At 40.7% G+C, this 69,997-nt stretch overlaps 3 protein-coding genes across 6 annotated transcripts; 1 reads left to right on the top strand and 2 right to left on the bottom strand.

The window, feature by feature from the left end:
* Positions 1–9,676: 9,676 nt before the first annotated feature.
* On the top strand, positions 9,677–27,898 carry ZDHHC13 (zinc finger DHHC-type palmitoyltransferase 13). 2 transcript variants are annotated; one of them, XM_037402215.1, is made up of 17 exons: positions 9,677–9,778; positions 10,513–10,655; positions 11,058–11,180; positions 11,653–11,730; positions 12,992–13,136; positions 14,763–14,827; positions 15,379–15,541; positions 16,501–16,626; positions 16,944–17,077; positions 17,869–17,969; positions 20,660–20,784; positions 21,860–21,922; positions 22,316–22,409; positions 23,825–23,908; positions 25,275–25,432; positions 26,881–26,978; positions 27,691–27,898. In XM_037402215.1, exons 2-17 carry the CDS (start codon positions 10,549–10,551, stop codon positions 27,824–27,826), a joined length of 1,800 nt encoding a protein of 599 aa, XP_037258112.1. In that variant the 5' UTR covers positions 9,677–9,778; positions 10,513–10,548; the 3' UTR covers positions 27,827–27,898. The 2 variants fall into 2 exon arrangements, with proteins under 2 accessions (XP_037258112.1, XP_037258113.1); XM_037402216.1 differs by lacking the exons at positions 9,677–9,778; positions 10,513–10,655; positions 11,058–11,180 and adding an exon at positions 11,521–11,561.
* Positions 27,899–27,961: 63 nt separating this feature from the next.
* Positions 27,962–43,573, bottom strand: CSRP3 (cysteine and glycine rich protein 3). Its single transcript, XM_037402217.1, has 6 exons — positions 43,494–43,573; positions 37,079–37,210; positions 32,503–32,671; positions 31,009–31,144; positions 30,233–30,326; positions 27,962–29,499 (listed from the first exon to the last, which is right to left on the bottom strand). The coding sequence occupies exons 2-6, from the start codon at positions 37,188–37,190 to the stop codon at positions 29,420–29,422; spliced, it is 591 nt and encodes a 196-aa protein (XP_037258114.1). The 5' UTR covers positions 37,191–37,210; positions 43,494–43,573; the 3' UTR covers positions 27,962–29,419.
* A 3,563-nt stretch (positions 43,574–47,136) lies between these two features.
* E2F8 (E2F transcription factor 8) lies at positions 47,137–59,014 on the bottom strand. Of its 3 annotated transcripts, XM_037402214.1 has the most exons (14): positions 58,806–59,014; positions 57,849–58,124; positions 57,372–57,528; positions 55,885–56,190; positions 55,052–55,213; positions 53,437–53,574; positions 52,916–53,119; positions 51,952–52,036; positions 51,579–51,641; positions 51,134–51,548; positions 49,914–50,132; positions 48,916–49,045; positions 48,454–48,770; positions 47,137–47,750 (listed from the first exon to the last, which is right to left on the bottom strand). In XM_037402214.1, the coding sequence occupies exons 1-14, from the start codon at positions 58,842–58,844 to the stop codon at positions 47,577–47,579; spliced, it is 2,685 nt and encodes an 894-aa protein (XP_037258111.1). In that variant the 5' UTR covers positions 58,845–59,014; the 3' UTR covers positions 47,137–47,576. The 3 variants fall into 3 exon arrangements, with proteins under 3 accessions (XP_037258111.1, XP_037258109.1, XP_037258110.1); XM_037402212.1 differs by having other exon boundaries at positions 51,134–51,641; XM_037402213.1 differs by having other exon boundaries at positions 51,134–51,641; positions 57,867–58,124.
* Between the last annotated feature and the right edge of the window lie 10,983 nt (positions 59,015–69,997).

Genomic DNA, 69,997 nt, shown 5'->3' with positions numbered 1-69,997 from the left:
TGTGTTAGATTAACTTTTGTCCTTATATTTCGTATTTATTGATACTTTGCTGTCAGTATCACCTATCAAGTTTTTAGAGTGTATGTCTCTGTATTATGCCAGGAATTTCAAATACAGAATTGTCAATATTTGTAAAATAGTACTTATTTAACTTGGGTTATAACTAATGGGAAAATACAGCAAAAGTTTCTGGTAATTAATCGGAACAGTAACTAAGTAGTTTGCTGAGATTATTGTAGGAAGGAAAGCAGCAAATGCCCATTTGGGGATGGCATAGCAGGCTGAGCAAGCTCCAGATTGCCTAATCTACGTAAGGAAAAAAATAAAACAAAATTGGAGTCTTCCAGTGTATGACCATTACAGATAGTCAGTATTCAATGGACAGATGAAGGGAAGCACAGAGAGGGGAACTTCCAGTACCTGTAGGGAGGGAGGATGCCTTCCCATTAAGCCCCTGTCACTGGGTGGCATTACGATACGATAGCATTTCTGAGAGCTGGGCTCCACCTGCCCCCGTGAGGACGGTTAATCATTTATAACTCTTCATGCAAAGCTGCAGTTCTGTGTATTCCCATCCAGCCTGCAAGAACGCTGACACGATTCCATGGTTGACTATGGCATACATAATGCATTTCGGCTTTAAATATGTTCATAAGTATGTAAACCTGCTTTTTAAAATCTGTATTTCTGAGCAACTCGGTGACTAGTCCAGAGAGCTGTGCTTAGCATGTAATGAAATGGGATTGCTCAGGTCCAGGTGTATTCAGGCAGCATGAATGACAACAAGTACATGCTGCTGCTCATGTTAGCAGCCACAAAATATTTTCTGCTCTAAATGATCAGCCTGAAGTTCTGATCGCGTCCTAAACCTAACCTAGAGCTGCACTCTGTTGTTTGATTATTTTAAATAATGCACCATCTTCACTGAAGGGTAAAAGTGATGTGCAGTTGGAGATAAAATGGTAATAGCGTATTGTTCTGCCTCAATCCATACAGAAAAAAAAAGAAGCTTAAATGTGTGTGTCAAATCAAAAGGGGGAAAAAACCATTTTTAACCTTTTTTTTATATATATTACAGACATGAATCTACTTTACAGTAACCAGACAGGTAATGAAACTAATTTTAATTTTTTTTAGTTATGCTATTCAAACCATTTTTAATCTTGTCCCTTAATTATGTAACAAGTTTGCAATTCAAGGTATTTTTAAATATATATTCTATCATCTTAACATAGTATAAATGAAAAACAAGACCAAAATCTAATAAATATGTGTTGCAACAGCCACATCTCTATAAAGAATTTTATAGAAGGGTCAGAGAATGATTACAAGAATAAACCATAGGGAAGCTCTTCTGAGTAGAGGAAGTGAAAACTGGAAAGAGATTAGTTCACAAGGGAAAAATATAGAAAGGAAAATATCCACCATGTTTTTGCAAAAATAGAAACTAACAATTGAAGTATCTTTTGTGTGATTACAGCGTGGAGCTCGTAGCTACTAGAAATCAAGAATTTTATTTTTTAATTGTAAGTATTTATCTGGACTATCCAGATAAATACGATTTATAACCCAGGTTATGAACTAATAACAAAAGACTTACACAAGTAACTAAAATTAATCAAGCTAAAGATTTTGACAGAGTGTAAACAATTTTTTTTTGTCAGTTCAAAAGAGGTACGGAAGAGTTGATTAATTTGTAGTTGGCTACTACAGGTGTCAACTTGGGAAGCCTTTTTTGTTTAAGCAGGATATTGAACTAAGTAGACCTCTCATATGATTCAGTTTGGTAATTCCTAGATTAAAATAAGTAAATAAATACAATACTGTGCAAAACTTAAGCTACAATTGAACATCTTATATGTATTACTGGAAAATTGAACAGTTGTTTTAATCTCTGCCCTGCCTTTCTTTTTAATGCCTTACAGATGTATGTCTTGAAATATGAAAGGTTTAAGTTAGCAGCCAAACCTGTCAAATGTGAGTACGAAAATGTTCAGTGCCCTTTTTTGTTGGGAGTTGGGAGTGCCTGAGGAAACATTTAAGGCAGGAGCAGTGGCTAGGGAGGAGTGGTTCTGCTCTTTCTGCCTCTGTTACAGTGGAGCGAGATAACTGCCTTCAGGACAACCACCTGAGAGCTTCCCTTACACCAGCGCTCTTAAACTTGCCTTTTGCGTTATTGGCCATCAAGTCTAAATTATAAGAGATTGACTATATGAAATGGATTCGTGTTACTGTGATTACAATGAAGGCAAAACCCTAGGATACAGTTTTCACATTGATATGAACTAGAATTTGTGACTGCTGAATTTATTCTTATGCCATATGGTAACGTTATTAACAAAATTTCTCAAGTATGAAAAGGGCTTCACTTCTCTGACTATTGAAATACTGAAAGTATCAAACCAAAATAATTTTTTCCTCCGTGACTCATCTTAAGCTTTGTTACTTAGATTAGCTAATATTTCTGTTAATAATTTCCTTTGGGCAGGTGATGTTTTAAGGACTGTAAGTGCAAAGTATTTACAGCCTGGTAATGAGAATGAACTTGTGTAATTACATTTGTTGAGCCTGAGTCTGTCCTTTGACCTACAGGCAAATGTATGTGCCGGGAAGCAGGACGGAAACAATCCAAGAGGACAAGGAAATATTTTTGCGTGCTATGCAAGTGTTGGAATAGAGAACAACTAATTTATATGACATGATTTTTGTGGTGTGATAGACTTCATGCTGCAGTGGTACTTGCCCCAGTTCAGTAGTGTCTATAAGCACATAGCCACATTTATCTGTCCTCACTGAAATTGATAGGAAGCTCTCTTATTCAGTGTACTTGGAATCAGGCTCTTGAAGAGGTGACTCAAGTATATATTAAGCAGTTTGTTAATTCAAGTCAGAGTTTATCACTTTTATTATGTGTGTAAAACTAATGCTGACAGGAAAGATGTACTGGTGGAGGGGGAACACATTTAACTGTTGCGGGTGCTGCTACAAGACCGATTACTTGTGAGGAAAAATGGGCTGTTCTTGCCAGAATTACAGTTCTGCTGGAAAATGAATATATATCAAGCAAATGGCTGTCATAAACTCCCAAAATATCTCAACAAGTGCCCATACTTTTTTCTTACGGTGGTAACAAGTAACCATCTCGGTGTCTGGAAAGTATGTTTCATTGCAGTGTTTGTCTTTCCAGCTGGCATGTTGTAGTTACTCTTGAGGATGGCTCAGTGATGGCTTTTTTCAGTAATGCTGCCAGTCATGTATCAAAGAGCTTTTCCCCCAGTAAGTCAAATATAAGCCAGGCTGCGATGTGGTCAGTGAGGGTACCAGGCAGTCCTGAGCCCAGGGGTGGGAGGCAGCTGTGGTGGCTAAGGAGAAGTGGTTTGCAACTCTGGTGCAATTATGTGTAGATGGAGAGAAAGATACAGGAAATGGATCCTCTAGCATCGAGGGTGATTATCAGATGTTGAAATGTCACTTCCTTCTGACATACTTAATTTCCTAATATTTTCTTTATACATTATTGGAGTGATGCCTCTTTTTGTGAGTTCCTAAAGTATTTGCTTATGAAAAAGTTTTCTGAGCATTTCTATGTATGTATTAGCCTGAAGGGTTTGTAGGTCTTAGTGTGTAAAATCCCAGCTGACACAAAAAGACACGTCAGGGATAGGAAAACACCAAAACGGAGATGGCAAACGTGAGAAACTCTTGCACAGTTGTAGCTGAAAGGTTCGTACTACCACAAACTAGGTAGTAAAAATCTCAGCTTTTGTCAGTGAAGAGGGATGTTCCTTCTTTGCCCTTTTCACTGCAGCTAAAACAAGTGTCAGCTTTTGTGTGTATCATACATTCTTGTCACTGCCTTCTCTTGAAGAGAAGAAAGCCACAAAATTCGTATGTGGAATGCACCTGAAAGGAAGAGAGCTCATGGCAATTCAGTAAAATCAAGCATGAATATGAGACAAATTAATTCTGATGATGTTAACATTCAAAATGTTGCACAGTTTAATACAAATTACCAGGAGCAGTACATTGACATTCACAATTCCTAGTTAAAACTGCCTTCCAGCTTGTATCATACATGCCACAAAGGTGGTACTTGGCTTGCTGTTTTATTGCACTAATTTTGCTTATGTTTTAAGATAAGACCAGTAAATATTTTTCTTCCCCCTCCCGGAGTTGCTTCTGTTTAGCAGAGCTCTCTTATCTCAACTCTTCAGCTCTGCCAGTGCTTCCAGCAGAGCTGGGTAGCCTAAGGGCCTGGCATTTCAACATTTATGTCTATCCCCTACAGTTAAACTGATGTGACAGATATAAATTCTGTCCTCGGTTATACTATGCAGTTCCTTATTTTAGATTAGCAAAGTTTCTCTCCAACCAAAAACTATGAGCTATGTGTTCTGTTGTTTAATATCATTTGTTGTGTAGCTTCAGTGGAGTTTCACACGGCTGAGTTGACCGATTGCTTCTACACTGGTTCTGTAATTAGTATAGCCAGTGAATGGTAAACGAAGTGGCTCACTGTGGTGATGCGATCAAGTCCTACAATTCCAACGTAAGCCACAGCTCTAGGAAATGCAGGCTATGCACATGCTCTAAAGGTTTCTCCTGTTAAGATCCAGTGTGGTCAGCCAGAAGGAAGTGAGGCTGCTCTGAAGTACAACTTGTGCATTCTCAGATAACTGTTCCGGCCTCACGCCAGCAGTTCTGCATTTGGGGGGAAAAAAAAAAAAAAAAGATAATCAAGTACCTAAAGGATTGTGTTCCTAATACAACTTAAGTCTTGAGAACCTAAACATATAAAGAGGAGGAAAGAATGATTCAGATTCCTTTTCTGTATTATTTATGCATAGCCACTCACAGCCAGAGCTGGTACAGAGACATTGAGGTATAAGACAACAGATGATGTTCTCCAGTTTGCAAGTTCTCAAAGGAACTTCTCAAAGTCCATGAACACACTGGTACAAGATGCTATTCCAGCATCTGTTCCAGTTGTGCCATTTGGCAATGCGTAGACATCAGCCTGATGGTTCTGGGATGATCCAAGCCTCTTTAGGTGACATTTTCTCCATTTGTTATCTGCCGAGAACATAGGAAAGAAATTGCTCTGTCCCACGGAGCTCTCTTGCTTTCTAGCACAAAACACTCGTCGGACCAGGACTCTCTTAACGGTACAAATGTCAGTTCTCCTGGTTTTATTAGTTAAAACTCAGTGAGCACTGTGGTATGTGTTTAGATTTGTTTATGAAACACTGGGAAAGCTGTACACACAGGCCAGTACTCAACACATCTGGTTTTCTTGAGTGCTTTTACTATTTGTGTGTCTTTTCCTCACTTCTTGAGAGCCACTGAGTGAGTGTGCTGGTTTTTAACTGTCTTACAGACAACAGCTCACTAAAAATTAGTATTGTTGTTTGGCATTCTTGTTTACATTAGGTGAAGAGACAGTTACATACTAAACATCTTGAGAATAAAATAACATTATTTCAATTTCATGCATCAGCATCTCTAAATTGTACTTTTCCTGGGGATACGGCATTCTCTTTCTGCCAGCCTGGCCCTGAACACTGCCAGGGATGCAGCATCCGCAACTTCTCTGGGCAACTTGTACCAGTGTGTTCATGGACTTTGAGAAGTTCTTTTGAGAACTTGCAAACTGGAGAACATCACCTGTTGTCTTATACCTCAGTGTCTCTGTACCAGCTCTGGCTGTGAGTGGCTACGCATAAATAATACAGAAAAGGAATTTGAATCATTCTGAGGATATGCAATCCACCTGATTCAAATTCCACAGACACAGCTGATGGCTTTATTTTCGGGGTGTAAACAGAGGCAGAATTACAAGGATCCTTCTGTTGGCAGACTGTGATGTTATTTCTGTGGTTCCATAAAACCTCCTTGTACAGCAAAATTGGAGAAAGAGTTTTGTTGTTTTATTTTTAGGTGAGATACAATAAGGAAATAGCTTCTAGAAGTAAACCCAATGCTCTCTGTGCCCTTTTATGTGCAAAATCTTATTACTTATACTGCTTAGTAAAACAGCATTAAAAGCAATAAGGGGAAAACGTAAAATGCATAATGTGATGTTTTGACATAATAAAAACAATTATACTATTTAAATTGCAATTTTCATATAATTTAATCTGATTTAATGGCATTGTTTTATACTTGCTTCTCTCTAATTTATCCAGTGAAGTGAATGCAAAATGCTATTAGAAAGCTGCTAAACACCTAAGTAGCTCCTTACCATCATCTAATCAAAATGACATTGATGACAGGCACAGTCACTTGCAAAAGGCTGTTTGGGAGGGAGAATGATTGTTTTAGGACTTTGGAAGACAATGCACTTAATCCAAGCCTTCTTACTCGTGCAAACGCTTAAGTACTTGAAGCACATTAATTCACCAAGTATAAATAAATGAGATGTGTTAACAGCACAGCAAAGTGCAGGAAAAAAAATTGTAAAGCTATTCAGTTGTGCCTCAATGTATTGTCCACAAATAGTTCAGCAAAGACTTGGTCTAAGCTTAGTTTGTCACTGTATGCCATAAACGTGGCTGATTATTAATTTTTTTTAAAAACTAATTAAATCAGTAACCACTATCTGTTACCACAAATTAAAAAAAGGTAGTATGTAGTTTAAAATGGAAATTTGCCCATCTGCTCTTTGAGGACCAAATCTTGCCCTCTGCTAGGAGCTTTGCTCTAGATTTCAGCAAGATCAAATAGGGCTGCTTTTGTAAAGACAGCTGTAGGTGTAGTAGAAAGAAAGCCTTAATTTTCCTACGCCTGGAAAGATTGTGGATTTGTTTTTTAGAATATAAAAAAATATGCTGGAGGTGAGATCCACAGGTAACAGAGATAAAAAGAGACCAAGCTGAAAACTGCCCACGTACTACTCTAATCCATGCTCCCCACTGTCACGCTATACTATATAAACAAGTAATTTAAGGTTGGAGAATAATCTCAGGTAGTGCAGAAAATCTCTATCAAACTAACTTCTACTTTAACAAATCCTAACTTCTTGTGTGCCGGATTCCTAAATTGGGAAATGCTACCTCTTTTTCTTTTTTTCTTCAGTTTTCTTTTTGCACTTCTGCGTTTTTTTGGGATCTATTACATGCTCAAGCAGCAAAATGCTACCACATCTTTCCATGGTATTTTATAATTAACACAAGAGGTTTCTTCCTCAGCTTCCCCAACATGATTTCTGCATTCAAATCACATAAAACATTTGTGATATTGAACCAAGTTAAAGCTCTCAATATTTTATCAGCCTGAGCTGCTTTAATATCTATTTACATATCAGTTCTGCATATGGAAGGAAAATCTGTATTAACCCGTCAACTGGAATTTGATTTTGCATTTGTTCTGTGGCGTGTTGATCGCTAGCCAAACTTGCAGACTATCAGTAACCACATTTGTTCTTCCACAACAATGCTTGGGAAAGCAAGTGATAGTCTATTTGGAACAAAGCAACTTTTCCTGATGTATTGTGAGCAGCCTCCAGCAGCCATGTTCAGAATTATTTTTTTTCTGGTTTCATTCCAAATGCCCTTGTGAAGGAACTCTTTTGTATTTGTTTGCATCTGGTTTCTATTATTCACCCACTTTTTGGTAACCACAGAGGACAGCAGATGCCCACAGTATTCACAACTGCCTCCACAAGGTACTAGCCTTAACTGAAAAATTTCCAACATTTACAGTTTCAGCTGATTTAAATAACAAGTAACAATTGTTATTTCTTTGCCGATTTGAACATGTTCCACGGCAGATTTTTTTTTAATCCTTTTTTCTTTTTAACACCCTAAAATTAACAAGAATTTATAAACAAAAAGACTTAAAAATCATCTAGCCAACTTTTCTCTGGTAGTGGAAAACCCACTTTATTTTTATTTCATCAGTCAACTTGGGGCCTGAACTACACAGTTTGGGATATTCCAGCTCTAAATGCACAGCATGAACAGGAGGAGCTCAACTCGCACCTTCGTAGGGTTGCAGCAGGAAACTGAGGGCAGTGCAGGTGTGGGTGCATGACCTGCAAGAGCGAGCAAAGCACAGGGAAGAAAAATAATCTTGTGGTAAATGATGAAAAGAGCTTAATGGGGAAAAGCTTACCATACTGAGATTTAGTGTGCTCATGAATCGCTGGAATATGGTTTCCTGAGCCATTTTTTCAGCAGTTGTTGTGGACCCCAGTGTAACTGTCTCTTTCCTTCCAGATAACAAATGAGGATGAGAGGGGAATTGGAACAGGGGGGAAAAAAAAAAAAAAAAAAAAAAAAAAAAGAGAAGGGTAGAAGGACAAAGCCCAAGCAACAGGAAGATCAGACAGTAAGAAGATCAGGAAAAGCAAATAAAACCCAGGAAAAGCAAATAAAACCCAAGTATTAAGAGGGTGCTCTGAGCAATGTTTACCTACCTCATAAACAGCTTACTCATGCATTTAAAATGATTGAAAATCTCAGCTGAAGTTTATATAAAATACAAAGTGCTATTAGCAGTCATAAAAAAAATGAAGCACCTTTCATGACTGTGAAGAATTTTGATAGCCCCTGTCTCTGATGTACCAGCATTCTCCACTTCATGGCGTTCTGGTGATTTTTGGGAATCCCTGCTACTGTCACTGTTTCCAGCCCGAGATCTGACAAGCCTGAGGGCTGTTGGGTGGGGAAGAGTTTCTTTTTATTTCTTGCAACCAACCAACCAAAACATTTGAATTTTTTTGCTGAAATTTTCCACTTTTTCATTCAAGTTCACACACCTCAGAGAAACTGTGGTAGCCGGCGAACTTTCCTAACAGGTTATGAGCTTCGTAATGAAGATGACGGGCCACCCCTTCTCCAGAGCAGCACCACTGAGCTGAAAATACACGTGATGTGCCAGGCCAGGCTTCTTTTTCCAGATCAGAAATCCCAGCACACAGCCCCCAGTCCCGCTCAGGTCTCCATCGGCTGGAGCAGATTTTTCAGGGATCCAAGAGCGGGTCAGGCAAGAACATGGGCATCTTACAGCTGACACCAGCCCGCAGCGCTCACCCATGGGTGTCTTCAGTTCTCTCAGGATGGCTGTAGCAGCCAACTCCGGCGGTTTGCTGCCTGCCGGGGGTGGGTTTTATGGCTGAAATGGTAGGTACGCTTTAATGATAGATGAGTCTTGCTATGGCTGTACAAAAAGTACTTTTTGCCCCCCTTCAAAACAGTTGCAGGAGACAACATCCAAAGACATACCAACCGACCGCTCCTAAGGTTGCGCCACCGGAGCCGGGGCTGCAGGCGAAGGGGTTTAGGGCCGCCTGGTTTCTCGTTCTGGCCGCAATTCACACGCCCCGCGTTCAGCCCCGGCTCCCCTCCCGCCGCTTCACCCGCGCGGGGGGGTGCAGGGCGCTGCCGCGGCCGCTGTTCCCCCCGTGAGGCGGCTCACGGCCCTGCCGAGGGTCACAGCGCCGCAGGCTCCGCAGCGACTGCGAACTGCCGCTGTAACGCGGCCCGGCGGCCCCCGAGCTCCTGCCGCCGGGCCAGGCCGGGCCGGGCCGGGCCGGAGCGCAGCTGCCGCCCCGCGGGGCCCAGCCGGGGCCTCTGTGCAGCGCTGAAGAAAAAGCGGTGGGAGCCGCTGATCTGCCCGCGGGAGCTGCCGATGCGCTGTGGCGGCTTGCCCGGCCCCCGGCGCCCGGCCCGTGTGTGCGCAGGGCCCGGCTCCGCCCCGCCGCTCCCGGCCCGTAACCAGGAAGCGGGAGCGGGCAGCTGCGGCGGGCCGGGAGGATGGCGGGCGGCGGCGGGCCGCGGTGAGCGCGGGCAGGGGCGGCTGTCGCGGGGGAGTGGGGCTGCAGGAGGGGGTGCTGAGCGGGAAGGCGGGCGCTGAGGAATGGGGCTGCTCGGCGGAAGGGGGGGCTGAGCGGGGGGGTCGCGCTGAGTAGGGGGGCTGAGGGAGGGCACGGAGGAGTGGGGGGGCTGAGTGCGAGGGGGGCGCTGAGGGGGGGGGCTAAGCGGGAGGGGGGGCGCTGAGGGGGGGTGAGGTAGCGGGGTGCTGGGTGGGTGCTGGTGCACTGGTGCAGCGGGGCTGAGGAGGGGGCTGCTGGGGGGCGGTGTGAGCGAGGGGTGCTGGGGGGCGGCCCAGGTGCCCGGGACCACCCTGCCGTGCCGGTGCTGCGGCAGCGGGGCCCAGTGGGTGGCGGCCGGCCTGGGGCTGGGTCAGAGCCGGGGTCTCAAACCTCCCGGGGGACACAGGCTGCCGCATCCCGGTGGGCGCTGCGGGCAGGGCCGTGGGGCCGGCAACCAGCCCGGCAGGGCGCTTACAGGGGGCCTTTGGCCCTGGCCCCTCTCCGCACCCCCTGGCCCCTCTCCGCACCCCCTGGCCATCCCCTGGCTGGGCAGCAGCTCTTCCATCAGGTGCTTGTAGCTGTGCTTCAAACGAGCACCTTTGCCTGTAGTAACACTACTGGACAAGTCTAGCCAGCGTGCCCGGTGACACCGAGGTGGTGGTGTATGAATAATTGATGGATATTTTGTTAACCAACAGTGTAAAAACCACTGCCACGGGCCCCATTGGCCTCCCATGCATGCCTGCCACAGCGCCCATGGGGACGAGGGTCTGCCAGCGGTGCCGGGGCCGTATCCCATTGTCGAAGACCCCAGCACCTGCGACATTGTCAAGGCTACGCAGTAAGTACATGTACTGTGCCCACAGAATGTTGAAACAGATGGGAGTGTCCTCAGGCGTGAGCCAGGGTGGATGTTTTTACAAAGGGAAGTTTTACGGTTCCATTTTCTGCCCCTAGTGAAGGAAGAAAAATCACATAAAGGCCCTGTTGCAAATGTTTTGATCATAAACAATAGTATCTCAACCAGGTTTGTTAGGTACAAATTTCCACTCATCAAGGCTCCGCCCAATTCATTTTGCAAGACTTCTGTTGAATGCAAGGTGGAATTTGCTCAAGTAGGAGCTGCTGGTTGATGCTTACTGGGATTTACTTGTTCTTTTGTATGTGGCTGTCTCTGACCTTAATTTGACATTAACAAATGGATGGTCAGTAAATATGGTTGGGGTTTTTTTCCTCATTTAAGGTATGGCATATTAGAGCGATGCAAAGAACTGGTCGAAGCAGGATATGACGTTCGACAACCAGACAAAGAAAATGTGACTCTTCTTCACTGGGCAGCAATAAACAACAGACAGGAGCTGGTTAAGTAAGTTCTGGAGTCCTCGTGAAAGTAACAGGAGTGTTCTGCCACTGTTATAATCACTTTGTTGCTATTACACTTCAAAACAAAGGAACGTGCTGCTTGAGAAGAAAAGCAGAAAATTCAAATTTTAACCCAATTACTTTTGTGCAAATGTTGCTGAATGTACATTACCCCGTTTCTTTATATGTGAAATCATGTAGTACATGAAATAGTTAGATTTTCCTGGTGGGTTTTTTTGTTTTGTTTAACAAAGATTAAAGCTGATTTTATAAGTGCCTTGCTAATTAATACATTTTTTTTCTTACACGTTTTCTCAGAACAGCATCCTTTACTGTGAAAACTCTTGTCCATTTGCTTCTCCAGTGAATTTTTTGTAATTATGAGGTATTTACTAGTAGAACTATGTTATTCTTAGTGTTATGTTTTAATGTTTTATTATGTCTATTCTTAATCTTATTGTGTTGCTGTTATACAGGTATTATATTTCCAAAGGTGCAATAGTGGATCAGCTAGGTGGAGATTTGAATTCAACTCCTCTTCACTGGGCCATTAGGTACGCTGCTTGCAACTACTAGTTGTAAATCTGTTAGTATTAACAGTTATAATAGCATTCTGTGTGGTGCAGCAGTGATCGTCTTAAACAAAAATCTGCGGTATGTTTATTTTATTGAGATAAAAGGAATTTCATGGCACGTCCATAATAATGCTGAAATCTGTTTTGTGATCCCTGGCAACTTTGCAGGGCACAGCAAATGTTATGTTATGCATAACATTTATTATTTGTGTTATTTGTGTTATGCATATATCTGTGTTTTAGTCACCGGGACTCTAGTTTCCCTAGGACTGAACAGGACTGTTCAGATGTTGCTGTCCTCAGTTCTGCCTTGCCAGGCGAAGGGAGGCTTGGCTGCACTGGGGCACTGACGTTAGCGGTTGATGCTAATTAGGGCACAGTTTAAGTCTGAAAAATTTGGGGTCGCTGTTCCCCTCAGGTTGCAGCCTGCCTAGCTGATAGGCCTTCAGTTGTTTTAGCTTCTGCACTAGATTTCCTTGGTGTGCTCTTGTAAGGCACAAGCACGTAGCAGTAGGACCAGTGTAAGGGTGTCTTGTTCGGAGGCATGCAGAGAGGTCTTTGGCCTTCATCTCCCAGTGACGTTAGCTTTTCCTCTTGGGCTCCTTGTAGCTGCCACCACAAACATGCAGTGTCTCCTCCAGGGTGATGGTACCTATTGGTGCTCGCGCATGTTTCATGCCTCTTTGGATCTGCTCTATGTAATCTGCATCTGCTCTAGATTACATCTGTACAACCTGATACAGTTTGAAATTGTACAGCTTTGGCTTCGAAGACAGGACTTGAGTAAAATGATCAAAAGAACAAGGCACTGCTCATCTGGGAAAAACTAACCTTAAATAATTATTCTGGGATAACGTCTCTTGAGTGCAGATTCTCACACTGGAAGATCAGTGCTTTTTTCGGGGCCATCTTACCTTTCTGCCAAACAAAGTTAGATACTTCTGAGAAAGGCTGCTCACAGGATAAAGTACTGTAGAATAACTATTGTATTCTAAATTAACAGTTTGTCTTAGGCTGATTTATTAAGGTACATATTCAGTATAATTTTATAATATAAACTTTCAAAATAACGAAGTAATTTCCTGGAAAAAACCCACAGGAATCTGAAAGGACTTTTTTTTTTTTTTTTTTTTTTTAGGTTATCTATCACAATTATTTAGGCAATGCTTTCATTAAAATTTCCATATCTTTTTTTTTTTTTTTTGTCATCTCTATAGTTTCATTTCATATATCGTTACAGACAAGGTCACCTGCCTATGGTCATCTTATTGATGAAATATGGAGCAGATCCCAGCCTTATTGATGGGGAAGGATTCAGTAGCATTCATTTAGCAGTGCTGTTCCAACACATGCCCATTGTAGCTTACCTTCTGTCAAAAGGCCAGGTATGTTGTTGATGTCCCAAGTATTGTTTTCTACTTACGACCAGCTGCCTGCATGTACAATGCGTTTTAGAATTAACTGGTTTGTTTTCTAGTTGATGAGCAGGTTTTTGACAACTATTTCCCTGAGCCACAAATTCACAGAAGCTTTGGTTTATTTTATATATATATATATATGTTTATATTTGTGTTGGATTTTTTTAATACTGTCCCCTGCTTTTGTCTTCCCCACACATAGACATTGACATACAGATGAGAGTGTTTAAGAGAGTTTTTTTAAGCTATGCAAACTTATGGTACTTTATAAATTACAACTGGCTTTTATACTTGAGAACAAAAAGCAGTATATGAAGTATATACATCATGAGGGATTAACTATTTTATTAGAATTTTGTAACTAGTAATGTGTTCCATTGTTCTTCAGTTGAAGCGTGCAGAATAGATTATCAGACTAGGTCTGCTTTTTTTTATTACAAATTTCTGGTTTATTGTATCCACTTCAGTTGATATCTGCTTAGCTTACACCTGAAGTAATCAGAACTCATGACAAGTGTAACAATTTGCTAATAAAAATGAGAGGAGAGTTCTTATATGACTTAGCCTGTTTCTTTGAAACACGGAGTATTAAGATTTAAAGGTTCGGTGAGTTTATTTTCTTTCTTAGAGAGCTCTCCTCAGTAGACTAATTGACTTCTGGAATGTAGGTATACATGGTAAATATCACAAACTTAAGGAAGTTATTAGCACATCTGTCTTATACTAAAAAATCCAAGTGATTAAACATTTCTTTAAGTAAATCTGTTCTAATGTAAAGATGGGTGGAGGTGGGGAAGAAGGAAACCTTTGTTGTAAAGAAGGAAGAAAATTAGATAATGCAAGTTAGATGTTTAATTATATCTTGAAGTACATAATCAGTCCTTTTTTGTTGTTTTAATGAACCAGTTTTATGTACTTGGACATTCTGTTATGTACCTCTGTTTATACAAGGAAGATGGTTAGCATTGCTTTACAAGGTACATTTTATTTTTAGTATTTTTGCATGAAAGGGGAGGAGAAATATGGTTAACATGGTTCTCTTTAAAATATCCTTACTGGAGACTCAGCATAGTCTGAAACGAATGACTTGCAAGGCTCATAGAATATCTGGCGTAGGAAGAGATTCATGAGGATCATGGAGTGCAACTCCCTGCTCCTTGCAAGACTAAAACTCGGTGTTAAATGATTCGCCTTCTCTTTCTCTATATGTGGCTTTTTTTTTTCTCTCTTTGAAATGGGAATGAGAGGAAAAAAAGGTAAAAAAGAACCTGTGATTAGATATCTCTCTCCATTTTTTCTAATTCCTTCCTCATATCCCAGTTCTCAATGGCATCTGTGTCTGGTCCCTTGATTTCAGTGTGTCTGATGCAGAAGAAAATGGAGCAGAGGAGCCATCATTGTTAATAAGTCCCATCAGTATGGGGAACAAAATGTTTAAATGTGTTGGCTGCTTGGCTGGTATAATTTTGTTTCTTTCCATTTTCTTTCCATTAGTGAAGCTAAGCCTGTTGTAGAGCTCCCAATGTGTCCATCTAACTCTGTTTGCTGAAATCACTAGTAATCACTTGCTTGTTATCTTTTTCTTATACTTAGAACATCGACACGACAGACTTAAATGGCCAAACACCTTTAATGTTAGCAGCCCAAAAAGTGCTTGGGTAAGTAGTGAATAACTGAAGAAAAATCTATTTTATTGTACCCAAGAAGCAGTGAGGTGAATTTTTTCTTATGAAATGTTTTGTTAAACTGACATTCCTTTCCCGTTTTTGGTTGTACTAAAATGTGCAGTATTTCTGAGGTAGCTAATTGGGTATAGCAAAGAAAGTCAAAAGAATTTCTAAAAGAAGTTTAGGTTTGTGGCTGAACTGCCTGCAGCTTTATTGTGCTTTCTCAGAAATGAAAGTAAATGGAGATGGATGCAGTAAAATGCATTTAAAATAAAATGCGGAGATGTAGGCTTATGCACCGTGTTGAAGAAAGATACAATCTGTCTATATATCTCATAGCTGTTAAAATGGTAAGATAACATAGTCTGGAGAAAGACCCTCTGGGCAGGTCCTGAGTTGTAAACTTGGATCTGCCATTGATGAGCTTGTTGTGCAGCTGTTATTTCACAGAGGGGAGCAGTGGTTTTTATAAGGTGTTCAAATTTCATCTCCAGTATAGGTTATCTTCTGTTTGTTAACTTTTATGCTTTATTTTCATCTAGACCAGAACCCACGAGATTTCTCTTAAAGTTTAACCCCTCCTTCAATGCTGTAGACAATGTTCAAAAGAATACTGCACTGCATTGGGCAATAACAGCAGGAAATGCTGGTGCAGTGGATCTGTTGCTGGAAGCTGGTGCTAGCCTGGACATAAAAAATGTCAAGGTACAATTTCTTCCATGATATTTCATTCCATGTGGCATGAACCTGTAAAATGAATGTAAAGAAAAATCTGAGTCCTCTCCGCTTTGGACATCCTTTGCAAGGGGTGGTTGACCAAGAGCTGGCATCCTTAGTCTTTCCCAAAAGGAATTAGCACCTTTCCTGTGATGTGGCTCTACGTACAAACGTAGAGATTCTTTGCAACGTTCATTTAGTGAACAGCCAAGCCTTGGTCACTCTGAACATAATTGTGTCTTCTGCAGAGTCTCCTTCCCTCCCTTTGTTCTTTTCTTTTTTCTTTAAGTTGGTGGTTTTCTCTTCAAAACATTGTCATGAGGAGTGATGACTTTGGCCAGATTTTAGAAACAACAGTGTCTTGGCCTCTAGTGAGACTCTTAATAAAGACTTTGAAAAGAAGTGTATGTCATCCTGTGAAAACCAGTGTTTGACAATGGCTGCTTGTACATCCAAAAGGGCTAGCCACATGTGAAAGTCTTTGTCATAATATTTGTAAAAACTGATAATGGGAAGTATAAACGTTGAAAGTATTGATTGCTATGACTATATAGATACGTTTGTGCGGTGTAGTTGTTCCAAATTTGTGTATTAAGCTGTACAGCTTTACTATCTGCTGCTTCTTTTAATTCATACATGTGACTTAGGATATTGCTGTTTGGTTTTAAAAAGTGAATATGAATGAGAGACCTTCCCTCTCAGTAAGCCTGTAATAGTCTAGCGGACAGTTCAGCATTTCAGGTTATTGATGACAGTCCAATAGTTAACATCTGGTTGCACGTATCAGTTTTTATAACTACAAAGCATTGGATTAAACATGTTAAAACTCAGGGTGGCGAGGGTGGGCTAAAACTCTACTTTTAGCTATATTTATTTCTTGCTTCTGTTAGGAAGGAAAGCATTTATGTGTTAAGTGCACGAATAACTAACAATTTCTGTTGTTAAAGGGAGAGACACCACTTGACCTTGCTTATCAAAGTCTGAATCGCTTAATGGTTTATATGGTAAAAGAGGAAGAAGGAAGGAGAAGCAGAAGAAATAACAGGTTACTGAAAATAGTAGAGAAATATGAGGTAATTTCCTGAGAGATAACTAATGGAAATAAAGCTAACACCATTCCATGTTTAGAATAACATGCCACTTAACTACTTTCTAATGAGAGGATATTCTAAGGTTTCTGACACTGGATGCCCCAAAATAAAATAATTTCAAAGCACGTAGCAATGGTTTGGGTGGGGTTTTTGTTTTGTTCCCTCCCCGGTGGATTTCTGTGTCACCTCGTCTTACCCACCTTGAGTCTTTCATCATTTGTTACTGCATTAACTACATACTTTTGAAGCAAGTCCTGCTTTAATATTTTGTCATATTTTAACAATAATCAATTTAATAGCTCTTCTTGCTGTTGGCATCTTCCTTGACATTGCTGTGGGCCATAGGATACATCATGAACTTAAGTTCTGATTCGTGGCTTTTGAAAGGAGGTCTGCTTCTTTTCCTGCTCTTTGGGACGGCTCTGTTTGTGAGGTTTGTGCCTTTTTCTCTCTGTATGTGTTTTTGATTGTTACAGACACCATGTAAGGTATTTAATGTGTGGTGTTTTCAGAGTTTAGTTTCACTGAGCTTAAAAGATACCTCCTGAGAAATGGTTGCAGAGCATGTGAAGAATTTAAATGTATATAGTTTTTAGAATGACCATAGAAGTTGAATGTATCTAGCTGTGCAAAATAATAGTTTTACCTCACTGAAATATTTCAAAAAATTACAGAAGTGAGCAGTCTGTTAGCTGATTTTAATGATAAAGAGTGTTATTGAAGGTTTGCATCTGGTAGACACTGAGATATCCATGCACAATGCTTAGAAATGTGCTTTATCTCAATTCTTCTTTCTGTATTTGTGACACACAACGAATTTTGAACCAGTCCCTCCCCTTCTGGTCCCTAGGCATCCCAGTGTTATCCTAAGCTGTTTCACAGGTTTGCATCTTTCTTCAGTGGTGCCTGCAACAGTCGGCATTCACTGACATGGCAATGCTACCAGTGTGCAAATAGAGATCGTACTTTTCACCTGGTGCTGCGGCACTTCTGATATATAATATTAGGGTGAAACACAGTGCTCTTCATTTTTAGCATTGTTAAGCCCCTATGCATCTGGCTAAAGAATGCTTTTGAATGACAATTCTTGATTACTTTGAGAGACTTGAAGTGTGCTATGTGTGTGAAGTTTTTAAAATAACAAAACAGATGATTTATACTCTGTGGAGTTATATTTTAAATGTATCTTTTACAATATTTTTTTTTCTTTTAATATTCTTTCAGGCAACTTGTGGGGCTCAGGAATCTAAGGTATCTTCCTGCAGCATTTCTACTAAGTTCAGTTTTTTGGATGTCTGTGACCTGGTTTTTCTGGTTCCTGCCTGATATCCTTTATACTCAAGAAATGCAATAGAACTCTCATTACAGTTCCTAATAAATCTAAGCCTAGTCACGAAAATATTAATGAGCAGTCCCAGATAATTCCGTGTGACTGTGAATGTCTGATATTGGGCAGGGGTGACATAACTTTGAGTTCAGTTTGAAGTTACATACGAACTAAAAATCTGTACCTTATTTTATCTTTGGCAGATATTTGTGTGCCATTCTAAACTGTTTCCTATGTTAATGGAATATCAAAATGAAGACGTCTTTATAATAAAGCTAATTGTTAGCATCTCTGTGTGACCCTCTAATCTTCGTTATTGAGACGCTCATATAGTAATGTATTTTCACATGTGTTATAACCAGATAACACATGCGTTGATAATAATTTTCGAAGCATCTCTTCTTTCTAAAATGACAAGGATTTGACAGTTAGGGGTATTTGTGCTTCTGCTTTTAAAAACAACACTGTCCCCCCGCAAAAAAACCAAGGATCAAATTTCTTCATGTCCCTTCAAAACAGTCTCCTGTCTTTTTTCACAGGTTATGCCACATCCTTGGTGTACAGTGGATTAATCACTATTTTTTGTTTACTTTCTTTGAAGAGGCTTTGTACTGATGAATACAAAAATGTTTTAGTAGTTCACACTCGCTTTTCAGTGCCCTGCTCTTCTGTTACACAGGGGGTATCTATTTATTTATTGATTAAGTTTTGTGAAAAGGCCTTTAGGGAGATACTTAGAACTGTAAATAATTTTGTACAAATTAGCTATAATATATTGCTACACAATTTTAATTATCTGTTACTTCGTCCTTTAAGTAGCATTTTCTTTTGTACTGTTCCCAGTTAAGATGTCTTTAATCAAATTATCAGGATAAACTTTGATGAACTGACCAAGTGTATTCCCGCTGGGGATACATGCATACACTTGTCTAAATGAAAATCATGTTATTCAGTGTTGCATTGTGAAGTTGTAAGGTTTACTTGGTGTCATGTAAATGAAAAGAAAAAAATCCCCGCGATGGGGGTTTGCGTCAGACGCTTTGCTGAAGATAGTGAGAACAGCGATTTTTCTTGAAGGTTTAATCATAGCTTGCTGAGATGGGCAAGTGGGTAGTTTTCCATTTCACTGTCCAACCTTTGTTCTCACGGATGTGTTTTCCTTCTGGAACTGGTCACAGGATCTGAGTGTCATAAGTGTTCAGTATTTTAGTTACCTGTATTTATGTCTGTCAAACTGGTCCTCTAGACTGAATGGAAATCCAGTTGTCCTACTTGAGGACTTTTCTCAGCTCCAGAAAAGCGGTAGAAGTGCAAACAGACCAGCAGTATCCGCGAGAAATGCACCATCACTCTGACTTCTGTAAGTGCACCCTGCAATTGTGTTGTAACAAACACAGCTATAAGTCTAGTAACATACAGTGCTGGTATTTTGTAATTTACCATCTTGATTTTTAATTAGACCTGTTTGCAGTGTTATTAGTTCATAAGACAAAACTACCTTGAGGCTGCAGTACTTGATTTTTAAGAGATATTCACCCTCTGTGGTTTATATAGTGACTGAGCAGTTCCTGCAGATGAGATCCAGGCTTGGGCTCCATGAGTGCTCCTTGGTGGCGTCATGGATTGCTCTTTAGCAGCCCAAGCTCTCAAGTTTGATGCTTGAATTTAATTGGTATGAAACTTGTCCCCTTCAACAAGCCTCTGTTGCTGTATAGAGACAGTTAATCTTGACATGTTCTTCTCCCCCTTTCACCTGATATACACATATTTTTAGTCTGTAGTGTAAAAATTACATTCCTAATGACTGTGTATCCTCCCTCATGTATAATTATAATTTGTCTGCTAGAGAACTTGCAGCAAGTAACTATATATATAAAGTACCAAATTTAAGTCTACTTCTCTGGAGTTTGTGAAAGATGAATTCTGTCCACATACTGTAATTGAAACAGACAACTGCTGGGTAAAAGCCAACAGTATGCAAGAAGAAAAATGTCCAATTAGACCAGAAATTTGTCATTTCATCATCATGGATTTTATAGAGTATTTGTGAGGGAAGAAGAGTTCCCAGTAGCTGTCCCGTTACATTCAGAAGTGTTTAGCAGTGTGCGCTAGTTTTTTTGAATGACAAAGATAGTTCCAGGATTATTTTTGTTTACGTTTTTCTGTCTGACTCTGGTTGGTTGCTCTAGCTGAAACAAACAAGAGAGGGCAAGGCTTGAGGAAACAGTCCGAAGAAGAGCCTGTTCAATGACTTGGAGGTGTGTGCAGCAGTCAGACAAACCTCTCAGCTGTTGGAGGCTTAGTAACTTTGTGTGTCTGACTGGTATGGTTTGAATAAAATAGAAGAACTTCAGAGGAAAGAAAGAAATAGAATTAATTTTCTATCTGTTAAATATTCAAAGGCAAAAGTCTGCACTCTGCTAGTGAGGGTGACAGAAACGTATATTGTAATGCAAGTTGGTACAGTTGTAAAAGGCTTCTCCAGTGCTCAAACTGGACAGAATATTCAACTTCTCTGATGTGATGGCCTCTGAAGAACAGAGGGGATCCTTCTATAAAAGTGCAAATCATTCTTCCACTTCTTGAATATTGCTTGTACAATAACAAACTAATTTTAGAATGTTTTATTTGTTTGACAAAGAGTGATGGTATGCAGGATAAGAATATATTCCTTAACCTGAATATTACATGTAACAGATAGAATATTTGAAATTACTGTCATGTTCAGCACGGTGGGTCTTCTTTACTCTTTCTATAAAACTTGGAGAACTGATCCTGGATATATTAAGACTTCAGAAAAAGAAAGAAAAGAGGTAGGTGATTTCATAAAAACAAATGGAAGGGCTAACCTGGTGCAACACATACGTACTTCTGACTGATTTGTTTGTTATCATGTGCAGCTTTGTTAAACTTGAAAGCATTGAATATTCTTCATTCTTTTAAGACTTTTCTGCAATGACATAAGCAACACAGATTGTAGATAATTTCTCCTCCTACTGCTCGTCTCCTCATCTTCATCATCCTGCCGTAATTTCCTCGCTTCCATCTTCTAATTGAAATGTGAGCTTTGCCCAAACATTGTACAGACCCACTGATGTTGTATGAAATAGATTTACATAGAACTTAAAAATACAAATTTTGTATGGTTTCCACTCCGATTGTCTAAGGTTAGAAAGAGATATTCACTGTGCTTTCCTACAATTCTCCATGCTCATAAAACATTCCAAAGGCTAGAAATGACTTAAATTTTGTCATGTGCTTGAAGATGTGTATAATGGTTTCACTTTTGTGCTAAAGCATCATGTAAATGACAGGCTGTTTCCTAGTTGTAGTTTAGAAAGGCAAAAAGAAATCATGGCCGATCAGTCTGTAGAGAATTTAATATTTGGTCTCCCCAACCTGTGGATAAAGGAAGGCATTTTGTTTGTGATCTCATTGCTCCCTGTGAGGTTGGATGTCTTCAGATTGTCAGGGAGAATAAACTGCAGCTTTAACTGGTTGCCACAGGACTAGTAAACTTTGTCTGTCTGGTACTCGTAAAGGAACAGTAAATACAGCAGCTCTCCTCGTCTCTGAAGTCTGGCTGACTATATGAGAGGTACCTTGTATCTCAGTACCATTTCTTTTTAAAGTATATTTCATCCACATTATTTATTAATTTTGGCAACATAGAGATACTTTTCAGAATAATCCTGCATGGGTGAAGTTGTGTTAGACTTTGCTGTTTTGTGTTTTTCATGAAGATTTTAAATAACAAGTACTTATTCCTAGTAGTGCTTGGCACTCAAAATGCTTATGAACTGCAGAAGGCCTAATGTAAAAATCTTCATAGATCCTCCTGAAAATGCAAAACCACCAAATGCAAGTGCAAACTGCTTTGTCTTTCAGAACATTGTAGCTCTTGCAGAAGCAGGTTGCTTGGACTTCAGAACGTTTTGCACATCGTGTCTTGTAAGTGAGGCTTGGGTATTTGTTTTCTTTTTGAACCTGGCTTTTACTCGATACTGTTGTAAATAAAATAATTCTTCCTTGTTTGTCACACAAGTTTTACATATGTGGTTTGTTCTATATTACTCAGGTTTTGGTTCTGATTTTGTGTTATGGTGATAAAAGAGATGCTTTGAGATCCTTGGGCTCTAATATTAATAAAATAATAACAGTCTCCGTCTCTCTCTTTTTTTTTTCTTTCCTAAATTGTGTGATTCTAATCTATGTTCTGTGTTATGAGGTCTGTTATATAGTAATTGTGCAAAATATGACGGTACCCATGAGATGATGTTCTAAACTTTGAGCAAAACAGATGCTTTTGCTGTGACTGTATATTTTCCCTTCATTTTCAACTAGGTAAGGAAGCCTTTGAGATCTGTGCATTGCCTTGCTTGTGATTCATGTGTAGCCAGATACGATCAGCATTCTCCCTGGATTGGACGATGCATAGGTGAGAGTGTTTGTTTTGTCAAATTTGAAAATATCACATATTTTAAAAGTTGTAGAAATAACATTTATCACCTTAGAGAGAGAGCACACCTGTTACAAGAATACACAGTTGATAGTGAAGGGCTTATTGATAGGTGCCAGAGGGAAATTAGTTAGATGGCAGAGAGAAAGGCCACTAAAACTATTAAAGGGGTGGAGTGCTCACCCTAAGAGCGGAGACGAACCAGGCTGGAACTCTTTCTTCTGAAGGAAGAAAGAACAGAGGATATGATTGAGGCTTTTTTTTTTTTTTTTTCCTTAAAAAAGGCAATGAAGGTGGTGGCTAAACTGAATGCAGAACTGTTATTTGCCAAGCCCGTCATACTAGAACTAGGGAAGGCTTAGTGAGGGTAGCATTTGGCTTGAAAATCAGTAAAGAAAAAATGTCTTTACGTGGCCATTAGTGAAATTTTGGATTTTGCTGCAGTAAGGGCTTGCAGATACAGGCAGTATCAGAAGGTTCAGAAAGGGATTAGACAAATTTCTGCACAATGTGTCCAAAAGGAGATACTAAAAGAACTAGACAAGTATGCACACTGACATTTTGATGCAGTAGCTGTGGATGAGGAGAAGGAACTCTAGAAAGTGACCAGGCTCATGTGTCCTCCTGAGCTCATGTTGCCTGTTGTTGCTATTAGAGATGGTGCAGCAGAGCAGCTGGGTCACCGAGATAACCCCATAGGGTGTTTTTTATGTTCTTGTGTTCTTTGAGAAATTCTTTCTTCCATGCTGTCTCATTACTGGTGATGCTCAAGATAGAAAAATTAGAGCTTTACATCTGTAACAATATATTTTTAGCATACTCTTTTGCCAGTAGTTTTTATGTCATGTTAAATACTTGGAAATGTTTTTACAGTGTTTACTATTTACAAGGTAGTGAAACATCCTTATGATTGTTTCAAAGCCTTAAGCAATACTGTTTGTAATTAAAAGAAGTGTAACTGTATATTTTCATGTAAGAGTTCATCTAACAGAAGTCTGGTTTGGTTTTATGTGTGTGTTTGCAATTTTGGAGCACACAAAGGTCAAGCAATTACACTGACTAGCTAAGATTTTTCAGTCATATGAAACAATTGTACTGTGTGTGAGGAGAACTATGGCTGAGTAATTCGTCCTCATATAGCTAAAACAGCAGAACGCATGCTCTGGAGAAGAGGCAAATCCTGGTTGACTTAATCAGAATTAATTCTGATCTATAAATTGGGATGGTTTACAGGAGAAAGTTGAGAAAGAGGTCAGCCTTGTCAAACTCTCTTGAGGATAGTAGAGGTAATAATAAGTAGTTTTGATTCTTTTTATTCCTTTAAACTTAAGGGGACATGCAAATGCTGCTTAATTTTAAAATGGCTATTTTTTTTCCCCTTGCTGCAAATTCAGGAATTGGGAACCATCGTTACTACATATTGTTCCTGTCTTTCCTGTCCATGACCTGTGTCTGGCAGCTTTATGGAACTCTTCTGTGTATGTATCCATAAACTAACTTCAATTTACCTTTAAGGGATGTGTGTGTATAGACTATTTTTCAGCATTTCATTTCCAGCAAGTATAATTATACCTGCCCAAATGTTAACATATTTCAGCAGTGATGTTACCTTGTAATTCTGTCTTGAAGTGAAAATACATCATATCTGAGTCTTTGGTGAGATACCTGATTACATTTATGTCGAGTAAGAACTAAGATACAGCTCTACTGGGATGGCCATTGGAAAACACAGTATTGGAAAGCATTTTTTTGAGAGAAGAAATAGGGAACCCATGTGGAGGAAGGTCAGGTTACAGGTTCTGGTCTGGATACCCTTTACTGTAATAAAAAATACATCTGTAAATACATTATTGCAAAGGCTTTATTGATCTTGATATTTTGAAATATCTATATTGAACACTTGCGGAAGTTACTTTTTTTTTTTAATGTAGTGATAACTTGGAAAAGAAGAGAACTTTGTCTCCTTAACAAGTCCAAACTGTTACTCTGAAAGTCAAGAAATTTCTTGGAAGAGAGAGTAGAGCTCTCCCAGTGTAGTTCCTGAATATGAATCGGCATAACACTAACCGTTTAAATAAAAAGTAGAGGGAGTTAATTTCATTTTATTTTATATTACCTCACATTATGTTGAAATGAGTCGATACTCTACATAGACTGAAGTGAACCTGCTATGGCAGTGGAGGGCACAGGACACCCATGTGAACATGAGTTGCTTTCCTGTGATTTGTGGTGGTCTTATATAGCAAAAAGCATATTATTTCCTCCATTTCCCTTGTGTGAAGGAAAACCTCTGTTGTTCCACTGACACAGAAGGAAAAAAAATTGCTGTGCTTTTAGTTTGGCTTTTTATTTTTTTTTATAGGTTAAGTACCTATGTGGTAGGCTTTTAAGAAATGTACAAAAGTTGGACATTCCAGTTTATGTCTGTTTAATAGTAGTAAATTACTGCTTTCTTGGCTTTGTCACCATCATGTCTTCTTTTGTTGATGATGGTGTTTATGACAAATGATACCTTCTTGTCCTAAAATTACAAATAAACATGAAGCAAAATTTCAGAAGTTTTGACAATGAGAGATGATGAGTTTCTTCAGTATCATACAAAAACTACATAGTCAGTGCCTTGAATGTTCCTTCTGTGGATTATGAATGCATAATGTAAAGATTAGGCAGCCAGAAGAGCAAGCAGTCACATATCTACATGGGTGCTTTTAAGTGGGAACATGATATATTAAACATGGTGTTTCTAGATCATATTGCTGTGTAATATTCATTCCACATAAATAATCTTTGTTCAGTTCTTAAAGTGGCCTAAAAACATAATTGGCGGATTATGTATCTTGACAGATTGGTCAAACCATTGCGCAACAAGTTACCATCAAGATGGAGCATGGGCATACTTCACACAGATAGTATATTGCTCTCCATGGATTTCTTACATCTTCACAATAGCCTGTTTCCATACTGTATGGGCCTCACTGTGGCTAACTGTTCAGCTTTATCAGGTATTATTTTGCTTCAGTTTATGCTCTTCGCTTAAATAGTCATCACATTAAAACTTTTCCCTAGATGATTTGCTCCCTAAAAACTTTGTGCCTGCTTTCCTTGACTAATTAGTGTCACTTTTTAGGTGCTTTTCTTAAATCTCAGTGCAGTCCTTTAAGTTTCACAGGTACTTGTACACTCAGCGTTCCCATATTAAAAGTAGGATCACGGTTTGCAAATCATTCCTATAACTGAATTCATGATTTACTACTCATCAAAGATTCCAAGCCTACGAAAAGATGTGGTTAATGGCAAGAAACTTACTTGACTAATAGAACTAGTATTACTGCCCTAAAAATGGCACAAAAGCTCAATAGCACAATTAGTCCTGAATTTAAAATTCTATGGCAGAGCTCAGCAGTGTGTCATTAGACTGTATAAAATCCCTTTGCCACGCTAATAAATATATGACCTGGATTTTACCCTGATGAGGACTGTCAAATTTCTTGTTTATGTTTTTCTTGGAGAGAGCTTGGCTATGCAAACGATATTGAGCAGAGCTGTCTTAAAACATCTAGGAAACAGCTTGTTTAGCAGCTTTTAGGAAAGCTGTCATTTGAATATGTGTTAAGCATACTGAGCTAAAGACGTGTTAGGAATCTTGTTTAAAAGTCAAAAATCCAAAACTTTAAATGTGTACTGGTAGTTTTCTGTGATGTTCAAGACACTGAGATGATGTGCTGCGGAAGAACAACCAGGGATCTAAGTGGGATATTTACAGTTAACTCCTGTGTTTTGTACACAGGCATTTGTAAATGCACCACTTCGTGATATTTAGCATGTCATTCAGTGAAGTACCCTTGCAGCCATTTATAAGGGCTTTTAAGATTTTTGTTGATTAAAAAAAAAAAAAAAGATAATGGAAAAAGGAATAAGTAAGCAGAAATGCAGAAAAATCCCCACAAATTTAATTGTGAAACACAGTGAAAGAAGGCGTGGAATCAAGAAAATGGAAAAGTTATTTTTGAGTCTTTGACATATACTTCATCTTTTTTCTAAGGTGCTTTGTCTTCTACAGAGGATCATTTTCTACCAATTCGTGTGGTAGAACATAGACGAAATCTGAGCAGATAGATGCTTAACTGCTGTAGATCTTAAACTTCTGCAGATCTGTTTTTGGGGGGGTGAGGTTTACAGATTTTACTATCTGTAAACCTACAGTCTTTACAGTTATCCCAGTTAAGCTCAGTGGAAGCGTTAATGTTACAGCTTGCTGGGTTCTGCTTTAGTCCAAGTGACATTTAAAAACATACTTTTCAGTTATTTATTATGGCAGTAGTTACTTATTGGCTGTACCTAACAAATCTCTGCCCCTCCCTCCTTTTTCAATAGTTTCTTTTGGTATTGCCAGAATTTTCATTTGTGATTATCACATCTTAACCGCTAGTTATGTTTTCCTTTTGGCAAGATTGCATTCTTGGGGTTGACCTCACATGAAAGAATGAACCTGGTGATACAGAGAAAATGTTCTAAGCATCCTGTTTCTCTCAGGAGAACTCCATACAAGTGAGTATTAATGAATAGGGCATTTAAGTGTGTATTTTTTCAGTACAGATTTGCTTCACTGCTTCGTAACTGAAAAAAAGTAGTGATCTCTGGATGTGCTGTAATGAGTTGCGCTAAGAGGAGGAAATGAACCTTATTTTCCTTGCTGAGAACTTCATTTGCTCTGGGACCTAAACAGGCAGCCTAACACCTACTGGGGTTTTTCCTGCATGGCTCAGTGTACAGGGAAAATATGTGCCAAAATCTGACCGTGGCATTAATCGGTAGACACCATCTTGAGGAGGAGGGGTTGTTGTCCTTTAATTTGTTCATCAGTCTGGGTCTGTTCTTTAGGTTCAACAAGAGAATCAAGGTACGAACTGGCCCCTTTCTGACTTGTCTTGCAATGTTTAGCTCAATAGACAAATTAGTACCAAGTTTTCGCTGTTATATTAGGAGTTTGTGTTTCCTCTTATGTGTTAACAGATGAGACCTTACTAAGTTTTAAATATTTGAGTTTAACTTAATCTGCTCTCATTGTTTAACGTAATACAGGTTGTAAAGTTCAAGAAAGGAATAGTGCTCAATAGAGAACTGTTCTTACGTTTCTTCTCCCAGAGCTGTCTTCATTGACAGCCTTACGTTTAAATACTGTCTCATGGTGTATGTGTGTTTTTGAAGTTTGCAGTCTTCTTTTGTTTGGTTTATTAATGGATATTTCTCTCGTTTTCAGTCTTGGATGCTTCCAGAATGTTGCAGACTTTTTTCAGTGCAGTTGCTTTGGTACGTTCAAACCCAACATAGTTGACTGGACCAAGCAATACAATCTTTTTCATCCGGCAAAGGAGAAGAATGTTCATTCTGTGTGAAGTTCTACTTTATTTCTAAAACTGTTGCGCTGAAAGCTAAATAAAACTGCATATTTTGTTAGTTTTTACAAATTCTTCTGAAGTTTCTTGGTTTTATTTTTAGTATTGTTTGAAACATTAAACCTCTCTTGCACAAGCTCAGCAAGTTTGTATATGGAATGATCACTATATGTGTGTATATATAGTTTGAGCTGAAACTGAAAATTTGTGATGAGATGACACTAAGAATATATTTTTTAAAGGTAAGTTTTGTTAGGGCAGAATTTCAAAACCACATTGGTACCCTTTGCTTTGTTTTGCAGACAATATAAGAAAATTACATTTGAAAATTAAGGGGAATGTTTGTAGTGAAAAATTTAATGTTAAAATTACCCTGTAATTTTATTGCTTATGTTGTGAAAAGCTCTAGTAAGTCTTTTTGTTTGAGGGGTTTACATGTAATAAAGTAGAGCTTTCATGCTTCTAACTATATCTTTACAGACTGAAATAGATTCAAGGGATATGTGACGAGTGAGGTATTTAAGAACAGGTAGGCACCAAACTAAGAGAAAGTCTGACTCTTCGACTTACGTTTTGTCATGTATATACGCCCTGTTAGTGTATGAAAATGGGTAAGCTGATGATGGAAAATAGCAATGTATAAAAAAAGTGGGAATTGTTCCCAGCTACGTGCATAGATCTTTAATAGCTAGATATCAGCCATGTTCCTGAGGAAAGGCTTCAGTGTCGGTCTGGAGTAGCCACCTGGTCGGTGTGGTTTGGAATATAAGTCAAAGTAGGTAATAACGGAAACCAGCAGGGAAACGGATCAAGATCAGAAAATTCAAGTTAAATAGCATCTAGAACTGATAATGTAAGAGTAAAGCAGTGTAATGCAGTGCAATTCTTGTAGTTAAGAAATAGGGAATGTAATTCATCTCTGTGAAGTGCATTTATCTGCAACACCGTGGAACATAAAAATCACAAGCAAATTGAAGTAAAAATAATGTGAAGCAATATCAGTACTTTATTGTAGCTTGAAATCATACAATAACAAAACTTAAAAGTGTTCTAAGAAAATGTTGTTTTTCTTCAGAAATATCTCCCTTTGAAAGAATTCCAAATCCTTTTTAATTGTCTCAAAGCGAATAACATCTACTTTGCCATAACACAAAATGTCAACATGTTCAAAATGCCGCTAGGAGATTGGTAGAAACACAGACAGCATAACGTTCTGAACAAAGGAAAGTAACAGCCTAACTTGGAACACTCTGACCCTCGCGCTCCATAAGGTATCTCTAACTAAATGGGACAGTATGCTGAGTCTTTAAAATTCCAGTCCAAAGTGTGGTAAATATTAGTTTAAGAAGCAATAATGTTCCATGAGAGCTTTTTGTCTTTTTACTGTAAAACAAGCATGAATCTTGTTTTATCACTGTACCTTTTTAAGCTATTCTAAGAATTTCTTAAGATACAAGCTCACAAGTTTTTCCTGCAAAGTGGAAAATATTAAATGCCCTAGGTCCTTAGCAATATGTGATCTTTAATGTTTTACTTGACAACTATCACTTGGTGGCATCAGCAGCAGTTGGAGTCTGTTGCATCCATTTCTTCTCATTCGCACTCCTTCTTTTCCACTTGGGTGAGGCCACCAAACCCAATTCCTTTGGGACCGAAATTTTTTGCATAGCAAACTGCAAAAGAAGGAGGGAGGTAAATGGTATTCTGAATGTTTTCATATAGAGGTAAATGACTTTTGGTTTTAGTACTACTACCAAATTTAAGGTAATGAAAGGAAGGAAATCTGAAATAATGTCTTTCCCAGAAGTGTCAACGGGTTCTAATACTGAAACTATTAAACAGCAGTCACATCTGACTGCTAAAGTTTAGCCTAGGATATAAAAACTTTGCATATTTTTCCCCTTAAGCAATATCTAAGAGTCGAGTGAAGTCTGTGAACTCTTTTGATCTGAGAACATCTGGATGTATAATTTGGCATTAATGCGCTACCGTCTGCACTTCCAATGTAGTAAAGTGTTTTTTACTTTTACTGTCAAGAATTCAAATTAGGACCATGACCTTTGCAGATCTGTGTCTTTGTGGGTTTTTAATCATTTTTTTTCTTTACTGAGTGAGCTTGTGCAGGTACAAGAGTCTGCCCAGCAGGTATGGCCAGTGTCCCTGTTAAAAGGTCTGAGGACAGGTCTGAGAGAATGTCATATTTGTAGAAAAATGACAACTTCAAAATTTATATGTCAATAGTAGAAGATGCGATGTCAGCTTAGCTCTTTACTTTGCTTTGGGGAAGTTTTTAAAAAAAGATAAAATGAGTTTTCATGAAGTTGTTAAGCATGCCACAAGGTAAATCATGGTGGCAATACTAATTGTAGATGGACTCAGGCAGTTTCAGCTCATTACGGTTCTTACCTTTACAATAGAGCTCTCCATCTTTGTCTGTAACGTTCGTGGATTCTAAGCTCTTTCCACAGATAGCACAGCGGAAGCACGTCTTATGCCAGGGCTGAGTAAAATTAAAGACAATTTGTTGTATATTACAGAAAGCGTGCAGCTAGCAGGTACAAGAATCAATTGCTTTTTATGGCGTGAAAAGGTTTAGGCTGTTTTGTTGGTCTTACAGCTTTCATTTTTAGTCATTCTAGGTTAGTCTTTTTGGTTACTTTATGATCAAAAATCAAGACCTTACCTAGTGACTTTGTTATTAACGGAGGTGTAGTAAAAAGTGGGAGCTATAGATGTTACTCTTGTTTTGGCCACTTCTTTGATACGCAGAGGTAATATTCTAGTAAGAGTTCCTAGAGCAGAGAGCTAGCATGTCATGTGAGAAAAGCTCTAGTCATGGGATCTCTGTAATATAGCTGCAATTGCCACTACAAATAAATGTTTAAATTATAGATATTCCCAGAGATGGTAGTAGAATAACAGTGGTAGAAGAGCCAGGCTGTACAGTAGCCAGGTGTTGTTCTTCAGACATCAACAAGACACAAAAAGTTGACGGTGGTTTATGAAAAACACATGGTTTTAAACCTGAAAGTATATTGGACTCTAGCAATTTGCTAATTCTTCCTCATGTTTTCTTCCTTGAGACTAGGAGTAAAAATTGAAAAGATCAAGGACTTACTAGCTATAGTTTATCAGCATTTTGAAAGTGTGTTTTGTTTCTAGATGCCGTAGTAACTACTTACTTTTCCTCCTCCCATGATCTTCTCTGCAGCATACACTGATTTGCCACAACGGGGACATTTATCCACATCTACCATCTTTTTGGCAAACTTTGAAGGATTACTTTGTGTAGAAGGATGAGCAGACTTTGGTGACCCCCTAAAACAGAAGTTTCCAGCGTTTTACAATAGAGCTTAAAATGTTGTCTTCATTTTAGAAGTACAATTCCATCATTTTTTGGTAAGGGATAAAGAATATTTAATTTATTGGTCTTAGACATGCAAAAGGAGGGGGGTGGTGGCAAGAGGTGATGCAAGTTTTCTGTTGAATTTTGTGTTGTGTCATTGAAAAGCTGATACTGTAACCGCCCATGTTACCTGGTTTGGGCTGAGAAAATGGAGCTGACAGCAGCCACATGCAGAAAAGATTATACTTAATGAAAAGTGAAAGTAAAAAAGAATTTTATTAAGAGGCAAGAGGGGAAATAAAAGCAAAAGACCTCTCTGTTCTTTGTAACTGGCTATCTGCTGGCATTCAGTGAGTGGAAAATACAAGTTAGATTTTGCATGCAGGTTTTTTTGTCAGTCACAGTAATGTTTGGACCAGGAACTGGGGTTCTTCACTGGCCTGGGCTCCAAAGCACATCAGAAAAGTAACTTTGCTTTGTGTTTCTGGACTTTGTGCTTTATGTCTTTGTGTTAGCTTTTCACGGAATGACTGCTGAATTACCAGATTGTTGAACTGCAACAGGTCATTAAATCTACGGGACATGACAATTTTTGATGCAGAACTCAGCCTGTAATGGATTCATATCTTACAAGGAGCTACAGTTAAATACATTATTTAAGCTTTTCTTTCCTGCACAGCACATTGGTTAATTGGTTTCCTTATAGTTATACCAGAAGGAAGTGTTGTTGATTTGGAAATGTGCAGCTTTGAGAATCATAGAAAAATACTATAAAAACGTACTGTCAGAGATAATTATGTGCTTTTGGAAGATGGTATCCCATTAGAATTCCTTTGTTCAAACATCTTGGTGTGTTTGTAAGTGTTACTTGAGCCACAGGGAGGATTTAGAAATGTTATTTCCCATATTGAGAGGAGAGTTAACAGTGTGTGGTAGTGTGATTATTTCTCTAATAGTAAAACCTAACTGTATTTTAGTCTCTTGGAGGAAAAAAAAATACTGTCACGTTCTATGGTGAATGTGACTTCGCAGTGCTACTAATGGCAAATTACAATTGCAGTGAATATTTATGTCTGTGGTGGCATATAAAGGCTGCTTCTGCAGAGTAATTGCCCATTGAAGGAGGAGATAATTTATAAAGAAGGCTTGAAGAGCGTGAACATCATTAAAAACTGGTAAATTACTGTGTCCACTGAAGGAAAGGTTGTAGGAAAGCCTGCAGTGCTGCTTATGCTGGATGTTGTTATGGAAACAGAGTAAAATATCTAGAATACCCTGCTAAGTGACAAGTAGTACCAGAAAAAAGTGCCGTCAGTGGGATTGAACTCACTGTTGCAGATTCAGGCCCAGATGGTCACCGGTATCAGTGCTTAGACATCCTGCCCCTTGTCCAAAGCCGATACCTTTGGGACCGTATTTCCTCCCATAACAAGTTTTGCAGTAGATTTCGGATTCGTGAGCTGCTACTGTGGTACTGTCCAGAGCTTTTCTGCAAGCCACTGAAAACAGGAAGAGAAAGGCACGTATCAACATTGGCGTTTTCAAATTTGAATTTACATGGCTGAGAATAATTACAATTAGTGTTTATTTTTTGTTTATCTTCACAGGAAAAAAAAAGGTGTTAGCCTGTAGTCAGTATAAAACTTCACTGGGCTGTTGCTAGAGTAGTTGTGAATGCACACACTACACACTGCTTTTGCCGTGGGCAATTATGGGCTTGTCAAGACAATTTGTCTAGATCTGCAAAGCTTAAGATGGATTTGAGATATCATTCTAAACTCCCAAACCTTAAAATAAGAAAAGAAAAGAAAAGAAAAAAAAAATAAAAAAGGAGGTTGCGGGGGTGATTGTATTGTGCATCTGCACCTTTCAAAATAGTCACTCTGAGTCTGTGGTGGCTCTCTCATGCCAGCCCATGCTATTTTAATGCATGTTTCCAAAAAGGGATGTAACATCCATACCATGTCCAGGCAGAGTCAAGCAGGACATGGGTTTTGTTATGTGTTTGTTTACGCTGTGGTGCAAGGTGAAGCTGTGATCCCCGTCAGCTGGTAGTTTCAGCTCTGTTAGACTTCCTCCAGAATATGGCAAGAATATGACTATAGCCGTACCAAAAATGGATGCCTCTTCCTAGTTGTGATCGTTACGGAGAAATACTGCTTGGCTCAGCTCACTAAGCAAGGTCTTGGAGACTTGTGGACAGAAGATGCTGTAGGAATACCTGACATTCATAATGGAATACGAGTTAAGATTCTCTACAGCACTGCTTTAAACCAAGCCTCAACTTGGAAGGACCAAAAGCTGATTAGTGCTCACAGCTGCTGCTTTGGGGATCTCAGTAAGCACGTATCCATGTTATGAGAAACACAAGCCATGCCTAGAGCTAACCAGCATTGCTGAGACCTGTCTCATGCATGGTTATTCTTATCTAGTGGCCATAGAAGCTAAACTGCGGCCTCCCCAGTTCTTCACTCATCTAAAACCTGGTCAGCGTTTAGAGGCTGAACTCTGTTACTGGTCCAGTGGATCTCTTTGCTGCTTATGCGTGGAAATTGGACGTTAATGAATGGGGAGAAAAAAACAATAGCTACACTTCTCATCTGCTTGGTGACTGTGTATGCTGCAGCATTTTGGGAACTCGGTGTGCAATAGCCCCCACCCCACCGAGGGAAGATGGAGCTTTAGTTTGGAGTGCCTAGAGAAAACCAGGGGCTTGCAGTATGCTTAAAAATTAAAATTTCAATACTTCTGACAAATTGTTCACTGTTTCAACAGTGGTTGATAGAGAAAAAGAAAATGGCAAAAAGTTTCTCTCCAGCTTCCTTTGAAGAAGTGCATGTCCCACAGCAGGCATTCCAGTCATGGATGGGCTGTTGGTAGCTTGGACAATAAAGTTGCTTAGCTCATGTAAGCAACAGAAACCTGTGAAATACAGAACTATTGAAAGCCGCTGGAAGTTCAAGCCGTAGAATAGCTGACTGACTGTTTGGTTGGTCCCTTTCCCCCCATGTTTAACTGTCCTGCTGTGACTCTCAAATTCATCCACATCAGGAAATTTAAGCTGATACTGGAACCTCTGCAGCTTCAATGCTGCCACTGCGCTGCGTAGAGGGAAAATAATTCACAAGGACCTTTATGGTTAATAGAAATAAAACACGGGGCTTCTGTGAACACATGAACCTGATCTCCCAGTGCTACCGTCTCTTCTGCTTTGAGATGATAATTATGTTTGCTAAGGGAGTTAAGGGATGATGGAAACTGTAGCAGTAGCTAAAGTGCTTCTATTTCTGGCACCTTAGGGATAGAGTATCAATTCACCGCAACAGATGGAGCAAAAGCCCTTGAAGTGCTATTGTTGAAATAACTTTGAGACCCGTCATCTGCCAACAGATACTGCTCGCCAGCCGGTACTAAGAAGTTTCAGGTCGATGGCGTGAGATCCTGCCAAATGTCCGTCACAGCTGTGGTTTAAGTAAGAGCTGATGGGGGAACAAGGTAGGTAAAAACAGCAGTCTGCGTGGGAAGGAGGGCTTGTTGGGAAGGAGTTTCTTTCCCATGTTTGTAGGGAAGAACTGTGGATTGGAGCGTGTGTGATTTATAGTGTAGCTTGTCTGATCCTTACTGTGTAAACAGGTTGGTTTGAATTGGTTAGAATTTGGCCAAATTGAACTTTTTGGTCTCAAGATACTGGTGTGTTCTGTCTGGTCAAATATAATGTAAAATATAAAACGTATTTTGAATATATTTAATACCAAGATACATAAAAGCTCAGCTAAATAGGTTAACTCTTTCTGTACCTGAGATTAGGTTGAGGAGCATTGGTTTTCTTCTGCTGAGAAACTGAATCCTATAATTGGTTCATTGAAAAGCCCATGAACATGATACTGAGTTGCCCAGAGCTGCTGATGAGTGTGTGTGAATCATGGGATAAGTAAAGCCATTTAACACTCCTCATATGCCAACCGGGCTTAGATGCATCATTAGTTTTTGACCTTAAACATACTTCTGCTGGGAATACTTTTTTTAGTATCTAACTTATTAATAATTCAATTCAGACTTAGGACTCTGAGGAGCAAATAAAATAAAATAAACCAAACCCCACCCCCACCCACCCACCCCAAACCCCAACCTATTGACGAAAATCAAACAAACAAAAAATCCAAACCACAAAAACCCGAAACAGTTGGCAAAGTTAATGGATGGACGTTGGTTATCACGAATGGCTAAAAATAAAAAATCAGTTACGCTATGAATGAAGCTTAAACTTGTTCAGGTATTAGGTAGGAGAGAAATATTATTAACTATGCCTTATTAGGACAGCTGTTTATTTTTGTTAGACGCTGGAGAGTCTACTAATTTGTCATCTTCTGCTGTTTAATTTTCTAGCATTTGATAAAGCACAAGTGTCAGTGAAAGCTTTTCTCAGTTACCACGTTCGTGCCCCTCTCCCTGTAGCTCTCTGACACTTAGTATTAACTGTTATAGGCAGCACAAAGAAGCAATGACAAGTCTGTGGTTTTCACAAAACTGAGATTTTTATCGTTCTTGAAGAATTGGCTGAAGGTTGTCCATTACATTTTTTTGTGGGAATTCTTCCTTACTCAGTCTGTTAGACATTGCTTGCAGGGCCCTGGGAGAAAGGCAAAGATGACTCAAGGAAGTTATTTGGACCGATTCCGCTTAGTAGTGTGCCGTGTCATCAAAACATGTAGTATCAGTCTCATGCCTCCAAACAAGCATTCTTTGTCCGTCCAGGAGAGGAGGAGGAAAAATTGCATTCAGTGGCTTCTAAGCTGTCATGTTGGAATTCATACTGCAAAGGTACTAAATCTCAAGTGTTGTCTGCAAAATAAACTATTTAGCTATCTTTAGTTCTTATCAAATTGTTTACTCTCTCCACAGAAGGTGAACAGAGCTGAACTGATACCTCCTCTCTAATTTTTCAAATGTTGGCTCATCTGCAGGGAGAGCAAAATTCCTGGACGCTGTCTGCCAAACACTGCAGAGGTGGTGGGGTGAAAAAGGGAAATGGGACTATATGAAATATGGGGAAGGAGGAGACGCAGGTGTTTGTAGGGTGTTGGCAGGAGATTTTGATGACACCAGGGTAATGTCTTTCAGCTTTCCTGTGTGAAATGAATTCATGTGGGGATTCACCATAAAAGTAATCATCTCCTATAATATCCCATATTATCTCATATACTTCTGTCCTGTCAGTGCCGTTTGTTTAGTTCTTGTAGACTTTCTAACCTGAACCAAACCTATAGCATGCTCTGCTGTGGACAGAAGGTAGTATTTTTTGGAGATATGTGATTCTGCAGCACTCTAGTGTCCCTGACAAAAAAATCATCCAAGGCACGTTTGGAAGAAGAAAAGTCAGGAGCCTGAGAGGCAGACTGCTAGAAAGGGCTGGAAAACTGGGCTTGATTATTAAGGGCCGCTATGGAGCACCCCAGTGGCATTTCAGAAAACTGGTGGCTGCTCTGAAAACAGATGCCATCATTTTCCATCCTTCCATTGCTAAGAGGATGGGAAATAGGTTTCATCTTTATGTTACTAGAGAGCGCCAGACCAGAACGCGTTTTGCTGTGCTGTACTTCAAGTAGGATGATCAACATGTGATGCCCTCTATTCAAACTTCCCCACAAGTAAGAGGCATAAGCTTTAACAAAACTTCTCCTTTGCAAAATTCAGTCTGATGCTCGTTGCTTCTACCATGCTGGATGTTGCTTAGGGTGTTTAAAAACCTGCTGTAGGCGTCCCATGAGCAAACGTGATGAACTGGGGCAATGGAAGCGCCTTTATTGCATGCAGAGTAATGCAAAAGTGAATTTACTAGCTTTGATGGAAAACGTATACAGAGCTATGGGAATTCTTTGAAGTTAAAAGAGTGTAGCCCAGCTTACTGCAGAGGAAGCACGTCTTGTGGAAACTCCTTCCATTGCACTGGATTTCCTCAGCGTGGTACACGGTCTTTTCACAGGCACCACATTTGGCTCCACCTCCCCAGTTTGGCATCCTTATATCTGAAGGGCAACCTGGCAAATCAGATTATAAAAATAAATACAACAACACAAGTGAGTTATTTTAAACAGAACAACTTGATTTTTATTTTCTTTTAAATTATTGGGTTTTCCCCATCTCCAGTCAACTGCTATTGCATCCCTGCAATATACTAAGTACCTGTGCGGTAGCAGGAACATACGCGACCCATGGGTGAGGGTGCTAGCCTGGTGCTTCAGGGAGCAGGGGCAGTCTAAATCCTATGTTGTGCAACCCTCCTTTGTAAATAAAGATGTTCCTTAGCTCATGATGGTAAACACATGAAATGACTGTGAGGTGTTTCAGTGAAAAGGTGCCAGGATCACTGAAACCTCTTCTGGAGAAGTGGATCTAGGATTTATTTTCTGACAAATGGTAATTTTCTTTCAATCCTGCCCTCCCCTGTATTCCACCGTAGCCTTTGCCCCTCAGCTTTTGCTTTATGTGTGTTGGTCTGGTTTTGGTGAGGCGGTTTTTAATGGAGACCAACAAACACTTTGAAGCTTTACTGGACTTTAAGCAAAAGCGTGGACAGTATTTGGCATTAAGTTTTCTACAAGGCAGTATTCTACCTAGACCCTCTGTTAAGAGACAGCATATACTGCTATCCGTACCTCTCCAAAGCAAGTGCTAGGTCATCCACTGCCACATGAGCTTGTATAAAGGCAATTTTCTGTGGCAGTATGATATTATTTTATACAACTCATACTTGCTTAATTCCACCTTGAAGTTTAACACATAAAATGTTATTTCAGAGGACACTTTAATAGAAACAAGTTGTTTGTTGCTTTTCTGAATTCCTTATAAAAGAGCTGCAAGTTCACTGTGCTGCACAGCTGTTACAAAGTAGTAATAGATAGCTTCCTAAGGTGCTTGAGGTGTGTTTTAATTTGTCAGTTGCTTTTAAAATCTAAACATCAGAGAAAAAAGAGTAGTGGTTACTGTTCTAGTTCTTGCTATTCCAGTGAGTGTTGAGGTGACTTGCCCAAGGTCACACAGGAGGGCAGTGTCGGAGCCAGGAGCCCAGCTTCGGTCGCCTGACGGCAGCCTGGGTAAGTGCTTTTCCTGATGATTGTGCTATCATGCATCTGAAACAACCCCAACCTATGGTTTGCCCTTCTGTTTTCTTGTTTGAGTCATCGTTTCTGGAAAGACTGGGACGTCATCTTGTCATCTGCACACTGTATTATCAGGTTGTTCCAAGCTCCTGGCACCAGCCTTCCTTCTCCTTCTTGGAAAACCAGTCACCTTCTTATTATAGTTCTTTCAAAGCCTGGTTGTGCTATTTGTGTTTGATTAAATTCACAATAAGATATTCTTAACTAAGAAAAGAATTTTGAACGCTCAATCAGGCCCGCTACTGGAGAATTTTCTTCTGAGGTTGAGAGGCAGAGGGGAGTTTCCACAGCAGTGATGGAATGTAGCTGGTCTTTGCAATGGCTTGTATTTTAGACTAACATTTTACTATGTCTGTAGTAAATGTCCTGTGTTTATCATCATCTCAGTGATGTTTGTATTGATACTCTATCTTCCAAATTTCAGAATGAAATGAACAATTTCTACATGCCAGCTCTGCAGGCTGAACCTGAAGCTGGAGGGAATTCTTTCCGGCAGCTAACACTAAAAATCATGCAGTGGTGTAAGAGACGTGTGTGTTGAGCAAAAGGAAGGTACTGTAGGAGTCTGTGCACACACTGAAGCCATAGCACTGAAGACGTAGCAACATGGGCAAGTTTTACAATCAGTGTTTGGTAACGATGCAGATACCAGCATATCCAAACATCTCTGCTTTAGTACTGCAGTTACTAGTATATCCTTAACCATGTATAATGGTTATATGTAAGTCACTGTTGTGACTGTTACCTGTGGTAGACAGCATACCCATTACCCTCATGCGAGATCCAGTCTCCCCTTCTCTCTGTGAGGCTGATTTATGCTCAGCTGAACAACCTTCCCAGCTCAGGCAGCCTCATCCTCTGCTGTCGTACAGCAACAGCATCATTTATCTCTTTCACACCCTATCAGTTCTCTTGGGAGGCTGTTCACAAGCCGAACTGCTCTGACAGTTAGAGAACAGTAATGATGCAACAATGAAAAGAAAATTCAGCTTGCCTCTAGCTCTGTTTATCTGTTATGTAATGAGTAAAAAGCATAAATCTGATGTTGCTGAAATAAACAAAAATAATTGCACACAGGGAACATACTATGAATTTGGCCCCTTCTTACTTAGTGAAGGCGTTACTGAACAGCACTGTTAAAGAAAAGAAATTAAAAATCTTTTTTCCCTTTCTTTTGAATGGAAGATAAAGGAACAGAGAGAAATGTTTCACATGGGTAAAATCTAATGGTCTCACTGCACCATTCTATATTTTCTCCTATTTTTAATGTACTTTTGTATTGGTGCCTTTTTTTTCTCTTATAAAAATAGTTCAAGTAAAGCTTGAAACATTTTAAGAGAAGGAAGAGCAGTGGGAGATAAAAATTAGTTTTGTGACAGTTACTTGAAAATGAAAATGAGTTTTTTGTGTTCATAGTGTTCCCTTTCAAATCAAGTTTCCAGTCAAACCCATTCCCAGCGGGAGCAGCACTGATGGCTGCCTGGGACGAGAGTGGTTTGGAGCTGCAGTCTATGTAAAACTGCCTCTGCTGGTTTAGTTCCCCTGAAAGGCACACCAAGCATCTCAGTCTGTGGCGACAGGATGCTTGTTGGAAAGTAGCTGTAATTACATCAGTAGCTGAAGGGGGAAAAAAATAATCTCTGAAAAAGTCTGATAATGCGTGATAGTAAACCTTGTGCTGTTGCGGGCTGTGGTTAGAGCTCTTAAAAGAACCATTGCTCCTGAGGCTAATTATAGTAACGTGACTGGGCATGCATACACATTTTCCATGGTTTTTTTGGCATCACCTGATGGGAAGCTGTCACAGTATAAACATTCCCATAAGGATAGCGGCGTAAGAAGGGCAGCGTATGCTGCGGTGGTGCACTGGCTGGCTGAACAGCTGGGTGAGGTACCAGGGCAAGCCTTGCTCTTCATGTCCTTGCTTTGTTCATCTCTCAGAGCACGGACCTGCAGCCATCCCTGAGGGTGCTGCCTGTGCAGCAGGTGTTACTGTGACCAAGTGAATTCCACAGGGTATACGGATTCATAGTTTTTTACTCATCTAAATGATAAGGGTGGGTAAAGCTCCATCCTTAAAATGTGCAAATAGAACTCTGTCTGCTATTTGTCATAAGAAAACAAATGCACCCAAAGCCTTCATTTCACTTAATTTCATTGGGTGTCAGTGTCTCAATCCCCCTGAAATTTCCTGAACTTTGTCATCTGAATCTGGTTCACTTGCAGTGACTGCTAACCACATGGTATGTGTTACATGTTGGTGATCTAGTGGGAAGTCGAGTGGGCTCATTCTAAACGTATTGAACATGTGACAGAGAAACTTCTGAGGGTGAGTGCTGCAGCACGTTGGCAGGCGCTGCCAGTACTGTTAAGCCGGAGGAGTGTTCTTGGATTTGCTCTGATGGCATTTAGCAGCTTGTATCGTTCCACTTCAAAATGCAGCTACTATATGGAGTAGAATTGATACTCGTGAGATGTGCAGCCAAGGATACGTGCTTCTCGTTATTTGGAGCTTGTAGCACTACTATGTAGGCTAGCCTGGCACCAGGGAAGCCTTTGAAGTGTTTCTCTGCCCTGCACAGGCATGAAAAAATGTGAGCTGTCTTTTGCTGGGTTGTTAGTCATACTGCACAAATCTGGATGTCACATAACTGCTGCGGTGCGTGTCTTGCTCTGATCGGAGTGCTATTGATAAGAATATAATCCAAAAATGTATTTAGATCCATCGATCTGAGTGGGAAGTGGATGCAGTGCTGACCCAATGAAGCTGTGCAGAGGAGTGCAAGGCAGCGTGGCGCAGGTGAGAAAGGTGTTGAAAGTAATTCTGGTGCTTCCCTGTTAAACACGAGGGTTTGCCTTCTAAATGCTTAGACGTTTGTTAGTCCAGACCTTGGGTCATATCTGAGCGGACTGCAGAAGCTGTGTATGGTGTGGCTGGGAGGATTGTCTCAGGGTGCCACATGTGCTACAGGATGGCTCTGAAGGGCATAAGTGGGATTGGAAATGTCGGCCTTCATGACCACTGGTGGTAAAAATGCTGAATCAGGACTGATGGATAGGACGTGCCTTGCTTCTCTCTCTTTTTTTCAGTCCCAGCTAGCTGTTTGGTCTAGGCTCGGTTAAAAGTATAAGAATACAGTTTCCTTACCTAACAAATAAATGCTAATAATATGAAGTTAAATCACTGTCTACGTTGAAATGCAAGTATCAAGGCTACAGTTGAAATTCTTTTCCCAGCTGAAGTCTGTGGGAAATGCCAACGCAGCCAGGACTTCATTCCAGTATCTAATCACAGCTCCGCTGCTGACCTGTCCTGTGACCACCAGTGACTCATTTGACTGTCCTTAGTGTTACTCACTTCACCAGCACCATGGTGGTAACAATAGAGAGCTTTCTTTATAAAAGTTGCAATAAACCACTGCTATAATTTTTCTTCTTTCTCTGCAACTAATGCTCGAGACGGTTAGGTTATATCTCGCTGTGTCTGCGGGGTAAAGCAGAATTTGTGCCCCTGGGTCTCAAAATGCCTGAAGGTGTTTTTGTCAAAATCCAACTCGCTGCAGAAAGCGTTCTCTCTTGGCAGAATAGACTCACACAGAGAAAACGTTTTTGTTTGAAGATTGGGCTCATTTAATGAAGGTGCAATATTGTTACATATTTATAATCGTATTTCTTATGTTCCGATGCATTCAATAGACTATTGATGTGGGTAAATTTAAAGCTTATTAGTTAGCATCACACATTTAGCCCCCGCCACCATCTCATAATGATTAGCGTTTTCCCTTTCTTTCTGCAGTAAACTGACACAGATCAAGGATGGGAATTTCCACACTGACATGGGGAAGTAAATACTGATTTTTCCTTGACAGTGGTCATGCTAAGTTACACAAGCCCACTTGAAACAAAAGATTTTAAGTGACTTGATATGATGTGCAAAGGTGATTGAAAACCCCAGAGCCCTGTGTCCGAGTCCTTTGCTTTTTTCTCTGCCCTTCTAAATTATCTATTATTTCCTAGTATAGTAATGCCACAATTCTTTTAAAACTTCCTTACTGCACCCTTTTGCAGAAATTTAAGATCGCACCTCCAAAAGATGTGATATCCTGATGCTAGAACAAGGTACTTAGTTCTGACTTAACAAAACCACGACCCCCCAGCTACTTGCACACACTCCCTCAGTGTTCAGTTCGATTCTTGTGGCTGTGGGGAACTGCACCCTGCTGTACAAATGACCTGTTCCTTTTTCCAGACCTAATCCTGAGCTATCAACTTTCACTTTTCCTTCCATAAGATCCTTCTCTAAATCCTTATCTGTGCACTAAGTCTTTTAAGTGCTGAGCAAAACTGTGATGGGCTGTGAAATGGTACTGTGATGACTGAGATCAGACACAGAATTATTTAGTCTATGTACCAGGTTTTATTCTTTGAAATAACTTTGCCTTTAGGTAGAAAACTTTTCCAAGTAAATATATATTTATTTTTTTTTTTAGTTATTGGGCCTTTTCTGGAAACTTGACCAATGGTGCTGTCTTGTAATGATGGAGTGATAGACATGTGAATTCTTTCATCCTGCATTGTTGTCTAGCCATTTTCTGTCAAGTCTGCATAGAACTTTTTTCTCATTTGATATAAAACCAGTTGGTCGCTGACATTAAATATTTTGAGGATTTGGGGGGGGGTTGCTTTTTGGATTTTTTTATTTTATTTCTAGAATACTATCATCTGAGAAAGTATAAAAGCCCATAAATTCATATCCTTAGAAATTTGTGTGTAAAAAGACAGACGTTTTGTGGACAATATAATTCTGTAGCTTTGTAACAAAATTTTTTAATAGACTTTGAAACTTTTGTTATCTAGTCTTGTATGTAGTCAAAATGTATATCATTACCAAGGAACCCCACAACCCTGATCTGGTCACCCTGGTATCTACTCAACAGGCTGAGAAGCCCAGAAGAATCTCTCTTATCAGTTGGCTACTCCAAACCTAAAATATTGCTCTTAGCTCAGTTTGACTTGCATTGCTACACTATAGCTATACATTTTAATTTGTCAAGCAACAAGCTTTTACAAGTTTCTACCACCTGTTGGGAGAAAAAAAAATAAAAAATAGGCAAACGTTTATATCGGACAGTCCTGGCAGAACCCGGTGCACGCTACTTACCGGAGTCGCTTGATGCTTCCCCCTGCCTCCTTGGGCCTGAAGGGCTGCACCGTGAGGGATTCCTGCGCTCTTTAAATGCAGCGGCCACCGCCGTCGGCCCTATAAGCTGGGAGGGGAGGGGAATGAGGGAGAGTTTCAGGGATCTGAGCAATGCCACTGCTATCGCCAAGCTGAAAATAGCCTCTGACAAAAGCCTGGCATTTTGTTCCCTTATGTCCACTTGTGAGTAGGTGGACAACAATGCAGCCCCTCGGTTATACCTCGGGGCGTTCTGAACGGCAGCCCAACAGATCCCGAATAAAGACTGAAGTTTTATAGTTGCTACTGCATTGTATAAATGTGAAGGCGTAAAATAATGGTTCCTGAAATGAGGATTTAGCCATAAATGGCCATATTGTCACAAGGAATTTACAAAAATAATTATTAAAAAAAAAAATAAAATCCAAACCTGTTTGTAGGAACCTTTGGAACTCAACAGTTTTAAATCAGAATTTCATTCTGTAGGTCATGATTTGATAGATAGAACTGGTTTTTCTTTTAGGGTACAGAGAATTACGCTTTTCGCTCTAATCTTTCAATTTTTTCCTGGTTTAGGCATTAAGATGGCTGATTAATATGGCTAATGTTCAGCATGTCTAGTCATCGTGGTTATATTTGCCATGCCCAGCTGAGCCCCTTGGAAATGGATGCTGCTGCAGAGATGTTAGATGTGTGGACAATAAGGTATGAAGCACTTAAAGTTCACTTTTTACAGGGTTTTATTTTAAGTGCTTTAAAGATTTAGAAGCTAATTCTCATTTTCTAAAGGGATGCCTGAATTTAGCAACTTTGTTCAGTATCGTGGGCTTTGCTGTGTGTGAGAGGGCCAGGCCCTTGCAGTTTGGGGGTTAAATACCAGAAGCTGAGTGTCTCAACTCTGGGACTTTCACAGGAGCGTAAGGAAATTGGAGCCAAATCCATGTCAGATTTTAGGATTTCAGGGGTCCGTTTGCTGAGGGTACTTTGAAAATCCTTAGGGGCCCACAGATCCCTTAGCTGTTGAGTCCAGCCAAGATTTTATAATGCAGAGATGGGTCCTTGATGTAAAGTTGAAGTGCTATTTTTAATTTTTTTCCTGAGTGGGAGAGCTGGGCTCCATCTCTTCTTGGCCATTCTCCCTGGATAGTTAATGCAGCTCTACTGCCTGTGTCACATCGGGGTCAAGGCAGAGGTGATGGGGCAATGTGCGTGGTTAATGCAGAGGTGACAGAGCAACGTACATGGTATGAACGTTTCTTGTAAGGTGCAAGCAGGGAGGGGCTGGGGCAGGCCTGAGCTCGCTGCTGGAGTACGCAGAAAGCACCAAGAAGCTTGGAACCACTTGGTGTTTGTGCCCTTGGTGATTTATGTTAGGGCCCTTGACACTGGAGAGAGCTGAATCTTCTTTAATCTTCACTCATGTCATGTAGATCATGTACTTGCATGGATTTGCACTACAACCAACTGCAGGGAAAACTGTGGAGAAAGATTTTTGCCCCAAAATGCCAGTGTTTTCCTTCTGAGTTTGTCAAAGAATTTAAGGGGAAAAGGCAAGGAACGAGCTTCAGTTTCCTGGCATTGGTGCTGCCTCCTTCCTGTGCTTCTGTGTGATCCTGGGTGCTGCGTGCCCCTGGAAGGACGCAAGTCCTGGTGAGAGGCTCTTTACAGTGCGAAGGAGCAGTCGGACCCGTAAGGGTTAGCTGGCATTTCATATAAGCCCCGGTCCACCGTGCTTCTTGGGAGCAGAGATGGGAAGAACAGACTTGAAATATGCAACTGGAGCGTACTGGAGCATAGACATGCGTGAATTTTTATATTCCTGGTGGAGTGAGAGTGTAGTGTTTTCTGTAAATCAATCGTAGGGATTAAAAAACACTGCTCAGAGAGCTGGAACACAGCATATCAAAAGCAGAGTGAGCCTGAGGATCAGAGGGACTTTGCTGGAGCTTGGCAATGGAGCGCGTTGGTACTCGGGTCACGTTTGTGGGTAGCTGGGGAGAGCAGCGAGCTCAGAGAGAAATGTGGGTCTTCAGGGGAATAGGGTACTGTGGGCAGAGAAGCGGCAGCTTTGCAGCCTGCAAAACGAACAAGAAGAAAGTGAAGTGCTACGTGTTAGAGTCTGTGTGAAAAAGCCACTGTATTTTGACAGGAGCTGAGGGCCACCAGGCAGTAAGTCAGAACGCATGTTCTGCTTTTCAGAATGGAGCCCAATTGGTGAGAAGGCCGTTTCCCCAAGCCTAATTACTATAGTTTCTTATTCTGTCAAGTGTGCTGTCCAAAAAAGGAAAGGTTTGTGATTTTTTTTTTGCTTTGAGCAAGGCAAATTTCTATAAAACTTTGCCTTTATACTTCTCACATGAAATTGATAGTAGGTGTAAGATCAATCAATTACCACTTTGGAGGAGAAAATGAAAGTATCTACTCCCTGCTGCAGTGAGAATTCCTCCATTTCCCAGCTTTTATTCTTCTCTCCCACTCATGCAGGAGTATTTCAATAGTGATCCCATTCTGTCAGGTGTATTTTGTATTATAATTTTGCATTATTAAAGAGCAAGCCTGTTAGTTTTACTGTGCTGGCTGTTTTAAGTATGTTTGTGTTAGGTTTTTTTTATCCATTCCAAGTCTGATTCTTGGGCTTCGCTAGCATTTCTCCTGCCCTAATTTGGACAGCCGGGCACGTTTCACCTGGCAAGGCAGATAGACTCAGTTTCCTTTGTTAGTTGTTCCGTTACCCAAGCGTGAGCTGAATGAGGCAGCATCATCTTCCTTCAGCAAAGCGACTCTGCTGTGTGATTTAAAATTCAGTTGGTTTAACTTCAGCTGTTTGATATGAAAGTGCAAGAGGGGAGAAACAACAGCTGGAAGGTGACGTTGGCCTTAGCCAGAAAGCAGGAACGAGTAGTACAGCCCCTGTATGGTGTGGGTACGCCCGAGACATGGGGCTCCCTCCTCCTAGAAGCCAGACCTTGTGGTGTGAGTGAAGAGTGAGTGCTTCAGTAACTGCACCTGTGATTTCTGCCACAACCCTTTTTAGATGGTTACTGAACCTTAGGTCAAATGTTTTGAGAACTTTGGCTTGAAGCCTGTCCAGTATCAAAGAACCTGTAGTGTGTGTACAGCGTAGCACACAGCTGCCTCAGACTGAGTTTAACAGAATAGGGGCAAGGTAAGGAGTGTTCATCTTGAAATCTGTTAGGATTTAGTCTGTTTAACAATTAACTTCTCAGGTGACATTGGGACAGCACTTTGCAGAATGCTCCAGGGTGATAAAGAGACTCTGAATTCCTAACTTTGTAACTATACTTTCCTCTGTTTGTTGTTATTAGGAGATGTAATCTCTAGGTCAGGAGAAAATGAGTTACTTAAATCCCTTTCTGATGAAATGCGATTTTCCTTCAGAACACAGAGATATCCCATCTGACACAAAAAAGAACAAAGAGATGCCAGGGGATGTACAGTGTATTACTTGACTCAGGTAATTAATTTGATCAAACAAAAAAGTCAAAATTTGAGTTTAATGTTAAGTTTAATCTGAACAAATTGATTTAAAAATACAGTATAAATAATTCTTAACTTATATAAAACTTGATTAAGAATTAATTTTTTGGTTTTTGGTTTTTTTTTTAACTAACTTTACAAAAGAGCATTACTGAACATAGAAGCAAGACATTTTAACTGTGGCCTTTTTGTTAAGACATAAAATATGTACACACTCACAGTACTTTTCTTTGTGCAAAACATGTACTGACTGATAGACTGTACCTTTCTGTACAAAGACAATTTCAGCTTACTTTGCATAGTATAAAAGCAACACAAAAAACCACTGGATACATAACTTTGTTGCTACAATACTTCAGGTAAACCTTTTGTAAAAATTATTAGACATAAAATTTCTCCTTAAGAGCCAGTTTTAATTCTAAAGCAATTAATAAAGGATATTCCAGTATAGAGATCTTGCCAATAATGTCCAGAGCACACACTGTTCATCATACAATCCAAGATGTGTGCAGTGTGATATCAGTAATTATGGCTGCTGACAACATTCAGCAATTTGATATTCCCAAATTAGTCTTCTGACACTTCAAGTTTTCTTTGAGGAATATACAGAGTTCCTTGAGAGACTTGATTGGCGCCATCTGAATTTGCAGATGGTGAAGACACTGTGTTTGGCCCTCCCGGTGTGCGGAAAAAGTTCTCTGTAACTCTTTGGGGCTCGTGGGATTCCTTTGGAATAGAGGGCTAGAGAGAAGAGAGAAAATCACTTTCATTTAAGGGGAAGGAAAAAAAAAAGTGAATTCTAGTTTTAGGTTTCTCCAGGACATTAACAAACACTTTTTCCCGAAATTTAAAAATGGAAAAACTTTTTATCAATAAGAATACACCTGTATTCCTTGATATATCTATAAACATATATAGATATAAATAATTAAATAAAAATATTTTTTAGGTCCCTCTTAACTCCTTTTTTAATACAAAGAGATCTTGGGCAATAAAGTATTACACAAAATACACAGAGAAAGTACCTTTTGAAAAAAAATATTCTTTGAAAATCCTCTACAATCCTATTAAAAATCCCTAACATTAAATGCAAGAACTTGGGCAGATTAGGAAGGAAAAATCAAGTAACACATGGATAATTTGTTAATAAGTGTCATCTCAGATCTATGCCAAATCCTCCCTCAAACAGTTGTCTCTTGGTATCTTGTAGTCTTCCAGCTGGCTCCACTTCCACAAAAAGCCACTTGTTCTTCCTTTCTAACCTCCCAGTTATATTGTACTAGTGCCTGGCCTTCACCACCAGCTCTTTTTGGGCAGTGCTCATTTATAGAGATTTAAAAAAAAAAAGTTTCTTTGAAAATTTTACCTGCTGTAAAGGAATTACTGCACTATACTTCCTACTCATTCCACCGTGGTCAAGAAGTTGCAATTTATTTTTATTTACCTCTTCTTCCTGCAAGTTTGTGTTTTCTGAGCCATGGCTAACACTTTTTGGTTGTGAAGAGACTGGCACGTGCTGAAGAACAGGATTTGCAGGAACTTGCACACCAGCAGGTATTAGTCCTACGTGCTGCAGCGTGAAGTTCAGAACTGACGAACTTGGACTTTGGGCAGGGCAGGTATTACTCGAATTGAGACAGGAGTTGCTCAGTACAGGTGCAGCAGCTATAGAAGTTGGTGACAGCATTATATTCAAGGGTGTTACGTGAAAAGCAGGAATGTTAACTGCTTTCAGTTCAGACGCTGGCACTGGAATAACACCTGAAACAGAAAAGTCAAGGGTTGAAGCGGTTAAAGAAACTGAGGCTCAAGGCATTGCACTGTAATATCATGAGCTCGGTCGGATGAATCTGGCCTGTGACCCCTGAAGGCAGACAACTGTATGCCTATTCTACGTAATACTCACCGGTAATGGGTGAGCTGTAGGTAGTGTGCTGCACTGAGCATATCCCAGCTTTCTCTTTGTTAAGAAAGCCTGCCTTGTTGCCCTGGGTGCACTGAGTAAGAGGAATAAGATAACCAGATGGAAAAAAAGTCTGAAAAAGAAAAAGACAATACAACTTTACCCCAAACATGTAATAAAGAAAAAAAAAAAATCATCAAGGTTTTCTCCAAAGTTGCACCCCCCTTGCCTGCCTTGTTCTTATTCCATGCCTGTACTACTGTCTGTGTGAAATTAGACCCAAGTGACTCAAGGACACACTCTTGATAGTAATACTGCCCTACTGCACTGAAATCAGTTGGCTCCACTTCCAACTGATATCCTCAGTGAAGAACTGGAAGTCTATCTGGGATTAACACAGTGCAATTAGAGCAGACTAAAGAGAAATCCTGATACTGAATACTCTTCCCCCCTCCCCCCCCCCCTCCCCGGAAGAAACATCTGGACCCAGTAATCATCGTGTCACCTCATTCTTAGATTGTGTTTTTTTGTAAAAAAAATATTTGAAGGCAATCCTTTTGCATTTACAAGTTCTGGGTTTTTGTCAACAGAACTATTCTTCATTCAGGTTCTCTATAGTAATAAGTTTTCACTGCAAAATGCCGAATTTTATTGACGAAGGGAGTTTCATGTGATTCTGTTTCAAAGTATTTGAAAGTAAATAAACACAACGGATGGACAGGTAAGGGATCTCAACGTGGCCTTATTCTACTTAGTCTTAGTTGCAATCATCCCAATTGAAACCTGAAAGCCACTTTCTGTCCTCTTATTTCTGTATTTAATGCAGAAACAGAAGTCTTACATTCCTACAAAATAAGGTTTTAAAAGTGCACTAAAAATAATCCAACTAAAGACAATCTATGTATGTGTACTTCATTATAGCTTTGTTTCTTTTGCAAAGACTGTAACTGATGTTTTCCCAGGTAATGGCAAGATGTGCTTTAGAGTCTGACAAAGCTTACCTCGTGAGCAGGAATGGCAAGTGTTACAGGTATGTCTTGTTTAGTTTGGATTTTGTCCTCTCCTTCCAGAACATCTTCTCTTTTACACTGGTCATAGCAACTTGCCATGTTTTGATCTAACGTTTCAGTTTTGTTCTGTCTCTCTTCCTGGACATTGTCCATTTTGTAATTCGTTTGTGAGCTACTGGAAGATGGTCTTTCATTTTTCATGGATACTCCCTTTAAAAAAAGTAGATATAAAAACAAAGGCAGTCATTGTAAGACTTAACATTCTCAATTACAGGTCTACAATGATATTTATACTTTTAAAAAATTCGGAAAGCAAGCTTTCTCATTGCTCCTGATTCCCAAGTTTGTGTTATAAAAACTTCAATAAGACAACCTGTTCCAGGTTATCCCCTCTCGCTCCTTTACAGCTAGTGGATGTTTGACACCACGTTGTCACAACACGCTGACAACATTTCACAACTGTTTTGGCAAGGACAATTTAAACCAGCCTAATAATTTAAAGAGACGTAACGCATTCAACAACCAAGGAGTAGGAAGCGATCCAGACCCAGTTTCTCCATACGCATCAAGTATATCTGAAAGTCTTATCATCTTCATGTGCTACATTATTGTACACCAATCCAACATTAACAGTCTGCAACTGTTAGAAATACTTAGAAGGTATCAGGATTTTGGGATGTTTCATGTTCAGCGACTTTTATGTGTCCACTTTCCCTCCTGACACCTCTAAAGCAAAGTATGAACGCCAGCAAGATTATCAACCTGAACTGCTCCGGAATCACTGTATAAATAGGTGAGTCTTGACACAATGTTCTGGGAGTTGTTTTACTTCGACTAACGTGTACATTTTGACATGTCTTCTTGGAAATAAATATATGAAAGAAAGATAAGGGAACAAGGAGAAAAGTACAGCCTGATCCTAGGTTGGTGTTTCAAAGGTATGTTATATTGCATACTATATATTCTGCCTGATGTTTTCATATACCAGTGAGATTATGTGAAATTTGAGATATAGGTAGATATATGTGTGTAAAAGAACAAAAACCAGCCTCCCGAACATCAGCAAGAGCAACAAACGAACATCATCCTTTCAAGCATGATGTTATTTAAAACACCTAAATGCAGTGGTAGACTCCTCAATCCCTTTAAAAATGAGTAGGTGGCCACATTATTAAGCTATAAAATGGCATTTTAAAGATAATTTAACTTACCAGAGAAGTATCAAGACTTTCCTCATCGCTTCTATATCTCTTAATTAAATTATTCTCTGGTAATGCTTGTGATCTTTTAAGGCACCGCTGTGAAGAAGTTTGTGATTTTGTACTCGGTCTTTCTTTAGCTGTCAAGGACTTTGTTGGATCACGTGCAGCTATCTGATTGTCCCTTCCCTCAGTGGTTATTTGGTGTAGTACCTCTGAATTAATTCCAGTTACATTAGCACACGGTAGAGGCTGCAACATGATACTGGGGCTGTACGTCGTCACAGTGTGGGCTTGGGAAGGGTGCAGATATATTGCATATGAAACACCAGAAGGAGCGTGAGGTAGTATTACTGGTGAGACAGAGCTGTGGCTTGGAGGACAGACACCGAGCAGCTGCGTGAGAGCTGGCTGCTGAGAGGGGGCTGCCATGCAAGGAGGTTCGTGGCTGGGGGCTACCGCAGGTGAGGACAGACTACATTGCAAAGCTGGTCTTGACAACTTCATCTCTGTTGCTTTCCTAAAGAAAAACAAAACAAAACAAAAACACACACACCAAAACAAACAAACAAAAAAGCCCAAACATCTTTTAATACTTTCCTGCAGAAATTAATGCCTCAACAAAGTATTTGCTGCAATACAAAGCCTTAACACAAACTTGTACTTCTCAATCCACTACAGAGAATATAAGTGGAGGAAAAAAAAAATAGCCTGCAGTATCGGGGATTACCAGTGTTTGCAGACTGTGCCCAGCTCAAGCTGAGCATAGCTTTTATTTAATGGCCAGTGACAAAACAAAGCTTCCCACCTTAACGCTTGCGCAAACTTACTTTGATTGTCCTTCCAGCTGATGTTTAGCGACTGCTGGAAGCTGAGCCATTTTACTTGGGAAGGCTGATAAATTTTGATCCGTACCTGGTTGGCGGGGGAAAACAAAACAAAACTGTTAGTACATCAAAAGTAGAAGTTAAATTTTGTCTTGCAGAGACTACGCTGTTTAATGTGGCATACATAATTAATGAGAAGACATTAAGACTCCATGTTATCTGCAAATAACAGCCATGATTTGATCAATTGGATGGTAGTTTACATGAAACTAATTTTAAAGCCTCTGCTCCACTGTTTTTTTTCCCCTCCGAAGAGAATACCTGAGAACAACATCAACATCGATAGGTAATTTTCTGGCAGTTTTATAGCACGCAGAACTGCTTAGATAGTAAGACCTACAGCACCCTTTTCACAACAAACCAAGGTTGAGGCAGTTCATAAAGATACAATATCCAGAGAATCAGCTATTTTACACAAACAGAAGGTTTGTAGCCAATGAACCATCACATGAAGTCAAAACAGTGATATGTAAAAAAGGATTTCATGTTCTTCTTAAATCCAAATCAGTAATATGCCACTCCTCGTGTCTTTGCTGTGAAAGAGGAGGCTAGAGTCTCCTACCTCATGCAGAATGTAGTCCAGATCTCACGGGATCTATTTCTTTTGCTGCAACTGTACAAGCTGTGACTAGATTTGGTTCCCCAAACTGGAAAGAGCTTCGACTAATCGCAGAGCTTATGCACTGAACACAGATCAATTTAGCTTTGTTTTCACTATGGATCCTGTAAGGCCATAGGATGTACTGGCAAAACATATTTTCCCCTGTCCTGTCTACTTTTGACATGACAGGTTTCTTACCAGCAGGCATACTCATGCATCCGTATCTCCTATGAGAAGATGGCAAACCTGAACATTTAAAGCAAGACTACTTCCAAGTTAAAAACAAACTTAAAAAAAGATACGTACTTGGGCTTATTTTAACTGGACTGGTCGGAGCGGACTGGATCTTTCTTCTGTCATTTTCTATACTTTTAACTAACTTTATTAGAGATGGATGTCGAGTGAAGTTTTGCTTTCCTTTTGAAGGAAAAAGGTTTTTTGAACACTGCTCTTTGGAAGGGATGGATTCTGACATAGGTGGGGTCGTAGAAACTGGTTCAAGTTTTGTATCTGAAAAGCAGAAAAAAACCCCTAAGAGTAAGTACATCTCATATGCAGTCAGTAATTAAAAGCAGTTATTTGAGCCTGGCTTATTATTGAAGTCCTAGCAGCAGCAAAAACGGGAACACGAGAGTCTCAGTACGAGTTCATCTGCTACCTGGAAACAAATGCAGGTGTGCTACGCTGCCACGGAGCAACGGCAGTGATGTGAGTGGCAAAGACTTTCTGCTTAGTTTACTCTGTCTTTTGGTCAAAAAAATTCTAACAGAGAAAACAAACAAACAAATGAAAATTATGATCAGAAAAAAAGTGACCCATACACCTACCCTGAATATTTGGCAAGATCTCAGGTCCTGTCCACTTGAATGCTGGTTTTCTTCCTCTCTCCTCTGTAACATGAACTTTCTTGATAAGCTCAAGGCTACTGAGAACATTCGCTATGTCATAAAGTCTCCTAATTTTGGCTGAAATAAAATGAACAAATGTAAAGTATAGCAATTCTGATGAATAAGTTAACGTATATCAGATTTAAAATGTTGTGATGCCCTTTTAGCAGCTACAAAGAAAAACCTCTATCTTTTCTTTATAACAACAATTTTGTGGGACAGATATATGAAATAACATACCTTATCACAAGATAAAGTTTATGTGTAAAATACTATGACAGAGACAAATCTAGAAAAGAAAATACTGCTAAGTATATTATGCTAAATATAGGGGAAAAAAATATTTTCAAAACAAGTTCTGTGCAGTGACCAAACCTATACAAATTCTGAGTGGAAATAAGTAGCTTAAAAAGGAGGTATGCACATGCAACGGCGAACATGGGCAATAGGGGAATAAACACACTAAAATCCATCAGGACAAATACCCTGCATGTTCTTAACTTCTTAACTGGTTCGAGATCAAGCTGTTAGGGGAAAGGTTTAGGCAGCAGTCAAATTACAAGTGAATTCTGGACTGCAAAGTGAACCTGCTTAGGCCAAAGCTGCTGCTACGGAAAATTTAAATTAAACACTTTGGTGTTCCCAAAGGGAACTTGGGACTGCGCTTGTTAGTTAAGAAGGTGGTAAAACATGCGATACCTGAAGTACAGACATAGGGATGGAATGCCCTGAAAATGCTTGTATTGCGATACAGACATTATGGAGGAAGAAGAAAGAATGAAAACAAACAAACCCCCCAGCTGACTACCCACCCACCCTCTCTATGTTGCCATGATGCAGTGGGAAGGAAATTATGAACTGAAACCAGCGAGGATCAGTTTTCCTTTTGCATAGATATGGTTCCACAAAAAAAAAATAATCTAAGGAGTCTATCTGAGAATCAAGGAAGGGTGCAATTTTCAATGAAATCCACAATTAATTCTTGATCCCTCAAGAGTGAGCACATTTTTGGTTATTACAGATGTACAGGGCTAGACCTAGAAGCGCCTTTTCATTTGAATGGAGAGGACGAGGAGGAAATGTGCAGGGAACTGAGAGCAGGGTAAAAACGAAGAAATAATGGGCAGTTGCAGTATTGGGTTTCACTTCTTCTCATATCGAAGTTATTAACAGGGCTTTTACAGAATTTTTTTAGATTTCCAACAAGTAAGTTATATGACTAGAGCACAGATTTGCATGATACTGGGGCATCTTTGAGGAGATGACGCCGAAATCTTTGAAAGACTGCTTGAGGAAAGAGAAATTGTTACTAATAAGCAGCCTTGTGACATCATTTCAGGAGAGAGGATTTAGTGGACTTTTTCCTCTTATGTGGTCATTTTGTCATTATGTAGCAATGACTACGCACAAGCGGGTCCCTGTTAAAAACCATGCAAGGCGTTCAGTGAGTTTTTGGAGGCTCAAATGTATTTATGGCAGGAAGATGATGGTATTTTACACCGTATGAACTAGTAGTAACATAGCTCATTTAGCTTATGCTTGATAGTTTACTTACTTTTAAACTTGCTTTTATCTAAGTCTTCTAACTGGTCTTCTCCAATCAAGATTTTAGCGGCAACTTCAAGGCTTACTATTTTAGGAGTCGATACAAGAAACAGCATCACAAATTTCTGACTCATCACTCGTAAAGACTTGTCTTTCCTGCTGTTCACTGATGCTGCAGCAGACAGGAGAAAGGATTAAAGCATAAAGTGACTTGGCAGCTACAAATGTTTTTAAAACAATTCCTTTAAAAAAGAAATTTGTCAGTAATAATTATAAGAACAAACAACACAACAACTAGGCAGGGCTGACGTGGACTGAAGTCATTTTTCTACATGGCAAGAATCAGGTAATTAGATAGATACCAAGTCGAACTACAAAGAAGAGGGTGATGTTTCCCCCTGTGTATGTTTCCTGTTGCCTGACAAGTTGTACTCTTAAAGATGCCTAACTGCAGGTTACACAATGTATTTAACAACCCTTAATTAACATTTCTTCCATGAATCAAAGCTAAATTAATAAATAAATGAATAAATTTATGCTTTTGGCTTCTGTAACATTCAATGGTGACAAATGCTGCAACTGGATTTATGTTGGGTATGTTTTGATAGTTTCACCTGATGCCCCCTTGTTCTTGCACTGTAAAACCAAAATCCATGTGAGAGAATTGAACGAATTAGAGAACTGGAAAAGTGCTGTGCACTTTTTCTCACCACAACCAGTTGCGGTGTCTTTCAGGCTGTACCATTTCAGGAAAAAAAAAAGTCCAATAAATATCTATGAACTTGGAAAAAATGGTTATCATTATAAGCACATATTGTTCTTGGCATTATAGAGAATTATTACCAGCACGAAATTCCATTCCTGGGAGCTCAACAAAAGACATTTCTGAGTGGTCATTTGAGCCAAACGATCTTGCCATTTCTTCGTTTCTTTCACCGTTGAGATCAAATTCATGCTCATACTCTCTTTTCTTGATCATCTGTATTTGCTGTGTGTATTTGTTCTCTTCTCCAACTCTTTTCAATGCCTGCAGGGTTTTGGAGAGATTATGTCGCCCGTGCCAAGCGTATTTGTTTTTGGCGAGGCGGCTCACCATGTGTAGGCTCTCTAGCACGTTCACGATATCATATATGCGTCGACGTTCGACATCTGAAAAAGAAAGATTAAATTGACCATAACACATTTTATGTAGTAGAGATGTCATGTCACACGTTTACCTGAAACGTGGTTTGCCCAGAGAAGGGATCCGTTTCCTGTACTCCCCCTCCTCTTAATATACTTCTAAGCCATTTTCGCCAATTCCTCATTACAAAGGTCTCTGAAAACAGCCCTCACAGATCTCACCAGCAAGGAAAAGAAAACCTTCTGGCTTTAAAAACGGAAGAGCTTGCTTGTCCAGTTATACTTGGTTTACAGCATTCCTTCAGAAAAAGAACTTACTGTTGCCAGAAGAGCCATTAGATGAGTTTCAATACAGCTTTAAAAAAACCCAAAGCATTTTTAATTATTCATTGCATCAGTTTTAGATTGCCTCATTAAATAACCTTGGAAACTCCTGGTAGCAACTGTTTGTAACGTGTTTTTATATGTTATTGTATTAACATGCTGTCCTTTTTCTTTTGTTGAATTCTTGGTTTTGACTAGGCATTTTCCAAAAGTTGTTACTTTGTACAAAGTATAAGTAGAATAGACATTTTTTTAATTTGCAAGTCATCCCTCTTCTGTGTCCCCCAACATATTCTGAAGATATGACACCGAAAATTTTATAGCAGGATTATTTATAACTGTTGTCAGTGCCATAATCTGTAGAATACTGTTATGTCATAGTTGTCATTAAAAAACCTTCAGCTTAATGTTAGCAACTTAAAACTCTTGGTAGATCGTTGGTGCACTATAAAAATAGTGATATAAAGTGAGAAAGTTACATTTTAGAGAGCAGAAAATAGTTTCTTGCTTTGATGTCACGACTGGACAGGAAGCTGTGGGTTCAGCTTGAGAAACGCTAGGTCCTGCCACAAAAACCCAACCACTAATCTTAGGCACCACCTCTAGATCCAAAAAAGTGCATCTAGTTATTTGTAGTATCGGCAATAATTGAGATGTTAAATCATAAACAAAATTCAGGGTTTCTCAATTCAGCTCACTGAAGAAACGTTAGCTTTTTAAAATAATTGCTCTAAGAATGAAAAGCTTAAAGCTGGGTTTAAGTGAGTCTGACAGCACTAAGTAGACATTCAGCATTTCAGGGAGCAAAAAAAGTACTAACACAAGTGGTAGGTTATTGGTACATTTGTATGAAGAAATATATAATAGCATATCTGCCAACTTACTAAGCTCTTCAGCTACTTCATCAAGGCAAATGAAATTATCTGCTGCAGCACTGGCGTGATCAGTATATCGAGCTAAGAATTTATGACACAGTAATCCTAGGCTTTTCTCTTTGCGACTCGGTTGAGATTTTTCATATTCATCTCCTGGTAAGTGCTCCTACACGGGAATAAGAAAAAAGACATTTTGAAATCTTCGACAGTATGTAAAGGTAGATATTTAACAGCTTGATTGTGAGCCACTGTCCAAGGTCCAGGGTCCTCCTTTTGTCCTTCACACCTGTGAAATAAAAGCAGCAAAACGCTACCTGTATGAAACTAGAAGATATCCTTAGTTACACTTGCTAAACCCTCCAAAATCAAAACTTAAAAAAACCCCAGTTGCAGTCTGTTAACGTATAACTTTTTCTAGAGAATAGACAGCCTTCAGCCAACTTTCAAAAAGAAGAAGCAAACAAAGATGACACCTTTACAGCGTACCGGCAAACAGTGTTTTGCCTGTAGAATCTGCCTTGCAGTGTTTGACAGTTCCCTCCGCCGCTCCCTGCTCCTGATCTCGGGGCTAGCTGCGCTGATCAGCATTTTCAGGTTGGCAGTGGGCGTCCATGGCTCAGTGGGCAGGAGTTCTTGGGGTTTCGGGGGGGTGGCGAGTGGCTGACAGCCGGGCTGTATCTCTGCCAGCACCGAAGGCGAGGCAGCTCCTTGCTTCAGTGGCGTTCGCAAGGCGCTTCTGCACAGCTCGGGAGGGTGATTTTCCTGCACCGAGAAAAAGGAAAGGGAGATGTTGGAAAGGAGTAGGGCTGCGGTGCACCGCGGGGGGACAGGGACAGCAGGCTGCGGGCAGGGGGACAGGGGCAGCGGGCCGGGGATAGGGGACCAGGGCAGTGGGACAGGGGCAGCAGGCCGGGGACTGGGGACCAGGGCAGGGGGACAGGGGCAGCGGGCCGGGGAGAGGGGACCAGGGCAGGGGGACAGGGGCAGCAGGCCGGGAGCAGGGGTACAGGGACAGCGGGATGGGAGCAGGGGTCTGGGGGCAGCGGTGACTTTTGGGTGTCTGAAGTCAAAGGCCACAGTTTTAGCCTGAACTGACGGATCGGTCCCTGGGACCTTTAGCTTAATTCACCTTTTCGTATTTTATTTTTTTTCGTCTCTGGGGAGGGCGCAGAGCACACGTTAATGTCTGGCAGAAAGCTATAAAGGCCGATGGGAAGATGGGAATAGCTTTGTTAATAAAACAGAGGAGGCGCGGTGGGAGAAAAGCGGGCTGTTGCGTGGCCGGGCACGGCGCGGCGGCCGCGCACGACGAGGGGAGCCGGGCACGGCGTGGGGCTCGGCCGCTCGGTTACCGCCACCCCACGCTTTCACACGCGTCCTCCCGCACCGAGCCCCGCCGCCCGGCCCCGCGGGCTGTCAGCGGCCGCGGAGCGGAGGGATTACCTTGTCGCCGGTGCCCATCTCCCGGCCCGCCTGCTGCATCCTCCCGCCGGCGCGAAGCCTCAGGAGCCGTCGGTCGCCGGTCCTTCCGCGGCGCTCCGCATCGCACGGCCCACCGGTTCTGCGGGACCGGGGCAGCCAGCGGCGCGTTAGCGGGGACCCCGGTGCCGGGCGGGTGGCGCCACCCCGGCCGCTTCCCGCCGCGCTCCTCCCGCCTCCCGCCTCTCGGCCCGCGCGCGCCCACCGCCCAACGGCCCGGCCCCGCCCCGCCCATTGGCCGCCGGCGGCGGCGGCGGTGGGCGGGGCCCTTCCGGGATCCCGTTTAAACATTTGGCGCCACCGTCGCGTCCCGTGAGCTGCCGCGCCGCGCCCGGCCGTGTCTCGCCCCGCCACCCATCCCGCCCCGCGACGGCGAAAGCCGGCACCCACCGGCTGCCCCGCGCGCCCGCCCTGCGCCGCCGCTCCCGGGGCCGGTTTGAATTCGACCCGCTGCGGCGCCGGCGGGGGGGAGGGCGGCCCAGCCAATCAGCTCGCGGCATTCCGCCCAGCGCAGCCAATCGGAGCGCGGCGTTGCCCAGCCGTTCCCTCCTCTCCCTCCCGCCGCTGCCGGCGGGGCTCGCGCCGGGGCCTTTGGCGGGTTCGCGGCGGTGGAGCCGGGGCGCGCGCCGCCTCCTTCCCTCCTTCCCTCCCCGCCCCAACGGCCGCCGCCGTGAGGGGAGCGGGCGGCAGGACCCGGGCCGCGGTTGCTAATTGGATTAGCGCGGTTAATTATCGAATTATTTGCCGCAGGCCGAGCAGATCGGTCGTCCCTCGCGGCCGCTGCGTCCCGTGGCTTTTCCGCTCCTTTAAAGCACCGAAATAACAGCGCCGTATCCCGTCCCGCGGACGGCGGGGCGGGGGATGGCAGCCCGCCCTCACCTGCGGTGGGCGCAGCTTCCTGGGAACACACTGAAGTCACTGGTGTGCTCCGAGCTGTGAGCAAAGCCCTTATCAAACGGGGGGGGGCGGGGGAAGGACCTTGCTACCTGGCCGGCCGCATGGCTCGGTGCGCGGTGGGCGCCCCGGGTGCTCGCTGCCTGGCCGAGGGGCCCCCGGAGATAAAATCCAGCAGCTGCCTGAGATGCTTATCGCAGGTGTTACGACACGGCTGGTTTGCAGGTACGCGTTTGGGACTGAGGATCAGTTGACTCTGGACATTCATTATGCTAGACTTGGGGTAGCACCACGGCTAAACCTCTTGATTTAACTGTAAAATCTTCCGAAAGAAAGTCTTTGAAAGCACGGACATTCAAATCGAGAAGTTGCCCATGTAACTTTCACTCTGGTAGGCTAGCCGCAGGGCAGCTGAAGCCTGTTCCCTTGCAGAACACATATACCTCACCCTAAAAAGTGATGTTTAGCTTTGGGTTGACATTGGCTCTTTCCCCTTGTTTGTGCTTCAATGTAATTTACCGTGCTTTGGCCTCTTGTAGAGGGTGCGCTAGAAGGTGTAGTTGTGTGTTCTGGGAACTTGGAATTGGTGCATCGCTCACAAGAAGTTCAAATCATGAATACTGAAAAATAGTGGTGGGTTTTTCCCCCAGGGATGAACACATGTGATACCATTTTTGCTGGAATCTGAGTTGTTTAAATGAGGAGCAAATACATTTGCGTGTTTCAGAAACCAAACTGGGGGAAAAATAATCGGGCTTTTATATTCAAGCTGTAGTTTGATTATTTTTTTTTCCTTCATGCAAAGCTTTGACAATTACCTTTATCCCCTAATCAAGAAGCCGTTATCTCTGTTCAAACACACTGTAATATCCCTCGTGCCTTTTGCTCAGGGGTGATCTTTCCTAGTCTCAAAGTTAGTCTTAAATCTGTCCTGACAGTATCAGATATTTTAAAGCAAAGGTTAAAAGAACTGCTGACATTATTGCAGTTACTGAGATAATTGTTCTGTTAGCAACTTGTGTGCCTCTTCTGTGGTCTTCCTCACTATGCTACTGCCTTCACCTTTCTGAGATGATAGAAAGACATGGAGCAGCCCATCGCTGTGCTCCTTTGCAGCCATCTATTTAAGCTGTGTTGCCTTCTGCTCTTGCTTGTGTTTCTCTGTAGCACTAGGGATTAGAAGCAGTGCTTACGTTCCCTGCCAGGTACCTTTTTAAAGAGAAAAGCATAAGGATTAAAAATTGTATGGCCCTGATGTGGGAACCAGAGGCACCAGTACCAAGATCAGAATAGCTCTTAATGCATAACCTTGAAGCCTTTTGCCTGATGATTGTGTGCTGTTTGCTAGTTTCAAGTGCTGAATCAAGATACCACCTGATGCCAGAAATCAATGTTCTGTGTGATAAGTCATTTTATCTATGCTAGTTCAACTAAAGAGTTTCTTGAAGCATAGTAATGTGGATTGAAGAGTATGTGTGTAAGTATCCTAGTGGTTTTGCCAAATCTAATGAATGGTAAACTAGGATTATATGTAAGGTGGTTAATAAGTAAAGGATATGTTAATTGAAGTGCTTCTACTGCCTGTATTCTAGTTAAGCATGCCTCCTTATCTTGTCCATACTTTCCTCTTTCAGTAACAGCACTTGCCATTCTGAAGAAAGCACTAATCTGGTTTGCTCTGCACGCTCCGCTCAGAGTTGTACATCTTCTATGAACATCTGTTGTCAATAATGGATTTGTTTCAGCATGAACCCAAGGCAGCACACTTCAACATCTTGAGCTTGTGCGCTTCATGGATGTGGTGCTGTACTTCTGTCAGGCGGAATTGTAATAAATGGCTCACATAAAATCACATACTTAAAGAATTTTACTGAAATTGTTGTTACCATGTATAAGGTCACTTGCAGGCTGCCCAGGGAGATGGTGGAATCTCCATCCTTGAAGGTATTCAAAAGCTGGCTGCATGTGGTCTTGGGCAAGGGGCTTCAGGTAGCCCTGCTTGAGCAGGGGGTTGGACAGGATGAAATCCAGAGGTCCCTTCCAGCCTCAGCGGTTCTGTGATTCTGCAAGATGAATAGTGATTACATCCCTGAATGTAATCTGTTGTAAGGTTGGGGAAGGAAAAAAAAAAATACCTATGGTATGTGAATTTAAAAGATTCTGGTTTGTACAGCCTTCAGAAAATTGACCTTTCTGTGCTGCTGCCTGATTGTTCAGACTATTTTAGGCTGCTTTCCTCAAGGAACTAATTTGTGATAACTCTTTCTAGGACTGGAATTGTAAATTTGTAAACAATAGTCGCCTGTGGGAGCTTTGTGGGAAAGTGCCTCCAGTTAGGCATCTGAGTCCCTTGTTGAAATACTGCTTGTGGGAATCCTTGCTAGTGCTGCTATTTATTGCATGCATCTCCTCCCATTGTCATGTTTTCTTGCAATGTTTCTTTTACTCAAGTGAATTTTTAAGGAAATGGTTATCTTTCTTTATTATACCTTAATTCTAATATCTGATGGGTATAGAGGAGAAACTGCAGTCTTCCGCAGGTCTAGTCAAAAAGTTCATGATACAAGCGCACCCTGGAATATCTCAGAAATCTATCAGTAGACTGGGTTAAATATGTTATTTACTTACATTTTAAGTGTAAATAATGCAACTATTTTATTCAATAGAAATGAAAAGGAAGGCAGAGGAGATTAAGAAGTACCATGTAGTAGTCAGAAACCACAGCTTTTTCCTTATTCAGATGCTTCTGTAATGTTAATCTCTCCAGTCACTTCAAAATTCTGTAGTAATTAGGATTATAATATTTATCCTCATCTTCACTCTAGGTTATGTTGTAATAAAAATATATCTTTTTTGGACCTATGAATAAAGTTTTCCAGAGCATGAAGATGACTTAAGACTCTGCCTCTCGCAGAAGTGGTGTAAGCACTTGGGTTCACTAGAGGTCAGACTTCTTTTACTCCTTTGTATCTACAAGACAAGACTGCTGTTCAGTCATGGAGATGTGCTTCCTGCCTGTACTCACGCCATGCTATTTACTCAGCAAAGTGACGTGTAATTTTGTACAGTATATAACAGCACTAAATGGCTTTTAAATTATTTTAAAAACCCCCAAACTTATAAAGATTAAATGTATACCTCAGGGAAATGATGGCAAATACAGGGATATGTGGAAGACTAAAAAATAGACAGTGTCTAAAGGTGAGCTCATGTGTTTTTGCCATCTAATGCCGCTGCAGACGGCAGCATGCAGTTTGCATCGCCTGGGTGGTCGGTAGTATCAGCTCTGCAGTAGATGTACGTGGCCTTAGTTGCATGTAGGTACCCAAAGGAATCGCTGCTGCCACTGGCTGCCCCGGGAACTGGTGTGCTTGCAGGGAGAAACGATGGGGGAAGAAATAACTGGCGACCCCAAATCCAGGTGCGGGAGCAGCACGGAGTGGCCGCAGCAGCAGGATGGGAACAGCGCCGGGGGCAGGAGCGGTGGCAGCGCCTGGTCTAGAAGGCACTGGGGAGTGCTTTACTGCAGCCTCACCTAATTTTCTATTCATTAGTCTGCATACAATTAAATTGTATTAGGACATATTATTGAATAAGTTGATTCAATTTAACTTCAGTTTATTTGCTTTCAGTTGTTACATTATCTTTTAATATTAGGCAATTTAAATCAGCTGGTCAAACCCTGAGGTGAAGGGCTGGGAAGGCAACAAAAAAACCCACCCACGATGGAAACCTGAATTCCTAAACAAACAAATGCCTTTTTCAGGCATGCTAATTTCAGGGAATGCTAATTAAAACTTAATGCATGCACTAGAAACTACACTGCAAGAATATTAATGGCATGATACAAAGAAGAATAGAGATGTAGCATTTTGGTGCTTCACTTTTGTTGGTATATTCTTTCTATTAAGATGGATTCCTAGGAAAAGAAGATAAAGGCACATAAATGTGTCTATATTCAAGATTAAACACGTCTGAGGTTCAACAGGACACATTCTTAGAGGTGCTGAGCATATAGGGCTAAGAGCGTGTTTCTACTTCAAATGCTTTCTAATTGTAGTCAAACATTTTACAGGTAATAACATCTAAACTATTTTAGTGTGTTGTAAATTTCATTCCTTCAACGTTTTAGAGACGAGCCATCTCTACGAAGAGTAGAGACTCGTGGCCACCTAAGTGAATCAATTTTTTTGAGGAATGAAGAGGAATTCTGCTTGCATACAGACAAGTCTTTCACTGAGATGTTATTTCCTGATCCAAATCTAAAGTGTAAGTTGGAGCAAAGACCCGTTTCCTTCATGTCCTTGAACTAGATGATTAGATAATTTTTTTTTACTTCCTTGTGTGCTTTTCACTTAATGCACTGAAGTCAGAAATTCATGGGCCAGCTAAAACACAGGGTAAGCTGTGATCTTGAAAACAGGTTATAGTCATATTGACAAAACCCACATTTATATATATATATATACAGGGAAAAAAATAGCATTTCTACACAAGCTGCAGATCCACTGCATATTGCATGCCTTGGTCTTACAGGGAGCTACACTGCAAGCCTCAGTGTCCATCAGCCCAAGCTTCTTTGTGTCAGATATTCTCCCATCTCTGCCTTTTGCTTGTGACTGACAGGAAAATGAGAAGATGAATGCTTGGAGAGGATGAGAGAGAGATGATGGAGAGGGGCAATAAAGAAGAGGGGTAGATAAATGTCTCGGAGATGAGAAGTGTCAGTAGTGCTTGTGTACAAACCAAGCAGTTGTGAAGGGCTGTGCTGGTATCCATTCTCAGCTCGCTGCTATTGGAAAGAGGTGCTCTTTTCATGCTACTTTGATAGTACCAGGCAGTGTTGTTCTAGATAATGTTAGATAGTTATAGATAATGTCACGAGCTCCATTGTGATATTGCGGAGGTTACTGCTGTGTATGGGTCAAGCGCACATGATAGTATTAAGTAGTATCTGATATTACTGCTTGACCGAAAACTCAGAATGATGGTACAATAAAAGAAGTTAATTCCCAGTTAATTCCCTGCCAAAATGTTCTATGTGGTGGAGTAAAAAAAAAAAAAAGCTTGCTATTATATTGTTATCTGCAGGAGCCCTTGGAAGATCTTATTTCCCTAAGTGACAGTGATACTGAAACAACTCTCTTTTGTATTTCGTCTGTTATATATTTATAGTGGAATCTAGTATGGATTCTTAAAGCCAGCCTAAGAAGCATTTTTCTTAAGACCTAATTTTATGAGGCTCTTGCCAATAAGCAGCATCTAAGTTCTTCAAAAGGATTCCTACTGCACAGACACACCCTAAAGTTAATGTTAGTTCAAAACGCAGATTCTTACACAAATTCCATCCTCCCTCAGTGCTTTAGCTGAGAAATGACACATGTAATGTTAAATGGCATGTCAATAGCAGAATACTTTGTACTGTAGGATTAACAAAACAGACTAAACTGACATTGTACAGACATACTTTACTCCTCTGGTTCAACTGAATAGATTCACAATAATCTTCTGTTGAATTATTTAGCTTAACTCATCAAGTTGGAAGAATGTTGTATTCACACCAAGGAATAAATTTTTCTCTAGTATAAACTGACTGGTTTCAGAGAATTTCCATCAGGAATTGATTTGGTTCAAGAATGTTAATAGTATTTTCTATTTGAAGAATTTTCTCCGTTTGAATGGAATTCTCCTTTCCCTGAATTTTTGTACCACGTTACATTTTGGTGCTGTTTTTCTCTGAGTTTGCTCTTCTCATGTCTTGCTTTAAACCTTCTGGCCAGCTCTGCCTTTGGAACTTGAGCTGCCTTTTCAACACAGGGTGCTTCTTGCTCTGTAGGTTCTCTTGCTGTAACTTCTGACAGCTCCTCTGTTTCACACTAGCTCTCTTTTAAGCTCATTTTTGGCTAAGCCCATCCAGAAGAGGTGTGTTCTTGCAGGCTGTCAGGTACCACAGTGACAGGTACGTGACAGGCACCAGCACTGGGACCTGAGTGTGCACTATAGTTATCTCTTAAGTTTGTGATGTAGTGATAAACGCATTGAACAAGGACTCAGCATTCTTTCTTCCTTCTTTCTTCCATCTTTCCAGCTGAAAGGATTACTTACTGAAAGACCTTCTTGCAATTTGAGAACTCTGACTTTTTAAGAGGTACTCAGCACCATATGCCCTGTGTCCCGTCTTCCTTGTAGTAAGTACATCTGAAAGTCAGACTATTAGTCTGTGCTGTGGATTCCACCATGTGGAATGGGTAATAAAAATTCCTTACTTCTTGGAAATCGCATGCATTATGATGGCATAAAGGGAACAGGGACTTCTGAGTTTCTTCCTTGTACTGTTAAAAGCCAAATTCTGTTATGAGTTGAATACAGACTTTTCTTTCCATTACCTAGTTTTCCTGTGTCTTCTGCGTGTAGAGGAAGTTATCCACCACTGCACAGATAACCTTTTTCTTTTTTCCCCTAAGAGGATGCTGCTTGAGTGTGCTAAATCCATGACAAAGCCCATAATATCTGAAATAAACTTTACTTGCACCTGCCGTATTCTGTTCCAAATGCCATCTCTATTGAAACACTCCTCTATATTCTGTGTATAGAATCTTAACCAAGCTGAATCATTTCATCTGCCACAAAGGGATTAAACATGTCAACAGTAATTATCTCTGCCTTATTCTCTGGCAGTTGTTTTTCCTTAAATGCGCTCAGAGGTTCATTATAACTTTCTCACTAAATCTCATGCCACATAAATATATCAAGGTATCATTTGCTGGCATAGCAAGTGCTGACACCTGTGTCCACTCTTGCAACCAGAAGGTGGTCAGGAGGGTTTTACTCATAAATTATAGTCTGTGTTGTTCTAGTTAAAATCCCAGCTGAGCTTGCACTCTGCTTGGAAGCCTGTTGGGCTGCTGCTAGGACGTGATTCTAACTGGGGAGAGGACTCAGGTTTATTTGCAAAGTTTTGTGTTCTTAACAGAAAGTACTCAGTGCTTTAAATTCTAATGACAGTTGAGCTGTACTTGTAACTAGAAGAATTGGCAGAGGTGAGTGAAGACAGCAGGCAAGAAGAATGACTAAACTGATCTTCAAGTTCAGTAGCCTGTTTAAAGATGTACCACCTGCCAGCCATGGGCTCCTGAGCCTCATATATTTCAGTTTACAAAATAACAGAGTAATATTTTGTAGACAAAGTATTTCAACTGCTATTTTTCAAAACCTGTTTGTCATTCTTATTGTTACAAAAGGCTTAATTTGATGTTGTGATTAATTAACAATTTTCATTACTTAAAATGACTGTAAAGTATCATTTAGCGAAGCCTCGCAATGAAGGTTTTGATTAAAATATCACAGAAGTCAAGATAAATGAAAAATGTTGTTAATGTCAAGTTTTTAAGGGTGGGTGGTTTTTTTCCAGAAGATTCAAGCCATGTTTTGCTCTTTTGAAATATTTTTATTGGAAAAAAAGTATGTAGTCAAATATACAGTAAGCTGGAACTGCATGAGAAAATAGCTTACAGCCCTCTATTATTAAAGGACTAATATAAAATGTATTAACTCTTCGCTGTATTCCTGCTGGAAGCCTAGTAATTAGGGCTAATAACTAGACAAATACGTTTAGGGTGCTCTCTGGGCATTATAATATTCCAGATGAGGTTGTTGGCATAGGCAGTATAACGCAGTAATATTCACACTCCTAGGAGGCACAGAGGATGATAAATACACATTGTGGTGTGCCCATCAAAACACAATCCAGTTTGCTTTGCTTGGCAGCCTTGCCAATTCTTCACAGAAATGATAATTCTCTGAGGATATTTTCTTGTGAAGATACAAAAGAAAAAAAGAAACTTAAATGCGTTTGAATATTCATTTCTTAGCTATCTTGTTCTGTTTTGTTTCTTCCCCCTCGGAGAATGCAGGAAAATGTGTGGTGCTCTAACAAAGAGCCTTTTTTTCTTCTAAATTATCTGACACGGGAAGATTTTGCATCCAGTGAAGATTGTGGCGAGCTGGGCTTTTCACCATGAATTCCCTCCTGGCTGTACTCCAGAACTTGGCCTGTCAGTCAGGTACACACGATTTGCAGAGTTTGCTCCTTTTTCCCCTGAAGGGACTGATGCAGTGTTTAGCCACAATGGAGAGTTGTCCATTAAAATGACAGGGGTCTGGAAAGACACTCGGCATGCTGCACTCGTGAGATGAAGTATAATGGGCTGTTAACAGTCATGTAGGCACCTTTTTCAAGGGCCGTTTATCCTGAAGGAAGCTTGCTGTGTGTCCTCTCAAGTAAGGGATGCCTTTTCGTTGTTACTTTCAAAAAGGGAAGCCTCCTCTTTTGAGAGCTTTGTCATGTGAACTGATGCTCTGCGGTGTGTACATGCACCCAGCAGGTCCAGCTCCTCTGGGGCGGTGGGAGACTGGTGACAGGGTGGGACAGCAGCCAGTTGTTTTTATACCTATTTGCTATTGCCATATCTTGCTGAATTACAGTAGCATCCAGGAGCACCAGCTGAAATAAAGACTCTATTCTGATATTTTGTGCAAAACCATAAAATACACAAGGAAGAATTTTCCAGTAATTAGGGTGCTTATTCGAAAACCGGGCTTCAATTTTCCAAAATCCTACTCAACCTAGTTGATAGCAGACTTTAGATCCTGAGCCTCTTCTCTCTAGCCAAGTCCCCTCCAGCTTCCCAGACACTCAAATAGCTGCCTCTGGCCATGCCTGGGATTATTTTAAATTTTCTGCATGAGGAATATTGCAGATAAGCAAACCTTTATCAGGTCAGAGAGTGAAAAAGAACTAAATCTGTCACAGCACATTCATCTGTGAGAAGGTACTCCCGGTGTCTGCAGTGAGAATTTCACTTAAAATACCTCTGTATTGTTTGGTGTAGGGCAAGAATGGCAGGTGGATGCCCTCACTTTTCAGTTGCTATGTCTTTCTTTTCTAGCCTAATAAGAAGTCAATTATGCTCTTCATGTGAAAGACCTTCAGTGGAAGAATTGGGAAGATTCTCCTGGTGGTTAGGGTCACGCTAGGGGAGATGGGACAGAGAAGATACAATCCCCCTGTGTAGAGAAGGACTTCAGCTATTTTACTAGGGAGGAGTTCCAGTTTGGCTTTGTGGGATGGAACAGAGGTAGCTAATTCTAGAAGATGGTGTAGACTAACAAATCCTGAGGGGAAGATAAGGGTGCTCCTTATCAAAATCACACAGGCCAGAGAGGGGTGGGTATGAAGCTTGTTGACTATGTTAACAGCTCAGCTTTTTGTCATCTTGAGTTTGTAGGAGCAAGAACATGCCACCTTCATGCATTTAGCCAGCATATCCATTGCTTTCTCAGTCTTTCTGAATTACTATTTTTATATCAAGTAAAGGTAGAATCTGGGGTGTGTTTTATCTAGACAGGAAAAAAAAAGCAAGGATCAGGCACATAGTCTTCTTCATTCCCCCAGAATCAAGAAATCCGCGGCAAAACAGAAAAGCCAGCATCACTGCTGTTTTTTAGTTCACTGCTCTACAGCTGGATTTCATATGAAAGCGTGATTAAAGAGAGACTATCAGGTAAGTAAGGTTCAATATTTTTCCTTTAGAACTCACAGTGTGCACAAACTAGCATTGACAGACAAGTTTTAAGCAATTAAATACATGAATCAAAACCAGAGATACCAGGGTTACATCCTGGCTTACATGCGAGGTTTGGGTGGACTCAGAAGGCAGGGTCAGGTTCATTCAATCATGAAAAGACAAAAGCTCCATGTTCTGGGAGCTTAGCGGAAGGGAGATGTGGCTCAGAAAGAAACTGGACTCAGACGATAGATGGGATATTGGCATGGAAAGCTACCGTTTATATTGGGAAAGACATGATGGAAGCTTGGATGTACTGAAAAGTAGGGGCCTCTGCAATGACCTTGGAGGCAGCATGAGCAGTGCCCTGAGTGACCTTTCTATATGGGCCAGATAGCTCTTGGGAATTTTGTTTTCCTTCACGTAATTGCTTGAATGAGGCTGCAGAGGTACAAAGCCAGTTCTCTGCTGTTGATACGGGGATGGTTTGCGGGAATGACTGACAGCCTATTGGGTTGGAGATAAACATGTTTCTCCAGTTGTTTGCAGAAACTCTTGCCTTATGTTAAATCATTTATTTCTGTAGTCAGTGAATCACAGATCAAGATAAACACTTGTGCAGAGTCAATAAACCTGATTTTTATTTTTATAATTAAATCTTAAGAGCCACCTGATTTTGCATGGAACCAAGTGTAT

Source organism: Falco rusticolus, chromosome 10, assembly GCF_015220075.1.
Source record: "Falco rusticolus isolate bFalRus1 chromosome 10, bFalRus1.pri, whole genome shotgun sequence".
NCBI lineage: Eukaryota > Metazoa > Chordata > Aves > Falconiformes > Falconidae > Falco > Falco rusticolus.
Note: the sequence above shows the minus strand (reverse complement) of the source record. Positions and strands in the feature narration are given on the sequence as shown.

Coding starts and splice junctions, on each gene's coding strand:
- E2F8 (XM_037402212.1), bottom strand. CDS start 58,844: ATGCAGCAGGCGGGCCGGGAGATGGGCACCGGCGACAAG. Junction 58,125..58,805: donor AGATGGGCACCGGCGACAAG/GTAATCCCTCCG, acceptor TTCTCGGTGCAG/GAAAATCACCCTCCCGAGCT. Junction 48,771..48,915: donor CTACAGCTCACCCATTACCG/GTGAGTATTACG, acceptor TTTCTGTTTCAG/GTGTTATTCCAGTGCCAGCG.
- CSRP3 (XM_037402217.1), bottom strand. CDS start 37,190: ATGCCAAACTGGGGAGGTGGAGCCAAATGTGGTGCCTGTGAAAAGACC. Junction 31,145..32,502: donor CTGGGCCTGAATCTGCAACA/GTGAGTTCAATC, acceptor CTTCTGTTTTAG/GGGGTCACCAAAGTCTGCTC. Junction 30,327..31,008: donor AGATCATGGGAGGAGGAAAA/GTAAGTAGTTAC, acceptor AATTTTACTCAG/CCCTGGCATAAGACGTGCTT.
- ZDHHC13 (XM_037402215.1), top strand. CDS start 10,549: ATGCATGCCTGCCACAGCGCCCATGGGGACGAGGGTCTGCCAGCGGTG. Junction 14,828..15,378: donor GCAGCCCAAAAAGTGCTTGG/GTAAGTAGTGAA, acceptor ATTTTCATCTAG/ACCAGAACCCACGAGATTTC. Junction 17,078..17,868: donor GGGACGGCTCTGTTTGTGAG/GTTTGTGCCTTT, acceptor ATATTCTTTCAG/GCAACTTGTGGGGCTCAGGA.